Source organism: Rhinoraja longicauda, chromosome 38 (assembly GCF_053455715.1).
Source record: "Rhinoraja longicauda isolate Sanriku21f chromosome 38, sRhiLon1.1, whole genome shotgun sequence".
NCBI classification, from domain to species: domain Eukaryota; kingdom Metazoa; phylum Chordata; class Chondrichthyes; order Rajiformes; family Arhynchobatidae; genus Rhinoraja; species Rhinoraja longicauda.
The window spans coordinates 4804482-4876570 of NC_135990.1; positions in this window are offsets into that span (position 1 = coordinate 4804482).

Here is a 72089-nt window from a genome sequence, read left to right on the forward strand (position 1 = left end):
ACCGTGTTGTCTAAATTACTTAAATTATTGCATCGTATGGGAGGCGCATTCCCAATCTCGTTGTACCCCTGGGTACAATGACAATAAAGATATATTGTATTGTATTGTATTGTATTGTGACCGCCCTAAAAATGTCACTTTAAGCACAGCCAACACAGGGCAACTAAAACTGGAAACTTGTCTCCTCACAGCTCACCCAAGCGCAAGGATATTGACGGTGTTTTTTTTCCCCTTCAATTAATACGCAATCTTTCTTTCCGGTCTTTTAAATCTATTAGCTGCCAGGCTTAATGAAAGCTACAAGCTTGACACCCTTGTAAAAAATGGCAATAATTCGTAATAAAGCTACAGTGATTATTGTGACATAGATCAACCCGATCGATAAACGGCAGCCGGCAAATTTGTGGGTGGACAGGGATTCCTTTTGTGAATCGTCTTTTCCTTGGTGATCCCTCACCAGCATTCAATACGCAGTGCGATTAGTTGTAGGCTCCACAAGATGCAAGCCCCCTTTCCTTGAGTTCCACGGCAGGACTGTGGATCAATCTGGAACCGGTGAGCTGAATTTAGGGTTGCCAACTGTGCCGTATTAGCCGGGACATCCCAGATATTGGGCCAAATTTGTTTGTCCCACACGGGACCGCCCCTGATCCGTATTTGGCCCTGGGGGGCGCTGTAGGTCGGGACGCTGTGGGCCCAGACACTGTAGGCCCGTGGGCCGCTGTCAGCCCAGACAGTGTAGGCTAACGGAATGTGTTCGGGGAACAGGGCCGCCATTGGTGGAGCGGGAACACGTGGCCGCTGGCTGGGCGAGGTCACGTGGGGCGGTGACGTCACCTTTTGTCCCTTATTTGGCAGTGAGAAAGTTGGCAACCCTAGAAGAATTCCACCCATCAATAGCAGCTAGCGTGATGTCAGACAGTTGTGAATCTGTGGAATTCTCTGCCTCAGAAGGCAGTGGAGGCCAATTCTCTGAATGCATTCAAGAGAGAGTCAGATAGAGCTCTTAAGGAAAGCGGAGTCAGGGGGTATGGGGAGAAGGCAGGAACGGGGTACTGATTGAGAATGATCAGCCATGATCACATTGAATGGTGGTGCTGGCTCGAAGGGTCGAATGACCTCCTCCTGCACCTATTGTCTATTGTCTATTGTCTATTGTCTATGTTTTACTGCTGAATGCACACCTCAAGATTCAGGCACAGTTTCTTCTCAAGCTAGACACAAAATGTTGGAGAAACTCAAAATTTTCGGATGGGCTGCATCACTGGAGAGAAGGAATGGGTGACGTTTCGAGTCAAGACCCTTTCTTCAGACCGGAGAAGGGGTCTGAAGAAGGGTCTCGACACAACATGACACCCATACCTTCTCTCCAGAGATGCTGCTTGTCCCGCTAAGTTACTCCAGTATTTTGTGCCTATCTTTGGTTTAAACCAGCATCTGCACACAGTTTCTTGCCAGCTTACTAGACCAGCCTCTGAACCAGCAAGAGAGCAGTCCTGAACTACTATCCATAAGAAAATAACTGCAGATGCTGGTACAAATCGAAGGTATTTATTCACAAAATGCTGGAGTAACTCAGCAGGTCAGGCAGCATCTCGGGAGAGAAGGAATGGGCGACGTTTCGGGTCGAGACCCTTCTTCTGACTTCAACTACTATCTACCTCATTGGAGACCACCAGACTTCACCTTGCACGAAACATCTATCCTGTATCTCCACAATGTGGACGGGTTGATTGTAATCATGCATAGACTTTTCGCTGACTGAATAGCAAGCAATAAAAAAGCTTTTCACTGTACCTCGGTACACGTGACAATGAACTAAACTAATCTAAAATTAAACTGGCTGTTATCAGGCAAACTGTACAGCGCTATCATGAACTAGAGAGCGGTCCTGACCTCCCATCTGCCTTATTGGAGCTCCTCGGACTATCTTTAATCGGACTTCGTCTTGCACTATGCCATACCTCTGAGGCTTTACGTCCTAGTAGGGAAATAGATAGGGTGGATGTAGGAAGGAACTGCAGATGTGTACACCGAAGATAGACACAAAGTGCTGGAGTAACTCAGCGGGACAGGCAGCATCACTGGAGAGGAGGAATGGGTGACGTTTCGGGTCGAGACCCTTCTTCAGACCCGAAGAAGTTTTGGTCTCCAAATTTGAGGAAGGATATTCTTGCTGTTGAGGGCGTGCAGCGTAGGTTTACTAGGTTAATTCCCGGAATGGCGGGACTGTCATATGTTGAAAGACTGGAGCGACTAGGCTTGTATACACTGGATTTTGCAGGTCGGGAACTTTCTTCAGACTTCAGTCTGAAGAAGGGTCTCGACCCGAAACGTCGCCCATTCCTTCTCTCCAGAGATGCTGCCTGTCCCGCTGAGTTACTCCAGCATTTTGTGTCCATCTCATGGTCAGACTGCGCCCTGATTGACTGTGGTCAGGTGTGTCTCAGATGTCTTTAGTTGGTATAGGGTTTCGTTCCATACCTGAGCTGCCAGCAAGTAGTGGATCCCAAGAGGAACGAACAGGCTAAGAGAAAGTCGTTATGCCCAACCATTGACGATAGACACAAAATGTTTTATACAAATATTGTGGGTTACTTTCTCTTATGAATAGGCAAACATAAAATAGATTTAAAATTGCACAGCATGGTATTGGTCAAGAGGGACTCGAGGAATGACACTGCAGGGAATAGAATGAGTTTTAGATCTCATCACGTCTTAATTGCAAACATTACACTCCTACAGTCTAATGGAAATTCAGTGCAGGCTGTACATCATAGAAACATAGAAAAATAGGTGCAGGAGTAGGCCATTTGGCCCTTCGAGCCAGCACCACCATTCAGTGTGATCATGGCTGATCATCCAAAATCAGTACCCCGTTCCTGCCCTCTCCCCATACCCCCTGATTCCTTTAGCCCGAAGAGCTAAATCTAACTCACTCTTGAAACTATCCAGCGAATTGGCCTCCACTGCCTTCAGTGGAAGAGAATTCCACAGATTCACAACTCTCTGGGTGAAAAAGCTTTTCCTCATCTCAGGCCTAAATGGCCTACCCCTTATTCTTAAACTGTGTGACCTCGAGTTCTGGACTTCCCCAACATCGGGAACATTTTTCCTTCAACTGGCCTGTCCAATCCTTTAAGAATTTAAAATGTTTCTATAAGATCCCCTCTCATCCTTCTAAATTCCAGTGAGTACAAGCCCAGTCGACCCATTCTTTCATCATATGACAGTCCAGTGTGGGTGGAACCTTAGGAGCAAGGGCATGCTTGATATTTTTGAGGCGGAGGTAGATATATTCGTGATTAGTACGGGTGTCAGGGGTTGTGGTGAGGAGGCAGGAGGATGGAGTTGGGAGGGAGAGATAGATCAGCCATGATTGAATGGTGGAATAGGTTAGATGGGCCGAATGGCCCGGATTCTGCTCCTATCTCTTATCACCTTCATTCCATCAGCTTTTGGAGGCATGAGAAGACTTGGAATAGCAGACAGGTCAGTGGTCAACCTACCAATCCTACACATTATTGTAACATCCGTAGAGTTATTCTCGTCTCAAGTGGGTGGGACCCATCATGGGTTTTTTTAATCAAAAAATGTATTCAATAATTTAAAAACAATACTTACAATGCAATAAAACAAAATGGACCCACCACCAGAATACAATACAAACAAATATACCAAATGATACCAAATCAGCGGTCCCGGAAATCCCCCAGGGTGCCCGTGGACAGCACGTGGCCCCTCTCCAACACCACCCCACGTAGTGTGTGTAGGATAGTGTTAGTGTGCGGGGATCGCTGGTCGGCGTGGACCCGGTGGGCCGAAGGGGCCCTTATCCGCGCTGGAGCGCCGGAGACTCAGGTTCGATCCTGACTACGGGTGCTGCACTGTAAGGAGTTTGTACGTTCTCCCCGTGACCTGCGTGGGTTTTCTCCGAGATCTTCGGTTTCCTCCCACACTCCAAAGACGTACAGGTATGTAGGTTAATTGGCTGGGTAAATGTAAAATGTAAAAATTGTCCCCAGTGGGTGTAGGATAGTGTTAATGTACGGGGATCGCTGGGCGGCACGGACTTGGTGGGCCGAAAAGGCCTGTTTCCGGCTGTATATATATGATATGATGATATGATGTATCTCTAAACTAAACTAAACCTCATGGCATTAACATGGCTGAACAGGATCGGCAAGAGTTTCACAGGTGGGGATTCATCGGTGTCTAACGAATGAAACCTGAGGAGTCTGGCAGGCATATTCCAGCACCAGTCAGTCCAATCTATAATTTAAAAAAAGAAGCAAGATCCATAATCATATCATATCATATCATATATATACAGCCGGAAACAGGCCTTTTCGGCCCTCCAAGTCCGTGCCGCCCAGTGATCCCCGCACATTAACACTATCCTACACCCACTAGGGACAATTTTTTACATTTACCCAGCCAATTAACCTACATACCTGTACGTCTTTGGAGTGTGGGAGGAAACCGAAGATCTCGGAGAAAACCCACGCAGGTCACGGGGAGAACGTACAAACTCCTTACAGTGCAGCACCCGTAGTCAGGATCGAACCTGAGTCTCCGGCGCTGCATTCGCTGTAAAGCAGCAACTCTACCGCTGCGCTACCGAATAGAAAATTAAAATTAAAACATCAGGGACTAGCAAATATCAGCAGCTAACAACTTCAAATACTTTGCGGTCAATCCTCGACAATCAATCGTTATGTGGCACGCTTGTTTCAAAATGAATCTTTTAACCCTTTCATGCACAGTTAGCCAGCTTCAATCATTCAATTTGTCTTTGTCATTGATCTTTGTCCCACCCCCCCTCCCCTGACATCAGTCTGAAGAAGGGTCTCGACCCGAAACGTCACCCATTCCCTCTCCCCAGAGACGCTGCCTGTCCCGCTGAGTTACTCCAGCATTTTGTGCCTGTCTTCTGTTTAAACCAGCATCTGCAGCACCTCCCTGCACACAACGGTTCAGTAGTTCCTTATTATCACACGTACCAAGGCGGCATGAATTTCTTTGTTTCACATGCGGATCAATAAGACTGTTGGCACATGTAAGTGCAATCCCTGATGAAGTACAGAGTGAAAGGAAACATCCCACTGAGTAGGGGTTGCCAACTGTCTCACTCCCAAATAAGGGACAAGGTGATGTCACCGCCCCGCGCCCACGTGACCTCACCCAGCCTGCGTCCACATGCTCCCGCTCCACCAATGGCGGCTGCCCGGGCCAGGAGGCAGGTTGCTACCAACCTCCGTTAGGCGGCGCCCGGGCCTCCGGACCTACACTGTCTGGGCCTACACTGTCCAGTCCTACACTGTCCAGACCTACACTTTCCAGGCCTACACTGTCGGGGCTTACACTGTCCGGGCCTACACTGTCCGGGCCTACACTGTCCAGGCCTACACTGTCCGGGCCTACACTGTCCGGGCCTACACTGTCCAGGCCTACATTGTCCGGACCTACACTGTCCAGGCCTACACTGTCCAGGCCTACACTGTCCAGGCCTATACTGTCCGGACCTACACTGTCCAGGCCTACACTGTCAGGGCTTACATTGTCCGGGCCTACAGTGTCCGGGCCTACAGCGTCCGGGCCTACAGCGACCCCCAGGCCTAATACGGGTCAAACAAATTTAGCCCAAAATACGGGATGTCCCGGCTAATACAAGATAGTTGGCAACCCTACCACTGAGTCTGTAGTCAAGAGTCGCCATAAAGGCCCATGGCAGACACCGCCCCCATTCCAGATCTCCAACAATCCATCATCGCTGTACCTGAGCTACAGGGAGAAGTTGAGCAGGCTGGGGCTCTAATCCTTGGAGCGCAGGTGGATGAGGGGTGATCTTATTGAGGTGCACAAAACCATGAGAGGAATAGATCAGGTAGATGCACAGAGTCTCTTGCCCTGAGATGGGGAATCGAGGACCAGTGGACATAGGTCTAAGGTGAAGGGGAGAAGATTTTTAATAGGAGTAAATAGAGGGGTAACTTTTTCACAGAAAAGGGTGGTGGGTGTATGGAACGAGCTGCCAGAGGAGGTAGTTGAGGCTGGGACTATCCCAATGTTTAAGAAACAGTTAGACAGGTACATGGATAGGACAGGTTTGGAGGGATATGGGCCAAACGCAGGTAGGTGGGACTAGTGTAGCTGGGACATGTTGGCCGGTGTGGGCAAGTTGGGCCGAGGGGCCTGTTTCCACGCTGTATCACTCTATGACTCTATGACTCCTCTCACCCGGCCAGCTTCACTCTCAGTGCCTGTCATCCTCATCCAAACTTTGAGATTAAGTTAGTCGACCGTGCACTTTGGGAAGTTGTTAAGTCTCAGGGGTATTTGTGAAGCATTAAATCACTTCAGCGAATCTCAACTCATTCCTTTTTTTCTGCTTCCCTGCCTGAGCTGTTTTATCTTTAACGTTCTGCTGTTTATTTTCATCTTTTCGTTGTTCACTTGTTGCAGATTGTGCGATGGTGTTTCCTCGCCATAGAGGGTGTACGGAGAAGGTTCCTGGGATGGCAGGACTTTCATATGAAGAAAGACTGGATAGACTCGGCTTGTACTCGCTGGAATTTAGAAGACTGAGGGGGGATCTTATAGAAACTTACAAAATTCTTAAGGGGTTGGACAGGCTAGATGCAGGAAGATTGTTCCCGATGTTGGGGAAGTCCAGAACAAGGGGTCACAGTTTAAGGATAAGGGGGAAGTCTTTTAGGACCCAAGATGAGAACGTTTTTTTTCACACAGAGAGTGGTGAGTCTGTGGAATTCTCTGCCACAGAAGGTAGTTGAGGCCAGTTCATTGGCTATATTTAAGAGGGAGTTAGATGAGGCCCTTGTGGCTAAAGGGATCAGGGGGTATGGAGAGAAGGCAGGTACGGGATACTGAGCTGGATGATCAGCCATGATCATATTGAATGGCGGTGCAGGCTCGAAGGGCCGAATGGCCTACTCCTGCACCTATTTTCTATGTTTCTATGTGTCTCCCACATTCCAAAGACACGCAGGTTTGTTGGCCTGTTGCCTGGGTAAAATGATAATTTGACTCTAGTGCGCGTGGGGTAGTGTGGGGGTCGAACAGTGCCCTTGGCATGCCCCTTCCTTCTCCTCAGTGCCATGTTTTAAAGTTGAAGTATAAGTTTCTAAAGTTGAAGTGAAAGATGAGATCTGATCAGGTCTGTCGCCCAACAAAGAATGACCAGTCCTCAAGGAAACGCCCAACGTCCCGTGAGCACGGGTGTTAGCCACGGAGGTGCCAGTGACATAGTAGTAGGTCTGGCCGGACATTGCTGTTGGTATGGTCAAGTTGCTGCCCTCATTCAAGAGCATCGCGGCTGGCTGTGCAGCTGGACTTCTGTGGAAGGGGTTTTGCCCTTGGCAGTCGCAACTTAGACAATAGACAATAGGTGCAGGAGGAGGCCATCCGGCCCTTCAAGCCAGCACCGCCATTCAATGTGATCATGGCTGATCATTCTCAATCAGTACCCCGTTCCTGCCTTCTCCCCATACCCCCTGACTCCGCTATCCTTAACAGCTCTATCCAGCTCTCTCTTGAATGCATTCAGGCCTCCACTGCCCTCTGAGGCAGAGAATTCCACAGATTCACAACTCTCTGACTGAAAAAGTTTTTCCTCATCTCCGTTCTAAATGGCCTACCCCTTATTCTTAAACTGTGTGGCCCCTGGTTCTGGACTCCCCAAACATTGGGAACATGTTTCCTGCCTCTAACGTGTCCAACCCCTTAATACTCTTATACGTTTCGATAAGATCTCCTCTCATCCTTCTAAATTCCAGTGTATACTTGACTTCTCCTGATAACAGTATAACAGTATAACAGAGCTTTATTTGTCGTTCGGTACCGAAGTACCGAACGAAACTACATAGCAGTCATAGAAAAAAAAAAAAAAAAGAACACAAGACACATGACCCCAACACAAACGTCCATCACAGTGACTCCAAACACCCCCTCACTGTGATGGAGGCAACAAAACTTCCCCTCTCTTCCCCACGCCCACGGACAGACAGCTCGTCCCCGACCGACCCGCACAGTCCCCGCACCGGGCGCTGAAACGTCTCGCGGCCGAACCGGGAGATGAAAGGCCCGCGACCAAGCCTTGCGCAGCTAAGTCCCGCAGCCGAGCCGCACCAGCGGTGAAAAGTCCCGCAGCCGAGCCGCACCGGGCGGTGTTAAGTCCCGCAGCCGAGCCGCACCAGCGGTGAAAAGTCCCGCAGCCGAGCCGCACCGGGCGGTGTTAAGTCCCGCAGCCGAGTTGCACCGGGCGGTGTTAAGCCCCGCAGCCGAGCTGCACCGGGCGATGTAAGTCCAGCGGCCAAGCCGCACCGGGATGTAAAGTCCAGCGGCCGAGCCGCACCGGGATGTAAAGTCCAGCGGCCAAGCCGCACCGGGATGTAAAGTCCAGCGGCCGAGCCGCACCGGGATGTAAAGTCCAGCGGCCAAGCCGCACCGGGATGTAAAGTCCAGCGGCCGAGCCGCACCGGGATGTAGAGTCCAGCGGCCGAGCCGCACCCCGCGCCGTGAGGAAGAGAAAAGTTCCCCACACCCACCCACCCACCCACACACCACCACCCCCTCCCACACATACACAACCAAAAAAATATATATAAAAATCATCCCAACACCGACACTCAACGAAAAAAAGACGGACAGACTGCTAGTCAGCCGCTGCCGTTAGGCGCCGCCACGTCAGGGTACCGGTTGATGCAGGTAGTCGCCAATGAAATTAATCCGTCACCAGCACCGGCAACTACCTACGACAGCGCCCACGTCAGGGTACGACAAGCTACGATCATTGGCGTCAAGCCAACTGTCGCCTAAGATTTTCGAGCAGAGAGAAATTTCAGCGGCGACCCGAAAAAAACTACGACTCGTTGGAGACTACTCACGACCATTCGCGCGACACACCGACCAGCGACACCCGCGTATTGACACTATCCTATAGGATATACCCACTAGGGACAATTTTTGTTTACATTTACCAAGCCAATTAACCTACAAACCTGCACGTCTTTGGAGTGCGGGAGGAAACTGAAGATTTCGGAAAAAAGCCACACAGGTTACGGGGAGAACGTACAAACTCCGTACAGACGGCGCCCGTAGTCGGGATCGAACCCGGGTCTCCGGCGCTGCATTCGCTGTAAGGCAGCAACTCTACCGCTGCGCCACCGTGACCGCCCTAGTGAGATATGAATTATCATAGAGAATGCGTTTGCAAGGTACAAACAGTTCATTTGGTAATACGCTCCCTTCTGGCTGAGAAGGGAATGGGTGAACCTCTTTACATCTGGCCCAGGGTTCAAATGCATCGTCGATGTTTAAACACAAAGCGCTGGAGTGCCACAGTGGATAGCGTCTTTGGAGTGTGGGAGGAAACCGGGACACCCGGAGAAAACCCACGCAGGTCACGGGGGGAACGGACAAACTCCGTACAGACGGCACCCGTAGTCAGGATGGAAGCCGGGTCTCTGGTGCCGTGAGGCAGCAGCTCTACCCACTGCATTATCCTTGCTGGTATCGTTCCGTGTCCATATCTAGCCTCCAAGTCACAAGTTCGCCTTTCCCCATCGTGCCTGAGGATGCAGCATGTCCAAACCCACAACCACAAACCCAACATTCTTGTTCATTATCACCTTCATTATACACTAAGTGCCAGAGTCTAGTCAAAGCCTCTCCCACGCTGTGCTACTTAAGTGATTATATTTTTTTAAATTCTTCAAATTAATAAAGCACATTCTATTCGGATCACTCTTTTGCATCTTGCAGAGATTCGATTAAAAAATTGTGGAACATTTCCTTTAGAAGTTAAAGAAACAGTATCATCAACATTAATCATCTTTGATCTGAGAAGACAATTCACCTTGAAATTGGGAATGCAGTTATGTAAATGCCTCAAAATTGTCTGATGGCATTTTTTAACCTCAATTTTAATTAAAAAAGAAAACAAACCTTTAAAAAAAAATGTTCATGCTGCTCCACGCATTTATTATAGTTATCAGTAGGGGGTTGCTTAAAACTCCACATGAATTGATTCTGTAGTTACGTCATTTTAAGAATGCTTAGAATAGGAGAGACACCAAATGAACAGGGTTTGGGCTCATGTGTGGCAAATATTTTACTGATCTGTACGTGAAAAAAAAAACATGTGTGAAGGAACTGCAGATGCTGGTTTAAGCCGAAGATAAGGACAAAATGACGTTTCAGCGCCCGGTGCGGGGACTGTGCGGGTCGGTCGGGGACGAGCTGTCTGTCCGTGGGCGTGGGGAAGAGAGGGGAAGTTTTGTTGCCTCCATCACAGTGAGGGGGTGTTTGGAGTCACTGTGATGGACGTTTGTGTTGGCGTTATGTGTCTTGTGTTCTTTTTTTTTCTATGACTGCTATGTAGTTTCGTTCGGTACTTCGGTACCGAACGACAAATAAAGCTCTGTTATACTGTTATACTGGAGTAACTCAGCGGGTCAGGCAGCATCTCTGCAGAGAAGGAATGGCCGACGTTTCGGGTGGAGTTTCAATGCCACAGAGGGCTGTGGAGGCCAAGTCAGTGGATATGTTTCAGGCAGAGATAGGTGGATCCTTGACGAGAACGGGTGTCAGGGGTTATGGGGAGAAGGCAGGAGAATGGGGTTAGGAGGGAGAGATAGATCAGCCATGATCGAATGGCAGAGTAGACTCGATGGGCCGAATGGCCTAATTCTACTCCTATAACTTATGAATTTACTTATGAACTTATGAGACCCTTCTTCAGACAAAGTGGTTCTGGAGAAGGGTCTTGACCCTAAACGTCACCCAACCCTTCCCTCCAGAGATGCTGCCTGTTTGGTTGAGTTACTCCAGAATTTTGTGTCTATCTTCGGTTTAAACAGCACCTGCAGTTCCTTCCTACACATAGAACAGAGAGGCACTGCAGATGCAGGTTTGAAGAAAAAAAAGACACAAAGTGCTGGAGTAACTCAGCAGGTCAGGCAGCATCTATGGCGAACAGAGTGACAGGCTTCTGAATTGTCCTTCTGTAAGCTAGTAGGATCTTGAAGTGTAAAAATCAGCCACATTTTATCTGTCATTACAGGGCGGCACGGTGGCGCAGCGGTAGAGTTGCTGCCTTACAGCGAATGCAGCGCCGGAGACTCAGGTTTGATCCTGACTACGGGCGCCGTCTGTACGGAGTTTGTACGTTCTCCCCGTGACCTGCGTGGGTTTTCTCCGAGATCTTCGGTTTCCTCCCACACTCCAAAGACGTACAGGTTTGTAGGTTAATTGACTGGGTAAATGTAAAAATTGTCCCTAGTGGGTGTAGGGCAGTGTTAATGTGCGGGGATCGCTGGGCGACGCGGACTCGGTGGGCCGAAGGGCCTGTTACCGCGCTGTATCTCCAAATCTAAATCTAAAGCACAATGGTGCAGCAGTAGAGTTGCTGCCTTACAGCGCCGGAGACCCGGGTTCAATCCTGACTACGGGTGCTGTCTGTATGGAGTTTGCTCGTTCTCCCCGTGACCTGCGTGGGTTTTCTCACACTCCAAAGATGGTTTAATTCGTGGGTTAATTGGCTTCTGTAAATTAGCACCCGTGTGTGTAGGATAGTGTACGGGGTGACTGAAGGTTGGCACGGTCTCGGTGGGACGAAGTGCCTGTTTCCACGTTGTATCTCTAAACCAACCTAAACTAAACTACAGATTTGTGTCTAAAGAAAATATGTTCAACGGTCTGTAAAGTGCTCCACATAATGGAAGGTTTTCTGTGTATAAGGTAGAAATTACGACTAATTGATATCCAGTCCATTCACCTCCACAGATGCTGCCTGACTTGACGAGTCCTTCCAGCATTTTGTGTTTTATAGACATTACGATTATCCAGGAATGTTCTGGCATTTCAAAAAATTGCTTTGTTAGGGATTAAGTTTACAAGTAAATTTAGTTTAGTTCAGTTTAGAGGTACAGCGCGGAAACAGTCCCTTCGGCCCACCAGGTCTGCTCCGACCAGCGATCCTCGCACACTAACACTATCCTACACCCACTAGGGACAATTTTTACATTTACCAAGCCAATTAACCTACAAACCTGCACGTCTTTGGAGTGTGGGAGGAAACCGAAGATCCTGGAGAAAACCCACGCAGGTCACGGGGAGAGCGTATAAACTCCGCACAGACAGCACCCGTAGGTAAGATCGAACCCAGGTCTCCAGCGCTGCATTCCCTGTAAGGCAGCAACTCTACCGCTGCGCCACCGTGACCGCCATCAAGATGGACACAAAATGCTGGAGTAACTCAGCGGGTCAGGCAGCATCTCAGGAGAGAAGGAATGGGTGACGTTTCGGGTCGAGACCCTTCTTCAGACCGATGTCAGGGGAGAGGGAGATACATAGATGAGCAAGCGCAAGGTGTGAAAACAGGACAAAGGGCATGGAGATCAAGGGAAATGTAGAACACTGTTAGCCGGGAGAAGGGTAACTACAAAGCAAACAGAGATGAAATGTAGTTGGAGAGTGTAGTCAGAATGGTCGGAGAACTGGGAAGGGGGAGGGAGAGAAAGCAAAGATACTGGAGGAACAAGATAGACCACTCGACCCTAAAAACCGTAGTACGCCACGACGCCATTTTAGTGGGCAGAAACTTGCAGAAAAATTTTAAAAGAAAAATAACAAAAATCTGTGAATTGATAGATGAGATATATTCTTCATTTTTATGGTATCATCACACATACTGTTCCCCCAAAACACTGATTACACTGCGAGAGGCAGAGCGAACGGCGGGTTTTGCTTACTAAAATGGATCCTTTGCGTACCACACCTCAATATAGGCGATTTCAACGGAGTGGTCCATTTTGTTCCTCGAGTATCTTTGAGAGAAGGCAAGGTTAGAGAAGTTAGAGAAGTCAATGTTCCTGCCGCTGGGGTGTAAGCTGCCATCAAGCGTATTTTTAGAAATGATCGCAGAGTGAGTTTAATTCATGAGCCTTTTATTTTGTTGGCACTATAAATGTATTAAAAATATCACGCATTGTATCAATGCCAGACGTTGTAGCAGTAACAAGTTCCTTCTTGATCTGCTGAATAAGAACTGTGACAATATCACAGCACTGGTGTAACAGCTTGCTGTTGAATCCCACTTGCTTGTGTTACTAGAATATATTAATCCTTTGTAGTGCCTCTGAATCAGGGAGTAAGTGTTCTTTTTCACCATGAGAGAGAAATAACTATATGCGGTAAATCTATGTACGGTGATCTCCTGGTTGCCAAACACTTTAATTCCCCTTCCCATTCCCACACTGACCCGCCTTTCTGTCCTCCATTGTCAGGGTGTCAACTGTCCCGTATTAGCCGGGACATCCCGTATTTTAGGCTGAATTGGTTTGTCCCGTATTAGTAGGGTTGCCAACTTCCCCGCTCCCAAATAAGGGACAACGGGTGGCGTCAACGCCCCACGCCCCACGCCCCACGTGACCTCACCCAGCCAGCGGCCACGTGCTCCCGCTCCACCAATGGCGGCCGCCATTGGTGGAGCGGGAGCACGTGGCCGCTGGCTGGGTGAGGTCACGTGGGGCGCGGGGCGGTGACGTCACCTTGTCCCGTATTTGGGGGTGAGGAACTTGGCAACCCTACGCCCAACACAAATTGGAGGAACAGCATCTCATATTTCGCTTGGGCAGCTTACACCCCAGCGGTATGAACATTGACCTCTCTAACTTCAAATAACCCTTGCTTTCCCTCTCTCTCCATCCCTCCCCCCCCCCAGTCATCGTACTAGTTTCACTGTCGTACCGGTGAGTGTCATTGTCGGCATCATCCGTTTTCTCCTAGCCCACAGCCAACGAACTGTTTCCTTGATCATTGTCACTTTTACACAGAAACATAGAAAATAGGCGCAGGAGTAGGCCATTTGGCCCTTCGAGCCAGCACCGCCATTCAATACGATCATGGCTGATCATCCACAATCAGTACCCCGTTCCTGCTTTCTCCCCATATCCCTTGATTCCATTATCCCTAAGAGCTAAATCTAACTCTCTCTTGAAAACATCCAGTGAGTTGGCCTCCACTGCCTTCTGTGGCAGAGAATTCCACAGATTCACAACTCTCTGGGTGAAAATACCGTGTCGATCCAGGATATAGATACAAAATGCTGGATAACTCAGTGGGTCAGACAGCATCTCTGGAGAATAGGTATAGGTGACTTCCTTCAAGCACGAAACGTCACCCATCTCCAGGGATGCTGCCCGTCCCGCTGAGTTACTCCTGCTTTTTTGTGTCCATCTTCGGTTTAAACCAGCACCTGCAGTTCCTTCTACATGTTTCACCCATGACGGTTTTTCTCAGCCAGGTTTGCTCGGTGAACAGCACGCAGAAAGTGTGGGGACTTGGCCTGCGTGAAAGGACGATGCTAAATTTTAATCCTGACGGCATTAAGGACATTTTCACGAAGTGCAAACTGAAAAAAAACGGGGACGTGACTTTGTCGAAATTCATGGCGCTCTTAAAAATCCAGTGGCAAAAAAATCTTTACTCAGGCTCGTAAGCTTCAATAGTGCGTTAGTAAATTATTATTGAACTGTTATTGATTTCTGACTTTACTGAACTTAGACAGCTATGACTTTCTGGTGTAGGCGAGAATAAATGTACAACGGATTTGAACTGAAATGGAAAAATTTCTAATGAAATATATGGACACATCACGAGTTTATCACTGTGGTGGAGATGACACATCCGTACAAGGCTAGGCTGACAATTAAGGAGACTGTAGGCTGTTATGTCACCTAATGCTGCAATATCTCAAGTCTATTGATAATAATGCAGCCATACATTACAATAAGTCTTCACAATGTTTTCACTACTCCTGCAGGATCGTGGTTTATTATCGTTTCACTATTATTTGTGGGAGCTTATTAGGATGACAGATACCCGTGCTGGGAAATGTTTTATGTTTAAACTCACCCCCAGCGCCTGCGTCAGTCTTCGGAGAGCGCACGGTCGCAGATGCCAACGGACAACAGTGTCTCCAAAGAGGAGTCTCAAACTACGTTTACTGAATGAACGAATAAGTTTTGTTGGCCAAGTATTTGCGTAGGCCTGGATGTGGAGAGGATGCTTCCACTAGTGGGAGAGTCTAGGACCAGAGGTCACAGCCTCGGAATAAAAGGACGTTGAAGGACCGCTCTGCCACCTTCGTTTTGGACATGGGGGGTCAATAGACAATAGACAATAGACAATAGACAATAGGTGCAGGAGTAGGCCATTCAGCCCTTCGAGCCAGCACCGCCATTCAATGCGATCATGGCTGATCACTCTCAATCAGTACCCCGTTCCTGCCTTCTCCCCATACCCCCTCACTCTGCTATCCTTAAGAGCTCTATCCAGCTCTCTCTTGAAAGCATCCAACGAACTGGCCTCCACTGCCTTCTGAGGCAGAGAATTCCACACCTTCACCACTCTCTGACTGAAAAAGTTCTTCCTCATCTCCGTTCTAAATGGCCTACCCCTTATTCTTAAATGGTGGCCGCTTGTTCTGGACTCCCCCAACATTGGGAACATGTTTCCTGCCTCTAATGTGTCCAATCCCCTAATTATCTTATATATTTCAATAAGATCCCCCCTCATCCTTCTAAATTCCAGTGTATACTAGCCCAAGCCATCGGGGTTGTCCTGAGACGGTCTCTATTTCGCGGCTGAAGCCGGCGCACGTGGACGTTAGCCAGCCGGTCCTCCTGGCGCGGCCTCGCCCTCGGGGTCGTCCTGCGTCCCGGCCCTTACCCCCGGAGTTCCAGCGGGTGTCTTCCCCTGGCGGGGTGGTTCCAGTTCCTGCAACCGCCGTGGTGCGCACGGGGGCTGGTCGTCCCGTACGTCCCCCTGTCCGTTTCGTGCCTCCGGTTCATGGGGGGGGGGTGTCCTGTGGCGGAGCCCGGGTGCTAGGCCACTTCCTTGGTCATTCCCCTCGGCACTGAGTGGACAGGGGGGGTTAGGTCACTCCCTGGGTCATTCCCCTGGGGACAGAGTGGTCTGGTACTACGGGGTTTGCTGGAAGGGGTTATTGTCTTGACTCGTGGGGATGACTGAGTGAGTGTATGTTCAGATACTGCATTAAAGTTATTGTTACGTCTTACCTGGCGTCTGGCCTGATTCCTGTCGCGTCCAGAACCACTACAACGTACCTTTAGGACGTACCTTTAGGAAGGAGATGAGGAGGAATTTCTTCAGTCAGAGAATGAATGAATGAATGAATGAATGAATGAATGAATGAATGAATGAATGAATGAATAAGTTTATTGGCCAAGTATGTGCAGATACAAGGAATGTGCCTTGGTGCTCCACTCACAAATGACAACACAAACATACAGTTAACAATTAAGAACAAAACATAACCACATCAAAACAATAAGGACACAACATTACGGTCTAAACGTGTGGGTTAAAATAAACCAGAGCAAAAAAGAGACTCCAGACTTTGGTTATTGAGTAGAACGACTACTCGTGGGGGAAAAAACTGTTTTTATGTCTGGCTGTGGCTGCTTTGACAGTCCGGAGTCGGAGTTTGAGATAGACACAAAATGCTGGAGTAACTCAGCGGGGACAGGCAGCATTTCTGGAGAGAAGGAATGGGTGACGTTTTGGGTCGAGAATTTTCTGTGTCTCGCTTTAAATTGGTCATCAGGTCATAAGGAACAGGAGCAGAATTCGGCCATTCGGCCCATCAAGTCTACTCCGCCATTCAATCGTGGCTGATCTATCTCTCCCTCCTAACCCCATTCTCCTGCCTTCTCCTCATAACCCCTGACACCCGTGCTAATCAAGAATCTATCTATCTCTGCCTTAAAAATATCCACTGACTTGGCCTCCACAGCCTTCTGTGGCAAAGATTTCCACAGATTCATCAGTCAAATTTCTCTGACTAAAGACATTTCTCCTCATCTCCTTCCTAAAAGAACGTCATTTAATTCTGAGGCTTTGACCTCTAGTCCTAGACTCTCCCACTGGTGGAAACATCCTCTCCACATTGGGAGGTATATTCCGGGGTTTTTTTCGCGAGTCGTAGCTCGATAATCAGCTTAGTTTTGTCTTTTTGCAAGGTTCGTTGAGATGGGGGAACCTTCACTTTTCCCCTTTGCTTCCAAAATGGCAGGAAAGTATTGGTGAGAGGGTGGACACCATTGGTCACAGGTCACTCGGCCTTCCAGAGAGGGCTTAGATCGTTTTACCTCTGCCTTTACAACGAACCACTGGTAGCCGAGTATTCGCATACGGATGTCAAAGGGGACCAAACACAATGGTTAAAGGAAGCTAACTCCTTTCAGATGGACAATGTTGACATTACCCTAACAGATCTAATATTATTAACACAGAGGATTGCCTAATTTCTGAATGAACAGTTTTCCACATCGTCTGCACTGTTGATTGACAAAAGTAGATTTTGTACAGTGCATTTTGTACAGGGCGGCACGGTGGCGCAGCGGTAGAGTTGCTGCCTTACAGCGAATGCAGCGCCGGAGACTCAGGTTCGATCCTGACTACGGGCGCCGTCTGTACGGAGTTTGTACGTTCTCCCCGTGACCTGCGTGGGTTTCCTCCGAGATCTTCGGTTTCCTCCCACACTCCAAAGACGTACAGGTATGTAGGTTAATTGACTGGGTAAAATGTAAAAATTGTCCCTAGTGTGTGTAGGATAGTGTTAGTGTGCGGGGATCGCTGGGCGGCGCGGATTCGGTGGGCCGAAGGGCCTGTATCTCCAAATCTAAAAAAAAGTCAATGAATTTCATAGATAGACACAAAATGCTTGAGTAACTCAGCGGGACAGGCAGCATCTCTGGAGAGAAGGAATGGGTGACGTTTCAGGCCGAGACCCTTCTTCAGACTGAAGTTACTCCAGCATTTTTGTGTCTGTCTTCGCTGGACGACGTTCAGTCTATAAGAAGGGTCTCAACCTGAAACGGCACTTATCCACGTTTTCCAGGGATGCTGCCTGACCCGCTGAATTACTCCAGCATTTTGTGCCTTTCCTTGCAAATCCACTGCACTCATAACACCCCTACAACCTGCTGTCTGGTTAGATATTCCCAACATAAATGTTTACTTTTTGGAGCAAATAAATTTGTCCTATGTCTGCTGTGAAATTGTTTTCACTAATTTCCTTTTATATCCTGAAGAAGGGTCTCGACTATTAGCCGGGACATCCTGTATTAGCCGAGACATCCTGTATTTTGGGCTAAATTGGTTTGTCCCGTACGGGACCGCCCTTGTCCCGTATTAGTAGGGTTGCCAACTTCCCCAATCCTAAACACGGGACAAAAGGTGACGTCACCGCCCCGCGTGACCTCACCCAACCAGCGGCCACGTGCTCCCGCTCCACCAATGGCGGCCGCCATTGGTGGAGCGGGAGCACGTGGCCGCTGGCTGGGTGAGGTCACGTGGGGCGCGGGGCGGTGATGTCACCCTTTGTCCCGTATTTGGGAGTGAGGAAGTTGGCAACCCTCGTCTCAATAGACAATAGACAATAGGTGCAGGAGGAGGCCATTCGGCCCTTCGAGCCAGCACCGCCATTCAATGTGATCATGGCTGATCATTCTCAATCAGTACCCCGTTCCTGCCTTCTCCCCATACCCCCTGACTCCGCTATCCTTAAGAGCTCTATCCAGCTCTCTCGTGAATGCATTCAGAGAATTGGCCTCCACTGCCTTCTGAGGCAGAGAATTCCACAGATTCACAACTCTCTGACTGAAAATATTTCCTTATCTCCGTTCTAAATGGCCTACCCCTTATTCTTAAACTGTGGCCCCTGGTTCTGGACTCCCCCATCATTGGGAACATGTTTCCTGCCTCTAACGTGTCCAACCCCTTAATAATCTTATACGTTTCGATAAGATCTCCTCTCATCCTTCTAAATTCCGGTGTATACAAGCCTAGTCGCTCCAGTCTTTCAACATACGACAGTCCCGCCATTCCGGGAATTAACCTAGAAAACCTACGCTGCAGGCCCTCAACCCGAAACGTCCCCCATTCCCATTCTCCAGAGATGCTGCCTGTCTCGCTGAATTACTCCAGCATTTGGCTTCTATCTTCAGTTTAAACCAGCATCTGCAGTTCCTTCCTGCACATAATGAATTCCACAGTGTTGCTTGAGAATTATTGCCCATAAATCTCACTTAGTCTTTGGTGGCATGTGTGGACTCTTCTAAGCTGCACCTTTCATCAGAACTTTCCAATCTCACATTGTTCCTCTTTCTTAGCGGTAGGTTAGTTTTAGGTTTTTTTTAGAGATACAGCACGGAAACAGGCCCTTCGGCCCATCGAACACCGTGCCAACCAGCGATCCCCGCACACTAGCACCATCCTACACACACTCGGGACAATTTGCAATTGTACCGAGCCAATTAGCCTACAAACCTTGCCTGTCTTTGGAGCGTGGGAGGAAACCCACAGTCCCGGTGAAAACCCACGCAGGTCACGGGGAGAAGGTCCAAACTCCGTACACACAGTGCCTGTTGTCAGGATCGAACCCGGGTCTCCGGCGCCGTGAGGCAGCAACTCTACCGCTGCACCACCGTGCCTGCAGTCTGTAGATATTTCAATAGACAATAGGTGCAGGAGGAGGCCATTCGGCCCTTCGAGCCAGCACCGCCATTCAATGTGATCATGGCTGATCATTCTCAATCAGTACCCCGTTCCTGCCTTCTCCCCACACCCCCTGACTCCGCTATCCTTAAGAGCTCTATCCAGCTCTCTCTTGAATACATTCAGAGAATTGACCTCCACTGCCTTCTGAGGCAGAGAATTCCACAGATTCACAACTCTCTAACTGAAAAAGTTTTTCCTCATCTCAGTTCTAAATGGCCTACCCCTTATTCTTAAACTGTGGCCCCTTGTTCTGGACTCCCCCAACATTGGGAACATGTTTCCTGCCTCTAACTTGTCCAACCCCTTAATAATCTTATACGTTTCGATAAGATCTCCTCTCATCCTTCTAAATTCCAGTGTATACAAGGTGGGTGGTGTTCAATTGTTGTTGTTGTTCGTCCTTCGGGTTGGACGGTGACCATGACTTCACTTTCAGTTGGAGGATTGGTGACTGTGGGTCCGGAAGTGACTGGTGAGGCCAATCCGGGCCCGGAAGGCACGCCCACACGTAGGACACAAGTGGATGGGTGCTGCAGTGGGATTGGAGGTAGCCCGGGCCTTGCGTTTCCTCTGGGCCTCTGCAGTGCGTCTGTTCTCTGCTGCACGGCCTCCTGTGGTGAGCTTGCTACGCCAGGTTGGACGGTCCAGAGCAAGAGACTCCGAAGTGCTGAGGTTGATGTCCAAGTCTTTGAGGGACACTTTGAGGCAGTCCTTAAACCGTTTCTTCTGTCCTCCTACCGAGCGCTTGCCCTGACACAGTTCTCCATACAGAAGCTGTTTTGGCAGTCGACTCTCGGGCGTTCTGACGACATGGCCTGCCCATCTGGCTTGGGCTTTCCGTAGGAGGGTGTGGACGCTGGGGATTCCGGCACGTTCCAAGACCTCTGTGTCGGGGATTTTGTCCTGCCACCTGATGTGAAGGAGTCTACGTAGGCAGCTCAAGTGAAAGTGGTTGAGCTGTTTGGCATGTCTGCTGTCTTTTATGGTGTTCAATTGGTGAGCATATGACTTACAATAGTGACGGTGTACTGCATGGATTAACTGTACAGCACAGTGGCACAGTGGCAGTCTGAAGAAGGGTCTCGACCCGAAACGTCACCCATTCCTTCTCTCCAGAGATGCTGCCTGTCCCGCTGAGTAACTCCAGCTTTTTGTGCCTTTTCCAGAAGTAAGTTTGGAAAGCAGCCTGGAGGATTGCCCTACTCCGAAGCCTCAGTGTCGCCGTGCACGTACACACGCCCAGAGCTTTGTTTGAGAGGCCAAAGTGTCAATTCACTTTTCATCCAGGATAAATGCCCAGAGTCTCTTGCCCAGAGTTGGGGAATCGAGATCCAGAGGACATGGGTTGAAGGGGAGGGGGCAAAGATTTCATAGGAACCTGAGGGGCAACTTTTTCACGCAAAGGGTGGTGGGTGTATGGATCGAGCTGCCGGAGGAGGTAGTTGAGGCTGGGGACTATCACTATATTTAAAAAACCTTTGGACAGTTACATGGACAGGATAGGGTTGGTTCTATGTCTTTATGCCTCTGTGTCTCTATGACTTTATGTCTCTATGACTGAATCTATGACTCTGTGACTCTGTATATAACAGTATAACAGTATAACAGAGCTTTATTTGTCATTCGGTACCGAAGTACCAAACGAAACTACATAGCAGTCATAGAAAAAAAGAACACAAGACGCATGACCCCAACACAAACGTCCATCACAGTGACTCCAAACACCCCCTCACTGTGATGGAGGCAACAAAACTTCCACTCTCTTCCCCCCGCCCACGGACAGACAGCTCGTCCCCGACCGACCCGCACAGTCCCCGCAAGGGGATGGAAGTCCCCCCGGCCGAATCGCACCGGGCGCTGAAACGTCTGGCGGCCGAGCCGGGCGATGAAAGGCCCCGCGACCAAGCCTTGCGCAGCTAAGTCCCGTGGTCGAGCCGCACCAGCGATGTAAAGTCCCGCAGCCGAGCCGCACCAGGCGATGTTAAGTCCCGCGGCCGAGCTGCACCGGGCACTGTTAAGTCCAGCGGCCGAGCCGCACCAGCGATGTAAAGTCCAGCGGCCGATCCGCACCGGGCGATGTTAAGTCCAGCGGCCGAGCCGCACCGGGTGATGTTAGGCCCCGCAGCCGAGCCGCACCCCGCGCCGTGAGGAAGAGAAAAGTTTCCCCCACCCCCCCCGCCACCAAACCACCGACACCACCACCCCCCACACATACACAACCAAAAAAAATACAAAAACCATCCCAACACCGACACACAACAAAAAAAAAGGAAAAAAGACGAACAGACTGCTAGCGAGCCGCTGCCGTTAGGCGCCACCACTTCCGCTTTTTGTGGTTCTGTGTGTCTCTGTGTGTCTCTGTGTGTCTCTGTGTGTCTCCGCGTCTCCACGTCTCCGCGTCTCCACGACTCTGTGTCTCTGTGTCTCTGCGTCTCTGCGTCTCTGCGACTCTGTGTCCCTGTGTCTCTGTGAATCTGTGTCTCTGTGTGTCTCTTTGTGTCTCTGTGTCCCTGTGTCTCTGCGTCTCTGCGTCTCTGTGTCCCTGTGTCTCTGCGACTCTGCGTCTCTGCGTCTCTGTGTCCCTGTGTCCCTGTGTCTCTGTGTCTCTGTGTCTCCGTATCTCCGTGTCTCCGTGTCCCTGTGTCCCTGTGACTCTGTGTCTCTGTGTCTCTGCGACTCTGTGTCCCTGTGTCTCTGTGAATCTGTGTCTCTGTGTGTCTCTTTGTGTCTCTGTGTCTCTGCGACTCTGCGTCTCTGCGTCTCTGTGTCCCTGTGTCCCTGTGTCTCTGTGTCTCTGTGTCTCCGTATCTCCGTGTCTCCGTGTCCCTGTGTCCCTGTGTCTCTGCGTCTCTGCGACTCTGCGTCTCTGCGTCTCTGTGTCCCTGTGTCCCTGTGTCTCTGTGTCTCTGTGTCTCCGTATCTCCGTGTCTCCGTGTCCCTGTGTCCCTGTGACTCTGTGTCTCTGTGTCTCTGTGTCCCTGAGTCTCTGTGTCTCTGTGACTCTGTGTCTCTGTGTCTCTGTGTCCCTGTGTCCCTGAGTCTCTGTGTCTCTGTGACTCTGTGTCTCTGTGTCCCTGTGTCTCTGTGTCTCTGTGTCTCCGTATCTCTGTGTCTCTGTGACTCTGTGACTCTGTGTCTCTGTGACTGTGTCTCTGTGACTGTGTCTCTGTGACTGTGTCTCTGTGTCTCTGTGTCTCTGTGTCTCTGTGTCCCTGTGTCCCTGTGTCTCTGTGTCTCTGTGTCTCCGTATCTCTGTGTCTCTGTGTCTCTGTGACTGTGTCTCTGTGACTGTGTCTCTGTGACTGTGTCTCTGTGACTGTGTCTCTGTGTCTCTGTGTCTCTGTGTCTCTGTGTCCCTGTGTCCCTGTGACTCTGTGTCTCTGTGTCTCTGTGTCTCTGTGTCCCTGTGACTCTGTGACTCTGTGACTCTGTGTCTCTGTGACTGTGTCTCTGTGACTGTGTCTCTGTGACTGTGTCTCTGTGTCTCTGTGTCTCTGTGTCTCTGTGTCTCTGTGTCCCTGTGTCTCTGTGACTGTGTCTCTGTGACTGTGTCTCTGTGACTGTGTCTCTGTGACTGTGTGTCACTGTGTCTCTGTGACTGTGTCTCTGTGAGCACTAGTCCCACTTTGCCGCCAGGGAGAGTTGTGACCCTCCTGGGATTCTTTGATGACCCGAGGTACAATAGTCACTCTGGAGTAAACTAGTCGAAACCTCCGCACAGGGTAAAGAATAATCACTTTCTCTCACCAGCTGACCTAATGAGCCCAGCCGACAAATATCCCTGGGGGGGGAGAGCAAATCAGTGCGGTAACAGCCCCCAACCATTCCTTGTCACTAATTATATCTCGTGGCTGAGCACAGAAGTGTCTGATTATTATGCCGGCATGATTCTAACATCTGTCTTTGCCATTAAAAGAGGCAAATTCCAGCCATTAGCTTGTCCCACGATCAATTAGCAAAGTTGCCTTATCCCCAGTGCCTCTCCAGACAAAGCCCGCGATCAGGGACCTCTTTTTAATGTTTAAAGATATTTTAGCAAATTCTCACGGGCGAGGAGATGGAAGGGACAGCTGGTCGAGCTGCTGTCTCACAGCTTCAGAGAAACAGCTTCGGCAGATCTAAGTCACAGGAGCAGAAGTAAGCCAGTCGCCCATCGAGTCTACTCTACCACTTGATCGTGGCTGAACTGCTTCTCCATCTCAACCTCATTCCCACAAGGTCATTCGTGATAGTCAAGTCAAGTCAAGTCAAGTCAATTTTATTTGTATAGCACATTTAAAAACAACCCACGTTGACCAAAGTGCTGTACATCTGATTAGGTACTAAGGAAAAAAATGAAACATACAGTAGCACGCAAACAGTTCACAGCGCCTCCTCAATGAGCCTCAAACGCTAGGGAGTAGAAATAGGTTTTGAGCCTGGACTTAAAGGAGTCGATGGAGGGGGCAGCTCTGATGGGGAGAGGGATGCTGTTCAACAGCCTAGGAGCTGCAACCGCAAAAGCGCGGTCACCCCTGAGCTTAAGCCTAGACCGCGGGATAGTGAGTAGCCCCAATTCGGCCGACCTGAGGGACCTGGAGTTAGAGAGGGGGGTGGGGGAATGTCCATTTAGGGCTTTATACGTGAATAGGAGGAGCTTGAAGTTGATTCTGTACCGTACAGGGAGCCAGTGGAGAGAGGCCAGAATCGGGGTGATGTGGTCCTTTTAAGGGTACCCGTCAGGAGTCTCGCTGCGGCGTTTTGGACCAGTTGCAGGCGGGACAGGGAAGATTGGCTGATCCCAGTGTTTAGGGAGTTGCAGTAGTCTAGGCGGGAGGAAATGAAAGCGTGAATGATTTTTTCTGTGTCGTCGAATTGGAGGAAAGGTTTGATTTTAGCTATGGTTCGAAGTTGGAAGAAGCTGGCTTTTACCACAGCGTTGACTTGCTTATCAATAGGAGCAGAATTAGCCCACTTGGCCCATCAAGTCTACTCCTTGATTATTGCTATTCAGGGCGTGCAGCGTAGGTTTACTAGGTTAATTCCCGGAATGGCGGGACTATCATATGTCGAAAGACTGGAGCGGCTAGGCTTGTATACACTGGAATTTAGAAGGATGAGAGGGGATCTTATCGAAACGTATAAGATTATTAAGGGGTTGGACACATTAGAGGCAGGAAACATGTTCCCAATGTTGGGGGAGTCCAGAACAAGGGGCCACAGTTTAAGAATAAGGGGTCGGCCATTTAGAACGGAGATGAGGAAAAACCTTTTCAGTCAGAGAGTTGTGAATCTGTGGAATTCTCTGCCTCAGAAGGCAGTGGAGGCCAATTCTCTGAATGCATTCAAGAGAGAGCTAGATAGAGCTCTTAAGGATAGCGGAGTCAGGGGGTATGGGGAGAAGGCAGGAACGGGGTACTGATTGAGAGTGATCAGCCATGATCACATTGAATGGCGGTGCTGGCTCGAAGGGCCGAATGGCCTCCTCCTGCACCTATTTTCTATTGTCTATTAGGCTGCTGGCCTTGTAGGTATTTGAGGTGGGCGGTTGGTTATTTGGCTCTCAACTCTTTGCTCCTGAAAGAGGGGCAGCTCGGTGGCACAGCTGCGGAGCTGCTGCCTCACAGCGCCGGAGACCCGGGTTGGATCCCGACTACGGGCGCTGTCTGTACGGAGTTTGTACGTTCTCCCCATGACCTGCGTGGGTTTTTCTCCGAGACCTTCGGTTTCCTCCCACACTCCAAAGACGTGCAGGTTTGTAGTTTGACACAAAATGCTGGAGTAACTCAGCGGGTCAGGCAGTACCTCGGGAGAGAAGGAATGGGTGACGTTTCAGGCCGAGACCCTTCTTCAGACAGATGTCAGAGGAGGGGGCGGGACGTACAGGTTTGTAGGTTAATTTTCTTGCTGTAAATGTAAGATGGTCCCGAGTGAGTGTAGGATGGTGTTAGTGCGTGGAGATCGCTGGTCGGTGTGGACTCGGTGGGATGAGGGGCCTTTTTCCGAGCGGCATCCCTAAATTAAACCAAAACAGGGTGACGTTATTGATTTAACTCCCCAAGCGTTATGTTTGTGGTGCTTTAGGGTTGTTTGAAGTACCTCTCTTCACCTCTCAGTCGGTCACACTGGTTCTGTTGTACTGTGGCTGAGGGCACACAGAGCCAATTTTCCATTAATTGATAAGAGTTATAATGACTCACGCTGTTTGACAATTCTCACTCCGGGTTTTAGTCAAATAGTGCGGAGTTCCTCTCTGCGAAAAGAGATAGTCCATAATGAAAATCGATGATAGGTCTCTCCTCAATCTCTTAAGATAATGGAGCTGTTTAAGCTTTCAGAGAATATAGCACGCATGAGTAGCAATGATATTATGAGCCAAATTATTTCCATTACTCCAGTAAGATTTGGCAAACAAGGACAAGACGATGTAAGTGAAAATAATTTCACAGCAGACATAGAACAAATTTATTTGCTCAAAAAAGTAAACATTTATGTTGGGAATATCTAACCAGCCAGCAGGTTGTAGGGGTGTTAGGAGTGCAGTGGATTTGCAAGGAAAGGCACAAAATGCTGGAGTAACTCAGCGGGTCAGGCTTGGATGCTTTCAAGAGAGAGCTGGATAGAGCTCTTAAGGATAGCGGAGTGAGGGGTATGGGGAGAATGCAGGAACGGGGTACTGATTGAGAGTGATCAGCCATGATCACATTGAATGGTGGTGCTGGCTCGAAGGGCTGAATGACCTACTCCTGCACCTATTGTCTATTGTCTATTGTCTATTGTCATCCCTGGAGAATGTGGATAGGTGACGTTTCAGGTCGAGACCCTTCTTCTAGAGTCTAGGCTGACCGTCTTCTAGCGAAGGCAGACACAAAATGCTGGAGTAACTTCAGTCTGAAGAAGGGTCTCGACCCGAAACGTCGTCCATTCCTTCTCTCCAGAGATGCTGCCTGTCCCGCTGAGTTACCCAAGCACAGGCCCCATAGCAGAAGCATCCACGTGGCAGGGCTGGAAACTGGAAGTGTCCTGAGCTAATTCTGCTACCGCCATCATCTACTGTACAAGTCAACTCTACCACTTGATCGTGGCTGAACTGCTTCTCCATCTCAACCCCATTCCCACAAGGTCATTCGTGATAGTCAAGTCAAGTCAAGTCAAGTCAAGTCAAGTCAATTTTCTCCCAAATTCTCACGGGCGAGGAGATGGAAGGGACAGCTGGTCGAGCTGCTGTCTCACAGCTCCAGAGAAACAGCTTCGGCAGATCTAAGTCACAGGAGCAGAAGTAAGCCAGTCGCCCATCGAGTCTACTCTACCACTTGATCGTGGCTGAACTGCTTCTCCATCTCAACCTCATTCCCACAAGGTCATTCGTGATAGTCAAGTCAAGTCAAGTCAAGTCAAGTCAAGTCAAGTCAAGTCAAGTCAATTTTATTTGTATAGCACATTTAAAAACAACCCACGTTGACCAAAGTGCTGTACATCTGATTAGGTACTAAGGAAAAAAATGAAACATACAGTGGCACGCAAACAGTTCCCAGCGCCTCCTCAATGAGCCTCAAACGCTAGGGAGTAGAAATAGGTTTTTAGCCTGGACTTAAAGGAGTCGATGGAGGGGGCAGTTCTGATGGGGAGAGGGATGCTGTTCCACAGTCTAGGATGTGGTAGCTCCCACTGATTGTCGCCGGAAGCTTGCGGGCCCTTTTCAGGACGGACGATGACAAGTGGTGTAACATTTGGAACATGGGCGATGGTCACGATAGAAGGAGACTCCAGCATTCTGTGTCTACCCTCTGTATCTCTTGTTTGGTGGGAGATGTTTGGTGGCCAGGAAGCGAGCGGGCAAGATCATCTCTGACCCCTCTCACCCTGGCTACAAAATCTTTGAAGCACTTCCCTCTGGAAGGCGACTCCGGACTGTCAAAGCAGCCACAGCCAGACATAAAAACAGCTTTATTTCCCACGAATGATAGTTCTACTCAATAACCAAAGTCTGTAGTCTCTTGTTTGCTCTGGTTTATTTTCACCCACATGTTTAGACCGTAATGGTGTATCCTTATTGTTTTGATGTGGTTATGCTTTATTCTTAATTGTTAACTGTATGTTTGTGTAAGAAAATAACTGCAGATGCTGGTACAAATCGAAAGTATTTATTCACAAAATGCTGGAGTAACTCAGCAGGTCAGGCAGCATCTCAGGAGAGAAGGAATGGGCGACGTTTCGGGTCGAGACCCTTCTTCAGACTGAAGAAGTTTGTGTTGTCATTTGTGAGCGGAGAACCAAGGCACATTCCTTGTGTATGCATATACTTGGCCAATAAACTTATTCATTCATTCACTCATTCATTCTCTGACTGAAGAAATTCCTCCTCATCTCCTTGCTAAAGGAACGTCCTTTTATTCCAAGGCTGTGACCTCTAGTCCTAGACTCTCCCACTAGTAGAAGCATCCTCTCCACATCCACTCTATCCAGGCCTTTCATAACAGCATAGGCACATTCCTTGTATATGCACATACCTGGCCAATAAACGTAAACGTATTCACTTATTCAACTTATTCGGGCAGGGAAGTGCGAAAACGCACACCTCCAGGTTCAGGGAGGGTTTGACGGGAGAGGGGAGAAGATGGATTGGCCGGGGTGAGGCTCGTCACGGGTTGACCCTGACCTTCCGCCGACCCAGAGTGCAATGTCGGCACTCCCAGGTTCCAAATAGCAATGGCGGCCAGCGAAACCCTGGGGGTGACATCGCCAGCCTTCGACCTTGGATCAATGGAACAAATGTCAGCCACAATGTCACCACTTATGAAAGAAATCTGTGGATTCTCATGAGTGGCAGGGTTGGTAAACCTGCTTCGCTAAATCATTAGTGATTTTCACCCATGGTATCTAACGCTTAACACTGCCGAGAAACATATGCTGTAGCCGCTGTTCACAATGATGGGCTTAAAAGCATTTTTTTAAAAACCAGGCTGAGGTTATTGATTTTTATCAGTGTTTATTGAACAATACTTTCAGCCTTTCAAGCTTATTAATAATCTGTTTTCATGCCCAGAATGGCAAAATGGAAAAGCAATCTTCACTCTGAATTTTGTCCAACACTATGCGTGGCCTGCAAGTTTTAATTAAGAAGGACAGAGTTAGTAGTAGGTGTGGGCAGATCTCAAGTGCGAACAGCGTATTGGCAATCAATGGGCAGAAACCAATTCATTTACTCCCGTTTGAAAGGTACGGGTGACGCTTATCAATAGTTTGTCAAAATGCTGGGGCCGATTAATACCTACTGACAGCTGTTCAATCCACTGACTGACAAAAATCGAGTGGGTCAAGTGATCAAAAAAGGCGTTTGGATGAGATAGTTTGCCAGTGGTGCTCTTCCCTCCTTTCCAGCAGCTTGATAAGCCACGGTAGTCACCAGCAGGCCCTTCAGCCCATTGACAGTGTACTAACAGTTCAACAGTTTAACAGTTCAACAGAGCTTTATTTGTCATTCGGTACCGAGGTACCGAACGAAACTACATAGCAGTCACACACAAAAAAGAACACAAGACACATGACCCCAACACAAACGTCCATCACAGTGACTCCAAACACCCCCTCACTGTGATGGAGGCAACAAAACTTCCACTCTCTTCCCCACGCCCACGGACAGACAGCTCGTCCCCGACCGACCCGCACAGTCCCCGCGGCCGAGTCGCACCGGGCGCTGAGACGTCTCGCGGCCGAACCGGGCGATGGAAGGCCCCGCGACCGAGTCGTGCGCAGCTAAGTCCCACGGCCGAGTCGCACCGGGCGATGTTAGGCCCCGCGGCCGTGCCGCACCGGGCAATGTTAAGTCCAGCGGCCGAGCCGCACCAGCGATGTTAGGCCCCGCGGCCCGGGCACTGTTAAGTCCAGCGGCCGAGCCGCACCAGCCACCCGACATCCATTTATACCACTCCTACTCCCCGTCAACAGCACGCTGCTGTATGGCAGTGAGACATGGACTACATATGCCAGACTGGAGAGAAGACTCAACACCTTCCACCTTAGAAGCATCCGCCGTATCCTGGGTATATCCTGGCAAGACAGAGTGTCCAACGTTGAGATTCTGTCTCGCGCTGGCCTTCCGAGTATGTCCACTCTACTCAGGCAGCGCAGGCTGCAGTGGCTGGGCCATGTCCACCGCATGGAGGATGGCCGTATTCCAAAAGACATCCTCTATGGAGAGCTGACATCTGGGAGGAGAACCATCGGCCGCCCCCCAGCTACGTCGCAAGGACGTCTGCAAGAGAGATTTGAAGGTGCTCGACGTCGATGTGGAGTCCTGGGAGAGCCTTGCAGCTGGCCGCACGAGGTGGAGAGAGGTACCCTGAACCAACATCTCAAAACGGGGGAAGAGAAACTGATGAACGCAGTGGCAGACAAGCGGGCACGCAGAAAGGAGCGCAGCAACTTCAACAGACCAGAGACCGCACACAAATGTGACCTTCGCCACAGAGACCGTCACTCCCACATTGGTCTCTTCAGCCACAAGCGACGCTGCTCTAGCCGAGGTGTGGAGCAAGCAGCCAACTAGGAAGCATCACCCATGGTCAGCCATGACCGAGGGGGGCCTAAGATTCCCCATTAACTACTGAGGATAGACTCAACAAACTGGAGTAACTCAGCGGGACAGGCAGCATCTCTGGAGGGAAGGAATGGGCCGAGATCCTTCTTCAGACTCCTGGATAAGAACACAGAACATGGAACAATACAGCACAGGAACGGGCCATTCAGCCCATTGAGGCCGTACCAGGCACCCAACAGGCAAAAGGTGTAGAAGTGGGAAACACACATTCAGGGGCAGTTTCTTCCCAGCTGTTATCAGGCAACTGAACCATCCTACCACAACCGGAGAGCAGTGCTGAACAACTATCCACCTCATTGGTGACCCTCAGACTATCTTTGATCGGACTTTACTGGCTTTACTTTGCACTAAACGTTATTCCCTTAACATGTATGTTGACATGATGAGCTGATGATGGGCATCTCAACAGTTCTAAGACAAACCGGAAACCGGAGGACCGAGATGAGAACGTTTTTTTTCACATAGAGAGTGGTGAATCTGTGGAATTCTCTGCCACAGAGGGTAGTTGAGGCCAGTTCATTGGCTATATTTAAGAGGGGGTTAGATGTGGCCCTTGTGGCTAAAGGGATCAGGGGGTATGGAGAGAAGGCAGGTACGGGATACTGAGTTGGATGATCAGCCATAATCATATTGAAGGGCCGAATGGCCTACTCCTGCACCAACTTTCTATGTTTCTATGAATGGCCTAATTCTGCTCCTATCACTTCTGAACTTACGAAATAGAGGCTTAGCGGTTTAATAGAAACACAGAAACCTAGAAAATAGGTGCAGGAGTAGGCCATTCGGCCCATCGAGCCAGCACCGCCATTTAATATAATCATGGCTGATCATCCAGAATTAGTTCCTGCTTTCTCCCCATATCCCTTGATTCCGTTAGCCCTAAGAGCTACATCTATCTCTCTCTTGAATACATCCAGTGAAGAGGCCTCCACTGCCTTCTGTGGCAGAGAATCCCACAGATTCACAACTCTCTGGGCGAGAAAGTTTTTCCTCATCTCAGTCCTAATTGGCCGACCCCTTATTCTTAAACTGTGTGTGGCCCCTGGTTCTGGACTCCCCCAACATGGGGAACATTTTTCCTGTTTGTCTTAGAACTGTTGAGATGCCCATTTTCCCCTTGACCTTCCTCTGAAAGAAATACCGATTAGTCTACATCCTATTGTCCATATTGAGTGTTTCCTATTATAGCTGTACTTTCTCCTCTCCTTAAACAATCTCTTAAAACGCAGTAGAAACAGATAGATCAACTCCTCGTAACACGAGTTTTCGTTGTCAATTCCGCTTGGTATTTTTTGGGGGGGGACTGTGCCATTGATTTCAATTAATTAGAAATCTCTTGAATAAAGTGAAAGATGGTATCTGTGCAGGGGACGTAATGAGAATGGGATTGAGAATCTCAGAGCAATACTTGGCACCTTTACTGAACCGTTTCAATTAGTGACATGAGCCTGACTTTGGGTAGATGTTTGATCCGATGCAATCTAAGTCCATTGAAGATAAGCCTCTTAAAATCCCCTTCTCTGCCTGAATAACATGTAGTAAACCTGGGACTTAAGTGTTTGTTAAAATAGGTTGGTCCATTTAGTGTTGTAAACTCCACAATGCTAAATTGCAGAACTAAGGTACTAATGAGGGAAAAGGTTCGTTTCGATAACAGGTCCATGCAATTTGGATGCAGGTAACATCTTAGTTTTAATTTAGAGATACAGCGTGGAAACAGGCCCTTCGGCCCACCGAGTCCGTGCCAACCAGTGGTCCCCAATCCACTAGAATGTCAGGGATAAATGGGAGATGATGGGAAAATGGGGCTGAGAGGGAAAGATAGATTGGCCATGATTGAATGGCAGAGTAGACGTGATGGGCCGAATGGCCTAATTCTGCTCCTATCACTTGTGAACTTATGAACTAGCATACCCTACACACTAAGCATAATTTACAGAAGTCGATTAACCTACAAACCTGCGTGTCTTTGGCATGCGGGAGGAAACCAGAGCACCTGGAGAAAGCCCACGCGGTCACGGGGAAAACGCACAAACTCCGTACGGACAGCACCTGTGGTCAGGATCGAACCCGGGTCTCCGGCGCGGTGAGGCAGCAGCTCTACCGCTGAGCTACTGTGTCTCCCACCTCTAAGACCTCGAAGCATTGCGTGCAGTTCCGGTCTCCCCATTACAGGGAGGATGGTGAGGGACATGTTGGCCGGCGTGGGCAAGGTGGGCCGAAGGGCCTGTTTCCACACTGTATCACTCTGTGACTCTATTATCGGATCTGCATAAATCAGTGTGGACTCAATAGGCTGAAGGGCCAGTTTGTCTGTCTGGTGCACGATTCATTGAAATAAATCTCCCCATTTAAAATTCCCTATTTTAATACCAATAAAAGAGTCCTCAACAGAGAGTGTGTACGCTTATTAATTGAAGGACTTTCAACAATGACACTTAGAGTGATGCCATTAATGGCATACAAATATTCTCAAAAATTGTATATACTTATAAGATTATAGGTGGCACAGCGGTAGAATTGTTGCCTTACAGCACTTGCAGCGCCAGAAACCCGGGTTCGATCCCGACTACAGGTGCTGCCTGTACAGGGTTTGTACGTTCTCCCCGTGACCTGCGTGGGTTTATTCCGAGATCTTCGGTTTCCTCCCACACTCCATAGACAGGTACAGGTTCGTAGGTTATTTGGCTTGGTGCATGTGTAGATTGTCCCTGCACGAAAATAACAGCCGATGCTGGTACAAATCGAAGGGATCACAAAATGCTGGAGTAACTCAGCAGGTCAGGCAGCATCTAGGAGACAGGGAATGGGTGACGTTTTGGGTCAGTCTGAAGAAGGGAAACGTCACCCATTCCCTCTCTCCTAGATGCTGCCTGACCTGCTGAGTTACTCCAGCATTTTGTGATACCTGTAAATTGTCCCTAGTGTGTGTAGGATAGTGCTAATGTGCGGGGATCGCTGGTCGGCATGGACTCGGTGGGCCGAAGGGCCTGTTTCTGCGTTGTATCTCTAAACTAACATGTGCTGTGACTAGCTTCAAATAAGCTCACCTTCACTGGTATTTGTCGAGATCTCGTTATTCATCTTGGTTTGGAAACCAAAGCCATCAAAACCATATATTATCGTTCTAAAGGCTGACCGAAGTGTAAACTGTTCTATTTTTACACTGATATTTACACCTTGCTCTTATTGCTGGTCATCTCTTATTGTCCACAGAGGTAACCTTGGATTTTTTTTCTAAAAGGTTTCTGTGGATTTAATTGTCTCAAACGGAAAGCACCACTTTTTTGGAAGTCATCAACTCTGGGCGTACGCAGGCTGCTTGTATGTACAACACAGTCCGGCAAAACCTCAAGGTTATGTTATACATTGTTATGCTAACCATTGTGGCTAAATCAAATCATTTCCTCCGTTATTTCGACCAAACAGGCTCAACAAATATGGTTTTAGAGTCACAGAGTGATACCGCGTGGAAACAGGCCCTTCGGCCCAACTTGCCCACGCCGGCCAGCATGTCCCAGCTACACTAGTCCCACATGTGTAGGGAAAAAAACTGCAGATGCTGGTTTAAATCGAAGGTAGACACAAAATGCTGGAGTAACTCAGCGGGTCAGGCAGCATCTCAGGAGAGAAGGAATGGGTGACGTTTCGGGTCGAGACCCTTCTTCAGTCTGGTCGAGTTAGAAGGTAGACACGTAAATCGAAGGTAGACACATAATGCTGGAGTAACTCAGCAGGTCAGGCAGCATCTCAGGAGAGAAGAAATGGGTGACGTTTCGGGTCGAGACCCTTCTTCATCCGATCAATGAACAGGGTGCAGCTCCTTACAGAAGGAAGAGAGACGAGGGGAATCTATAGAGTGCATGCAAGGAATCTTTTACCACGCGTAGGGTAATCGAGAACTAGAGGACATGGGTTTAAGTTGAGGGGGGGGGGGCGGGAACGATTTAATAGGAACATGATGGCAGCACGGTGGCGCAGCGGTAGAGTTGCTGCCTTACAGCACTTGCAGCGCCGGAGACCCGGGTTCGAACCCGACTACAGGTGCTGTCTGTATGGATTTAGATTTAGATTTAGAGATACAGCACGGAAACAGGCCCCTTCGGCCCACCGGGTCCGCGCCGCCCAGCGATCCCCGCACACTAACACTATCCTACACCCTAGACAATAGACAATAGACAATAGGTGCAGGAGTAGGCCATTCAGCCCTTCGAGCCAGCACCGCCATTCAATGCGATCATGGCTGATCACTCTAGGGACAATTTTTTTAAACATTTGCCCAGCCAATTAACCTACATACCTGCACGTCTTTGGAGTGTGGGAGGAAACCGGAGATCTCGGAGAAAACCCGCGCAGCACACGGGGAGAACGTACAAACTCCGTACAGACGGCGCCCGTAGTCAGGATCGAACCTGAGTCTCCGGCGCTGCATTCGCTGTAAGGCGGCAACTCTACCGCTGCGCCGGAGTTTGTACGTTCTCCCCGTGACCTGCGTGGGTTTTCTCCGAGATCTCCGGTTTCCTCCCACACTCCAAAGACGGACAGGTTTGCAGGTTAATTGGCTTGGCGTAAGTGTAAATTGTCCCTGGTGTGTGTGGGATAGTGTTAATGTGCAGGGATCGCTGGTCGGCGCGGACCCGGTGGGCCGATGGGCCTGTTTGTGCGCTGTATCTCTAAACTAAACTAAACATTTTCACTCAGAGGTTGGTGGGTGTATGGAACGAGCTGCCAGAGGAGGTAGTTGAGGCTGGTACGATAACAACATTAAAAAGACACTTGGATTGGACACATTAGAGGCAGGAAACATGTTCCCAATGTTGGGGGAGTCCAGAACAAGGGGCCACAGTTTAAGAATAAGGGGTAGGCCATTTAGAACGGAGATGAGGAAGAACTTTTTCAGTCAGAGAGTGGTGAAGGTGTGGAATTCTCTGCCTCAGAAGGCAGTGGAGGCCAATTCGTTGGATGCTTTCAAGAGAGAGCTGGATAGAGCTCTTAAGGATAGTGGAGTGAGGGGGTATGGGGAGAAGGCAGGAACGGGGTACTGATTGAGAGTGATCAGCCATGATCGCATTGAATGGCGGTGCTGGCTCGAAGGGCTGAATGGCCTACTCCTGCGTCTATTGTCTATTGTCTATTGAAAGCTTTGGAGGGATAGGGGCAAAGGGGAGGGTGATCAATTCTGTTAAGTACATTCTACTCGCATCAGAAGCCCCACCTTCATGAGTTATATTATTGACCTGGTGCCCTTAAAGTGAATTTGAGATGTCATTGGCCATTCTAGACACCAGGTCCAACAAAATTGACTTTATTAAAGCTTGCTTGATCACTGGCAGTTCATGGATATTCATGGACCAATAGTATTATCAAAAGACAGTCCGACCATCCAAACCAAGTTTATCAATCGATTACTTTCATTGACTCATCCCTATTGATTACGCGTGACTGGATTGGTCAAAAACTGCGTTCAGATGCTCTAAATAATTATTTTTATTTAATCTACGTGGAGGTTCATTTATTTATGAGTTGGGAGACATGGATAACTGAAGGAGCAAAAGGACACAGAGTGCTGGAGTAACTCAGCGGGTCAGGGAGCATCTTTGGAGAACGTGGACAGGTAGAAAGTGCTGGAGTAACTCAGCGGGTCAGGCAGCATCTCTGGAGAACGTGGATAAGTACAAAGTGCTGGAGTAACTCAGCGGGTCAGGGAGCATCTCTGGAGAACGTGGACAGGTACAAAGTGCTGGAGCAACTCAGCGGGTCAGGCAGCATCTCTGGAAAACGTGGACAGGTACAAAGTGCCTGAGTAACTCAGTGGGTCAGGCAGCATCTCTGGAGAACATGGACAGGTACAAAGTGCTGGAGTAACTCAGCGGGTCAGGGAGCATCTCTGGAGAACGTGAATAGGTACAAAGTGCTGGAGTAACTCAGCAGGTCAGGCAGCATCTCTGGAGAACATGGACAGGTACAAAGTGCCCGAGTAACTCAGCGGGTCAGGGAGCATTTCTGGAGAACGTGGATAGGTGACGTTTTGGGTCGGGACCCTTCTTCAGACTGATTGTAGTTGAAAGGGGAGAAGAAAGCTGGAAAATGGGGGAGAGGCAGGACAAAGTGTGGCAGATAATGGGTCGACAGACATAGGCGAAGGGGGTTTTGACAGGCAGATGGTTGGAACAAAGGCCAGAGATAAGAACAGTAGGTGTGTGATAGGTTTGAAGAGTTTGGTTTAGCTTAGTTTAGTTTAGAGATACAGCGATCCCTCGTACACTTGCACTAGCCCACACACACAATCGGGACAATCTACAATCTTTACCAAAGCCAACTAACCTCCAAACCTGCACGTCTTTGGAGTGTGGGAGGAAACCGGAGCACCCGGAGAAAACGCACGCTGTCACAGGGAGAACGCACAAACTCTGTACAGACAGCGCCCGTAGTCAGGATCGACCCCGGGTCCCTGGCGCTGTAAGGCAGCAACTCTACTGTGCCGCCTCATCGTGCTATCTGTGTGGAGTCTGCACGTCCTGCCTGTGACCACGTGGGTTTCCTCCAGTTGCTCCGGTAATCTCAAACATCCCAAAGGCTTGTAGGATTGTAGATTAATCAGTCTCTGTACAATTGACTCTAATGTGGAAGGGAGTGGGTGAGAAATTGGGACTTCCACATAGTGGAAAGTACGAACGGGTGATCGATGGTCAAAATGGGCCGAAGGGCCTGTTCCCATCCACCAAGAGTGATGAAACAAAATACAGAGCGGAGGTGCAGAACCTGGCGGACTGGTGCTCGGATAACAACCTGTCCCTAAATACCACCAAGACCAAGGAGCTGATCATCAACTTCCGTAGGTCACACAACGGGGAATACGACCCGATCTTTATCAATGGAGACAGTGTGGAGAGAGTGTCCAGCTTCAAGTTTCTGGGCACTCACATTTCGGAGGACCTAATATGGTCCAATAACACTGCTGCGCTGGTCAAGAAGACGCAGCAACGACTGTTCTACCTGAGAACACTGAAAAAGTCTGGTCTACCCCAACAGCTGCTGACGACCTTCTACCGCTGCACCACAGAGAGCATCCTAACGCATGGCATCCCTGTGTGGTATCTCAGCTGCACGGAGGCAGAGGGGAAAGTTCTTCAGCGGGTAGTCCATAGAGGTCAGAGGACCATCGGAACACAGCTCCCAGCCTTGGAGGGCATCTACAACACACGATGCCTCAGAAAAGCCACCAGCATCCACAAAGACTCTTCACACCCCTGCAACAGTCTGTTCGAACTCCTCCCATCGGGCAGACGATACAAGGCCTTCTACGCCCGCACCTCCAGACTCAGGAACAGCTTCATCCCCAGGGCCATAGCTGCTATGAACCGGTCCTGCTGAGCCGGATGGTCACATTGCACAGTGAACCGGCACAGATCTACTTGCACTTTATTCTGTTTTAAAACTGTTCCAATTTGTTTCATTGGGTTGTTTAAATTAATACTGACTAGCTAATTAAATTATTGCATCGTATGGGAGGCGCATTCCCAATCTCGTTGTACCCCCGTACAATGACAATAAAGATATATTGTATTGTATTGTATCTAAAGTAAACTAAACTAAACTAAACAAGCACTAACATTTAACAGCAGGATTAGGCCACTCAGCCCCTCAGGCCTATCCTGCCGTTCAATATCACCATGACTGATAGAAACACAGAAAATAGGTGCTGGAGAAGGCCATTCGGCCCTTCGAGCCAGCACCGCCATTCAATATGATCGTGGCTGATCATCCAAAATCAGTACCCCGTTCCTGCTTTTTCCCCATATCCCTTGATTCCGTTAGCCCTACGAGCAAAATCTAAAACTCTCTCATGAAATCTATGCTAGTATTGCCTCTTCTGAGAGTTTAAATGTTCTATGCCAGTTCACGTTCATAAATGATAGGAGTAGAATTAGGCCATTCGGCCCATCAAGGCTACTCCGCCATGCAATCATTGCTGATCTATCTCTCCCTCCTAACCCCATTCTCCTGCCTTCTCCCCATAACCCTGACTCCATCAAGAATCTATCCATCTATCAAACATAGACACACAATGCTGGAGTAACTCAGCGGGACAGGCAGCATCTATGGAGAGAAGGAATGGGTGACGTTTCGGGTCGAGACCCTTCTTCAGACCAATGTCAGGGGAGGGGGCGGGACAGAGATAGAATGTAGTCGGAGTCAGTAAGACTGGAGGGAGACATGGGAAGGGGGAGGGGATGGAGAGAGAGGGAAAGCAAAGACTATCTGAAATTAGAGAAGTCAATGTTCATACCGCTGGGGTGTAAACTACCCAAGCAAAATATGAGGTGCTGTTCCTCCAATTAGCGCTGGGCCTCACTCTGACAATGGAGGAGGTCCAGGACAGAAAGGTCAGATTGGGAATGGGAGGGGGAGTTAAAGTGCTGAGCCATTGGGAGATCAGGTAGGTTAAGTTGGACTGAGCTGAGGTGTTGAGCAAAACGATCGCCGAGCCTGCGCTTGGTCTCGCCGAAGCACAGAGGTTGACACCTGGAACAGCGTATCTATCTATCGATCAGTCTGAAGAAGGGTCTCGACCCGAAACGTCACCCATTCCTTCTCTCCCGAGATGCTGCCTGACCTGCTGAGTTACTCCAGCATTTTGTGAATAAATCGATTTGTACCAGCATCTGCAGTTATTTTCTTTCTTTCTCTTTCTTTCTCTTTCTTTCTCTTTCTTTCTCTTTCTCTCTCTTTCTTTCTCTTTCTTTCTCTTTTTTTCTCTCTCTTTCTTTCTCTCTCTTTCTCTCTCTCTCTTTCTCTCTTTCTCTCTCTTTCTCTCTCTTTCTCTCTCTTTCTCTCTCTTTCTGTCTGTCTGTCTGTCTGTCTGTCTGTCTGTCTGTCTGTCTGTCTGTCTATCTATCTATCTATCTCTCTGCCTTAAAATATCCATTGACTTGACCTCCACAGCCTTATGTCTCGATTCCTCGCTCAATCTCCACCTTAAACACATCTGGAGATTTGATCTGCACCACCCTCTGGGACTGAGAATTAGAGATTCACTGCCCTAAATACTCTCCCCAACGCTGCAGACCCAATATGATATTTTATGCTGAACTTATCATGCAAGTACTGGGATGCTAATCCTCTAAAGACTTTCTGTCTGTTTTATTTTGACATGTGGATGAGCTATGTACAGTCACTTGCAAATGATGGCCATCTTAAGGCGATGAATATTCTTGAATAACAGAAAATGCATTGCAAATGTATTCTGTGCTGCGGGTTTGGAAGGAAATTTAAAGGTCTTGACTTTTTGAGTATGTCAAAAATCATAAGCAATATCATGAATGTTAAGGACCATTGAGACCAGCTATCACATTGAAAGGCGAGAGACTGAACAGGAATAGTCACAGCTGGTAGAGCTGCTGCTGCCTCACAGCGCCAGAGACCCGGGTTCGATCCTGACCACGGGTGCTGTCTCACTCTCCCCGTCACTGCCAGGGGTTCCTCCCACGTCTAGGGTTGCCAACTATCTCACTCCCAAATGAAGGACAAGGTGACATCACCGCCCCGCTCCCCGCCCAGCCAGCGGCCACGTGCTCCCGCTCCACTAATGGCGGCCACCCGGGCCGGGAAGCTGGTTGCTACGCAACCTCCATTACGTGGCGCCCGGGCCTCCGGGCCTACACTGTCCGGACCTACAGCGTCCGGGCCTACAGCGTACGGGCCTACAGCGTACGGGCCTACAGCGTCCGGGCCTACAGCGTCCGGGCCTACAGCGTCCGGGCCTACAGCGTCCGGGCCTACAGCGTCCGGGCCTACAGCGACACCCGGTCCTAATATGGGGAGAAGGCAGGAATGGGGTACTGATTGAGAATGATCAGCCATGATCACATTGAATGGCGGTGCTGGCTTGAAGGGCCGAATGGCCTACTCCTGCACCTATTGTCTATTGTCTATAATACTGGACAAGGGCGGTCCCGTACAGGACAAACTAATTTAGGCCAAAATACGGGATGTCCCGGCTAATATTGGACAGTTGGCAACCTACCCGCATCCCAAAGATGGGTAGGATAATTGTAAAATTATCCTGTGTAAAATTGCCCCTAGAGTGTAGGGAGTGGATGTGAAAGTGAGATAGCATAGAAGTGGTGTAAAAGGGTGATCGATGGTTGGCGAGCACTTAATGGGCCGAAGGGCCTGTTCCTACATTGTATCTCTAAGTTCTAAGTATTGTTTAGACAATAGACAATAGGTGCAGGAGGAGGCCATTCAGCCCTTCGAGCCAGCACCGCCATTCAATGTGATCATGGCTGATCATTCTCAATCAGTACCCCGTTACTGCCTTCTCCCCATACTACCTGACTCCGCTATCCTTAAGAGCTCTATCCAGCTCTCTCTTGAATGCATTCAGAGAATTGGCCTCCACTGCCTTCTGAGGCAGAGAATTCCACAGATTCACAACTCTCTGACTGGAAAAGTTTTTCCTCATCTCCGTTCTAAATGGCCTACCCCTTATTCTTAAACTGTGGCCCCTGGTTCTGGACTCCCCCAACATTGGGAACATGTTTCCTGCCTCTAACGTGTCCAACCCCTTAATAATCGTATACGTTTCGATAAGATCTCCTCTCATCCTTCTAAATTCCAGTGTGTACAAGCCTAGTCGCTCCAGTCTTTCAACATATGATAGTCCCGCCATTCCGGGAATTAATTTAGTAAACCTACACTGTACGCCCTCAATAGTTTAGTTTAGAGATACAGCGTGGAAATAGGCCCACCGAGACCGCAACGCCCAGCGATCCCCACACATTAACACTACCCTACACACACTAGGGACAATTTTACATTTACTCGGTGGGCCGAAGGGCCGGTTTGCACCCTGCATTGCAAAAGTCTAAAGTCTAAAGGCCTCTCAACCCTATTCTCCTGCCTTCCCCCCATAACCTTTGACACCCCTTATTAATCGGTGCTGGCGGTGCTGGCACGAAGGGCCGAATGGCCTCCTCCTGCACCTATTGTCTATTGTCTAGTGTCTAATCAAGAACCTATCAATCTCTACCTCGACTGCCATCTTTGACAACCAACTCCAAAGATTCACCACACTCTGGCTAAAGAAATTCCTCATCTAACTTTCTAAAGGTACATCCTTTTATTCTGAGGCTGTGCCCTCTGGTCCTAGACTCTTCCACTAGTAGAAACATCCTCTCCACATCCACTCTATCCAGGCCGAATCAAAGTGTACATTCAGAACAGTTGAATGATGGGGTAGGTTTGAATGGCCTACTCTGTCTCCTATTTATTCTGTTGTTCGGACGGTATCTGACTTTCTCAGATAGTGGACAGAATCAACTCAATCTGTGCGAAGAAATGAAAAACCTAGCCTTAACAAAACACAACATTACAGACTTAATGAGGCTTTTAAAATCTCAACCTTTTGCTCATCTCCAATATAATACGAACAGCATTACACACTTCATTAAATTCATTTGAAATAAAACGCTTCTATTTCCAAAAGTTACGCACTCGCTTCTGTGAGGATTGAATGAGAGAGAGATTGTGCATGGCCATGTATGAATAACGCACTCTTGAAGCTTGTGAGTTTTATGCCCATTTTAACATTGTGAGCCATTTTGGGAACCATATCTGAGGAAGGATGTGCTGGCTCTGGAGAGGGTCCAGAGGAGGTTTACAAGAACGATCCCAGGAACGAGTGGGTCAGTTTGTCGGCACTGGGCCTGTACTCGCTGGAGTTTAGAAGAACGAGGAGGGACCTCATTGGAACGTACAGAATAGTGAAAGGCTCGGATGGAGTGGATGTGGAGAGGATGTTTTCACTAGTGGGAGAGTCCAGAACTGGAGGTCACAGCCTCAGAATTAAGGTAGGTTCTTATAGGAGGGAGATGAGGAGGAATTTCTTTAGTCAGAGGGTGGTGAATCTGTGGAATTCTTTGCCACAGAAGGCTGTGGAGGCCAAGTCAGTGGATATTTTTAAGGCAGAGATAGATAGATTCCTGATTAGTGCAGGTGTCAGGGGTTATGGGGAGAAGGCAGGAGAATGGGGTTAGGAGGGAGAGATAGCTCAGCCATGATTGAATGGCGGAGTAGACTTGATGGCCGAATGGCCTAATTCTGCTCCTATCATTTCTGATCTTATGATCTACAACATTCTTCCAATGTGCCAATGTTATCAGGCATTCATTCTAAATGTTAATTATCTGCTGGAACCCACAAATAATTATTTAGAATTTCAGCAATAAATGCTTGCTAACTAATGAGGAGTTTTTAAAACAACTATTTCATTGTGGGCTCAGGATCGGTTTGTATTAGGGACAAGAGCAAGAGAAACAGCGCGATGGCACGGTGGCGCAGCGGTAGAGTTGCTGCCTTACAGCGCCGGTGACCCGGGTTCGATCCCGACTACGGGCGCCGTCTGTACGGAGTTTGTACGTTTTCCCCGTGACCCGCGTGGGTTTTGTCCGAGATCTCCGGTTTCCTCCAACACTCCATAGACGTGCAGGTTTGTAGGTTAATTGGCTTGGTAAATGTGCAACCTGTCCCTAGTGTGTGTAGGGTAGTGTTAGTGCACGGGGATCGCTGGTCGGTGCGGACTCAGTGGGCCGAAGGGCCTGTTTCCGCGCTGTATCTCTAAACCAAACTAAACTAAACTACAGATGGCAACGTTTATTTTAAGAAGCTGTTATTGTGGGGAACAGTAAGTGTTGCAGATTGCAGCCGCAAGTCTAATCAATACAGTCTTATTAACCATATTCTGTAGCTGGCCTTTCCAACCCTGATCAATGACAGATGTAACACATGCAAATGTCAAAAGCAGGGATGAACCTTAACCAGCTCAGGTCTGGGAGAGATTGTTTTCAACCTTGAAAAGACATAGAAACATAGAAACATAGAAAATAGGTGCAGGAGTAGGCCATTCGGCCCTTCGAGCCTGCACCGCCATTCAATATGATCATGGCTGATCATCCAACTCAGTATCCCGTATCTGCCTTCTCTCCATACCCCCTGATCCCTTTAGCCACAAGGGCCACATCTAACTCCCTCTTAAATATAGCCAATGAACTGGCCTCAACTACCTTCTGTGGCAGAGAATTCCACAGATTCACCACTCTGTGTGAAAAAAAACGTTCTCATCTCGGTCCTAAAAGACTTCCCCCTTATCCTTAAACTGTGACCCCTTGTTCTGGACTTCCCAACATCGGGAACAATCTTCCCGCATCTAGCCTGTCCAAACCCTTAAGAATTTTGTACAATTCACTGGGAAACCCACCGTTCCTTTAACAGATTATTAGGGCACCTTGATCCACCCAACATTGTGGCATCAAAAATCAAGATGGGGTGTCAGAGCCTCAGAGGCGTACAGTGTGGAAACGGGCCCTTCAGCCCAACTTGCCTATGCTGACCAAGATGCCCAGTCTACACTAGCCCCACCTGCCTGCGTTTGGCCCATCTATCTATATACTAAAACTCTCGTTTGTTTGTTTGTTTGTTCCTGAACTACAGCCAAAACGGTATACGATAGCGCGACAATTTTAGGCCCCACCTTACTCACCGTCGTCCCTTTGGTGCTAATGGAAGAAGTTTCATTGAAATCGGTGTTATATTTTTTGTTATTCACATTTTAAAGTTTAAATCTATCTCCTAGGGAGGGAGGGGGGGGGAGGTGGGGAGGGAGGGAGGGGGAGGGGAGAGGGAAGGAGGGTGGGAGGGAGGGAGGGAGGGAGGGGGGGGAGGGGGGGAAGTGGAGGGTGGAGGGGTGGGAGGGAGGGAGGGAGGGAGGGAGGGAGGGAGGGAGGGAGGGAGGGAGGGAGGGAGGGAGGGAGGGAGGGAGGGAGGGAGGGAGGGAGGGAGGGAGGGAGGGAGGGAGGGAGGGGGAGAGGGGGAGAGGGGGAGAGGGGGAGAGGGGGAAGGGAGAGGGGGAGAGGGGGAGAAGGGGAGAGGGGGAAGAGGGGGAGGAGAGGGTGCTCACATTTTAAAGTTTAAATCTACCTCCTAGGGAGGGAGGGAGGGGGAGGGGGAGGAGGGAGGATAATGGGGGCGGAGGGGGATGGAGTGGGGGTAGGAAGGAAGGGGGAGGGGAGGGGAACAGGATGGGAGGGGGAGGGGGAGGGGGGAGGGGCGAGGAGAGGGTGCTGCACCAATGCAGGAGAGGTTTGGGCCCAACAGGTCCACTCGGCCTAATATCCCTCTAAACCTGTCCTATCCATGTACCAGTCCAAATGTCATTATAGCACCTGCCTCAACCACCTCCTCTGGCAATTCGTTCCATGCACACACCACCATCCGTGGGAATAGATTTCCCTTCAGGTTCCTATTAAATCTTTCCTCTCTCACCTCGAGTGCAGGCACCTGGTGTTTTACACCTGCTTGATTTATGAGTGCCATGAACACCATCGTCCATTTAATACCTTGTTCATACTTGTGCTTTGAATTTAATTTACGAACACTTGATTTAAGCACTAGCATTTTTGAAATCACGCACTCAAATTTACACCTGGCAGTGTGCAGGTCTGAAGATGGGGCGCGACTCGAAACGTCACTCTCCAGAGATGCTGCCTGTCCCGCTGAGGTACTCCAGCGTATTGTGTCTATTTTCGGGGTAAACCAGCATCTGCAATACCTCCCTGCGCATTAAATACACAGAGCTTTGCTCAGCCTTGTGGCTGTAATCACCTATGACGCCATACACTGTACAATACTTGTTGGTTCAACTGACGAGCCACAATTGGCACAATGTCCACATAGAGCGTATAATTTTTGCAAAACACCTTTCCAATGAATTGCACTGGGCATGATTCCCATAGCAGCAGTAATTTGTAGCTTCTGGGACAAGAACATAACCTCCAATCTGCTCGAAACTCGGCACTTTGCTTGTGAGTGGGAGTGTAATCCTTGTACGTTTAGTTTCGTTTAGAGATACAGCGCGGAAACAGGGCCTTCCGCCCACCGGGTCCGCGCCGACCAGCGATCCCCGCACACTAACACCATCCTACACACGCAAGGGACAATTTTCACACTTACGCCAAGCCAATTAACCTACAAGCCTGCACGTCTTTGGAGTGTGGGAGGAAACCGAAGATCTCGGAGAAAACCCACGCAGGTCACGGGGAGAACGTACAAACTCTGTACAGACAGCGCCCGTAGTCGGGATCGAACCTGGGTCTCAGGCAACAACCTTACCGCCGTGCCGCCATGTTTCATTGTCACGAAAGAAAACTCACTTGTTTCACTCAAAACCATTACTTGTCCATGGTTAACCACCATTTCCAGTCTCCATCCATTCATGATAGACGTCATGCGGTTAAAAATTGTAATTGAGGTTTTAGAGTGTAGCGTGTTGCAAATCCTCAAGTCCATTCCAAACCATTCAACAGAGGTGAATCCATCTTCAGATCAGCATTGTCAGATCATGGTCATTGTATTTACTTACCATCAGGTGGCAAGAACCTTGATTTATAACAATTGTAGGAAAATAACTGCAGATGCTGATACAAATCCAAAGGTATCACAAAATGCTGGAGTAACTCAGAGGGTCAGGCAGCATCTCAGTAGAGAGGGAATGGGTGACGTTTCGGGTCAATAGACAATAGACAATAGACAATAGGTGCAGGAGTAGGCCATTCAGCCCTTCGAGCCAGCACCGCCATTCAATGCGATCATGGCTGATCACTCTCAATCAGTACCCCGTTCCTGCCTTCTCCCCATACACCCTCACTCCGCTATCCTTAAGAGCTCTATCCAGCTCTCTCTTGAAAGCATCCAACGAACTGGCCTCCACTGCCTTCTGAGGCAGAGAATTCCACACCTTCACCACTCTCTGACTGAAAAAGTTCTTCCTCATCTCCATTCTAAATGGCCTACCCCTTATTCTTAAACTGTGGCCCCTTGTTCTGGACTCCCCCAACATTGGGAACATGTTTCCTGCCTCTAATGTGTCCAATCCCCTAATTATCTTATATGTTTCAATAAGATCCCCCTCATCCTTCTAAATTCCAGTGTATACAAGCCTAATTGCTCCAGCCTTTCAACATACGACAGTCCCGCCATTCCGGGAATTAACCTAGTGAACCTACGCTGCACGCCCTCAATAGCAAGAATATCCTTCCTCAAATTTGGAGACCAAAACTGCACACAGTACTCCAGGTGCGGTCTCACTAGGGCCCTGTACAACTGCAGAAGGACCTCTTTGCTCCTATACTCAACACCTCTTGTTACGAAGGCCAACATTCCATTGGCTTTCTTCACTGCCTGCTGTACCTGCATGCTTCCTTTCAGTGACTGATGCACTAGGACACCCAGATCTCGTTGAACATCCCCTCTTCCTAACTTGACACCATTCAGATAGTAATCTGCCTTTCTATTCTTACTTCCAAAGTGAATAACCTCACACTTATATGAGAAGGGTCATAACCAGTCTGAAGAAGGGTCTCGACCCGAAACGTCAACCATTCCTTCCCTGGATGCTTTCAAGAGAGAGTTAGATAGATCTCTCAATGATAGCGGAGTCAGGGGGTATGGGGGAGAAGCAGGAGCGGGGTACTGATTGTGAATGATCAGCCATGATCACATTGAATGGCGGTGCTGGCTCAAAGGGCCGAATGGCCTACTCCTGCACCTATTGTCTATTGTCCTGAGATGCTGCCTGACCCGCTGAGTTACTCCAACATTTTGTGATACCTTGATTCATAATAAGTTCAGGAGCAGAATTAGGCCATTCGGCCCATCAAGTCTACTCCGCCATTCAATCATGGCTGATCTATCTCACCCCCTCAACCCCAGTCTCCTGCCTTCTCCCCGTGCAGTTCCTTGGCCTGTTTCCGCAATGTATCACTCTTGTGGTTCTGTGACTCAGATTGCCAACCTTCACCAGCCATTGTGGTCTTCAAGGTTGGGAAACTGTTGAGGTTCGGTCGCTGCCACCCCCGGTAATGGACGCGGACGAGAGGAACATTGAAAGCCGACAGGTTCCTCCCGTTGTACCCGTTTGCCTTTCTCGGATAAGCCTTGACAAAAGGCTTCTGCACAATGCCTCCAGGACAACGCAGAGCAGTGTGTGTTTGTGTGTGTGTTCAGAGCGCCGTTTCCCAACATTCTTTATGTCAATTCTCCAGTTGTCAAGTCGAAGATTGCCAGAGCCAGACTAAACACACAGCGCTGGAGAACAAAGTTAATAGAAAAATGTATTGCTCGATCAAACCAAAGGGAGGTTTTAAAGGGCGACTGTCAGGGAGAACTATTGCCGAGCAATCAAAATGAACTGCCCATGTTACAGAGTACTGTATATTAACGCCCATTACTTTCCAAAGCCATTGTAGATTCCAGTTGAATCTGGTACTTTTCCGTCTTCCTGCATGGTTTGATATTACTTCTGCCGTTCGTGTCTGCTTAGGAAATGCAAATGCAGGCGAGGCGCTGGAACAATGTTCCCCCAATGTCGGGGGGAGTCCAGAACCAGGGGCCGCACACAGTTTAAGAATAAGGGGTAGGCCATGTAGGACTGAGATGGGGAAGAACGTTTTCACCCAGAGAGTTGTGAATCTGTGGGATTCTCTGCCACAGAAGGCAGTGGAGGCCAATTCACTGGACGTTTTCAAGAGAGAGTGAGATATAGACAAGCTAGATGCAGGAAAAATGTTCTCAATGTCGGCGGAGTCCAGAACCTGGGGGCCACGGTCTTAGAATAAAGGGGAGGCCATTTAAAACTGAGGTGAGAAGGTACATTTTCACCCAGAGAGTTGTGAATTTGTGGCATTCTCTGTCACAGAGTGCAGTGGAGGCCAAATCACTGGATAGATTTAAGGGAGAGTTAGATAGAGCTCTGGGGGCTAGTGGAATCAAGGGATATGGGGAGAAGTTGGGCACAGGTTACTGATTGTGGATGATCAGCCATGATCACAATGAATGGCGGTGCTGGCTCGAAGGGCCGACTGGCCTCCTCCTGCACCTATGTTTCTATGTTTCTATATAGCTCTTACGGTGAACAGAATCAAGGGATATAGGGAGAAAGCATGATTAAGGGAATAACGTTCAGTGCAAGGTAAAGCCAGCAAAGTCCGATCAAGGATAGTCCGAGGGTCACCAAAGAGGTAGATAGTAGTTCAGCACTGCTCTCTGGTTGTGGTAGGATGGTTCAGTTGCCTGACAACAGCTGGGAAGAAACTGTCCCTGAATCTGGAGGTGTGCGTTTCCACACTTCTGTACCTTTTGCCTGATGGGAGAGGGGAGAAGAGGGAATGGCCAGGGTGCGACTCTTAAAAATAGGCGACAGAGAGCTAGGAAATGCTCTAGGAAATAAAAACACTGGAAGTCATAAGGTCATAAGTGATAGGAGCAGAATTAGGCCATTCGGCCCATCAAATCTACTCCGCCATTCAATCATGGCTGATCTATCTCTCCCTCCTAACCCCATTCTCCTGCCTTCTCCCCACAACCCCTGACACCCACACTAATCAAGAATCTATCTACCTCTGCCTTAAAAATATCCACTGACTTGGCCTCCACAGCCTTCTGTGGCAAAGAATTCCACAGATTCACTACCCCCTGACTATAGAAATTCCTCCTCATCTCCTTCCCAGAGGAACGTCCTTTAATTCTGAGGCTGTGACCTCTACTCCTAGACTCTCCCACTAGTGGAAACATCCTCTCCACAACCACTCTATCCAGGCCGCTCACTATTCGAGAATCTAGACTAGAAGTTGGTGTGGTGATGGTAACAGGAGAGATGGGGTGGTGAGGAAAGACTTTCTTACATACTGTTGCTAGATTCTGCTGCTGCTTTACACCATATGCACCGACACGAAGTGTCCATACCTAAAACATTTGTTTTGCTATCCCGTTTTCAAAGATAATAGTCAAAGGTTTAGTTTAATGCTAGACCAAGTGGACCCATTGGTCCCAAACCTCTCCTCACCCCATCCCATCTCCCCCCTCCCTCTCCCCCCTCCCTCTCCCCCCTCCCTCTCCCCCCTCCCCCTTCCCCTCTCCCTACCCTCTCCCTCCCCTCCCCCTCCCCTCCCACCCTCACTCCATCCCCCTCAAACCCCATTATAGACAATAGACAATAGGTGCAGGAGTAGGCCATTCAGCCCTTCGAGCCAGCACCGCCATTCAATGCGATCATGGCTGGTCACTCTCAATCAGTACCCCGTTCCTGCCTTCTCCCCATACACCCTCACTCCGCTATCCTTAAGAGCTCTATCCAGCTCTCTCTTGAAAGCATCCAACGAACTGGCCTCCACTGCCTTCTGAGGCAGAGAATTCCACACCTTCACCACTCTCTGACTGAAAAAGTTCTTCCTCATCTCCGTTCTAAATGGCCTACCCCTTATTCTTAAACTGTGGCCCCTTGTTCTGGACTCCCCCAACATTGGGAACATGTTTCCTGCCTCTAATGTGTCCAATCCCCTAATTATCTTATATGTTTCAATAAGATCCCCCCTCATCCTTCTAAATTCCAGTGTATACAAGCCTAATTGCTCCAGCCTTTCAATATACGACAGTCCCGCCATTCCGGGAATTAACCTAGTGAACCTACGTTGCACGCCCTCAATAGCAAGAATATCCTTCCTCAAATTTGGAGACCAAAACTGCACACAGTACTCCAGGTGCGGTCTCACCAGGGCCCGGTACAACTGTAGAAGGACCTCTTTGCTCCTATACTCAACTCCTCTTGTTACGAAGGCCAACATTCCATTGGCTTTCTTCATTGCCTGCTGTACCTGCATGCTTCCTTTCAGTAACTGATGCACTAGGACACCCAGATCTCGTTGAACATACCCTCTTCCTAACTTGACACCATTCAGATAATAATCTGCCTTTCTATTCTTACTTCCAAAGTGAATAACCTCACACTTATCTACATTAAACTGCATCTGCCATGTATCCGTCCACTCACACAACCTGTCCAAGTCACCCTGCAGCCTTATTGCATCTTCCTCACAATTCACACTACTCCCCAGCTTAGTATCATCTGCAAATTTGCTAATGGTACTTTTAATCCCTTCATCTAAGTCATTAATGTATATCGTAAATAGCTGGGGTCCCAGCACCGAACCTTGCGGTACCCCACTGGTCACTGCCTGCCATTCCGAAAGGGACCCATTTATCCCCACTCTTTGCTTTCTGTCTGTCAACCAATTTTCCATGTCAGTACCCTACCCCCAATACCATGTGCCCTAATTTTGCCCACTAATCTCCTATGTGGGACCTTGTCGAAGGCTTTCTGAAAGTCAAGGTACACCACATCCACCGACTCTCCCCTGTCAATTTTCCTAGTTACATCCTCAAAAAATTCCAGTAGATTTGTCAAGCATGATTTCCCCTTCGTAAATCCATGCTGACTCGGAATGATCCTGTTACTGCTATCCAAATGCTCAGCAATTTCGTCTTTTATAATTGACTCCAGCATCTTCCCCACCACTGATGTCAGACTAACTGGTCTATAATTACCCGTTTTCTCTCTCCCTCCTTTCTTAAAAAGTGGGATAACATTTGCTATCCTCCAATCCACAGGAACTGATCCTGAATCTATAGAACATTGAAAAATGATCTCCAATGCTTCCACTATTTCTAGAGCCACCTCCTTAAGTACTCTGGGATGCAGACCATCAGGCCCTGGGGATTTATCAGCCTTCAGTCCCATCAGTCTACCCAAAACCATTTCCTGCCTAACGTGGATTTCCTTCAGTTCCTCCATCACCCTAGGTTCTCCGGCCCCTAGAACATTTGGGAGATTGTGTGTATCTTCCTCAGTGAAGACAGATCCAAAGTAACGGTTTAACTCGTCTGCCATTTCTTTGTTCCCCATAATAAATTCCCCTGCTTCTGTCTTCAAGGGACCCACATTTGCCTTGACTATTTTTTTCCTCTTCACGTACCTAAAAAAACTTTTGCTATCCTCCTTTATATTATTGGCTAGTTTACCCTCGTACCTCATCTTTTCTCCCCGTATTGCCTTTTTAGTTAACTTTTGTTGCTCTTTAAAAGAGTCCCAATCCTCTGTCTTCCCACTCTTCTTTGCTATCCTCCCTCCTCCCCCTCCATCCCTCCCTCCCTAGGAGACAGATTTAAACTTTAAAATGTGAATAACTTTAAAAATATAATACCGATTTCAATGAAACTTCTTCCATTAGCACCAAAGGAACGATGGTGAGTAAGGTGGGCCTAAAATTGTCGCGCTATCGTGTACCGTTTTGGCTGTAGTTCAGGAACAAACAAACAAACAAACGAGAGCTTTAGTGTATGGATTGTGCTCAGATGTTCACAAAGTCTATGAGTCTCACAATGTGATGGTCCAGAGCTGGTGTTTCACTGAGCAGAGCAATATTAGTTTGGCACCAAGGTGCCGAACAGCACTATACAACTGGAACAGCAATGAAAATCAATTCCTCTCTTTTAACCTGAGGACAAATTCAGATTCTTTGCAGAAAACACACCCCTGCTAGCTAGGCTCTTCAATGGATTTGAAACATGTCCAAATGTAACGTTGCAGATTCCCAGAAGCTGAACGTCACCTAATGCTGGGCTGTTGCCAGAATCCACATTGGAAAGCCTTGAAGCAACAAAAAATACCAAGAGTGGTTTTCTTTAAATATCAACAGCCTGGCTCAAATCTTCTCCAACCAGCAAGCCAATGATTGATGCAATCACCGTCTACTGGGAATTAATCCCAATTCGATTGGGATTAAAGGTAGACACAAAATGCTGGAGTCACTCAGCGGGAATCACTGGAGTTTACAAGGATGAGAGGGGATCTTAGAGAGACGTATAAAATAATAAAAGGACTGGACAAGCTAGATGCAGGGAAAATGTTCCCAACCTTGGGGGAGTCCAGAACCAGGGGCCACACACAGTCTAAGAATAAAGGGGAGGCCGTTTAGAACTGAGGCGAGAAGAAACCTTTTCACCCAGAGAGTTGTGAATTTGTGGAATTCTCTGCCACAGAGGGCAGTGGAGGCCAATTCCCTGGATGATTTTAAAAGAGAGTTAGATAGAGCTCTAGGGGCTAGTGGAATCAAGGGATATGGAGAGAAGGCAGGCACAGGTTACTGATTGTGGATGATCAGCCATGATCACAATGAATGGCGGTGCTGGCTCAAAGGGCCGAATGGCCTCCTCCTGCCCCTATTTTCTATGTTTGTATGTTTCTACGACAGGCAGCATCTCGGGAGAGAAGGAATGGGTGACGTTGCGGGTCAAGACCCTTCTTCAGACTGATGATTGGGATTGTTAGCTGAACAATATAACCATGTTATAAAAAGTACATGAACACTTGACAGAAATGTTTCTGGTAGATCGTTGATATATTGCAGGGTGACTTGGACAGGTTGTGTGAGTGGGCGGATGCATGGCAAATGCAGTTTAATGTGGATAAGTGTGAGGTTATCCACTATGGTGGTAAGAATAGGAAGGCAGATTATTATCTGAATGGTGTCAAGTTAGGAACAGGGGACGTACAACGAGATCTGGGTGTCCTAGTGCATCAGTCACTGAAAGGAAGCATGCAGGTACAGCAGGCAGTGAAGAAAGCCAATGGAATGTTGGCCTTCATAACAAGAGGAGTTGAGTATAGGAACAAAGAGGTCCTTCTGCAGTTGTACAGAGCTCTAGTGAGACCGCACCTGGAGTACTGTGTGCAGTTTTGGTCTCCAAATTTGAGGAAGGATATTCTTGCTATTGAGGTCGTGCAGCGTAGGTTTACTAGGTTAATTCCCGGAATGGCGGGACTATCATATGTTGAAAGACTGGAGCGACTATCATATCATATCATATCATATATATACAGCCGGAAACAGGCCTTTTCGGCCCTCCAAGTCCGTGCCGCCCAGCGATCCCCGCACATTAACACTATCCTACACCCACTAGGGACAATTTTTACATTTACCCAGCCAATTAACCTACATACATGTACGTCTTTGGAATGTGGGAGGAAACCGAAGATCTCGGAGAAAACCCACGCAGGTCACGGGGAGAACGTACAAACTCCTTACAGTGCAGCACCCGTAGTCAGGATCGAACCCGAGTCTCCGGCGCTGCATTCGCTGTAAAGCAGCAACTCTACCACTGCGCTACCGTGCCGACTAGGCTTGTATACACTGGAATTTAGAAGGATGAGAGGAGATCTTATCGAAACGTATACGATTATTAAGGGGTTGGACACGTTAGAGGCAGGAAACATGTTCCCAATGTTGGGGGAGTCCAGAACAAGGGGCCACAGTTTAAGAATAAGGGGTAGGCCATTTAGAACTGAGATGAGGAAAAACTTTTTCAGTCAGAGAGTTGTGAATCTGTGGAATTCTCTGCCTCAGAAGGCAGTGGAGGCCAATTCTCTGAATGCATTCAAGAGAGAGCTGGATAGAGCTCTTAAGGATAGCGGAGTCAGGGAGTATGGGGAGAAGGCAGGAACGGGGTACTGATTGAGAATGATCAGCCATGATCACATTGAATGGCGGTGCTCGCTCGAAGGGCCGAATGGCCTCCTCCTGCACCTATTGTCTATTGTCTATATTCTCATTCGGAAGGCCGGCTCTGTCCTGGGGGTGGAGTTGGATTCACGGGAGGGGGTCTTGGAGGGGAGGATGCTCCTCGAACTGCGGAGCATCCTGGACAATACAGCTCACCCCCTCCCTCCATGACACACTGGTCAACCTGAGGAGCACCTTCAGCAACAGACTGGTCCCACCAAGATGCAGCACAGAACGCCACAGGAGATCCTTCTTCCCTGTGGCTCTCAAACTGGACAACTCCTCCCCCTTCTGTCATGGGGTACACTGACTCCCCTCTACCCGCCCCCCCTGTACCTATGACTGCTGGCAGATCAAATTCCCAGCTGGGATAAATAAAGTTTCTATTATATCATATCGTATGGTATTCATAGGATCAGCCATGATTGAACGGCGGTGTAGACTCGATGGGCCGAATGGCCTAATTCTGGTCCAATGGCTTATGAACCTAGGATCGGGCAGCAATGAAATGGGCCCTGCTACCCCACCTCATCCACGCCGACCATAACACTTGGTACCATAACAACATTGAAAACAATTGAACAACAATTGGACAGATACATCGATAGGAAAGATATGGGTCGAACGCGGACTGGTGGAACTAGTGTAGGTCATAAGGTCATAAGTGAAAGGAGCAGAATTCGGCCATTCGGCCCATCGAATCTACACCGCCATTCAATCATGACTGATCTATCTCTCCCTCCTAACCCCATTCTCCTGCCTTCTCCCCATAACCCCTGACACCCGTACTATTCAAGAATCTATCTATCTCTGCCTCAGAAATATCCATTGACTTGGCCTCCACAGCCTTCTGTGGCAAAGAATTCCACAGATTCACCACCCTCTGACTAAAGAAATTCCTCCTCATCTCCTTCCTAAAGGAATGTTCTTTAATTATGAAGCTGTGGCCTCTGGTCCTGGACTCTCCCACTAGTGGAAACATCCTCTCCACATCCACTCTATCCAGGCCTTTCACTATTCTATGTGTTTCAATGAGGTCCCCCCCTCATTCTTCTAAACTCCAGTGAGTACAGGCCCAGTGCTGACAAACGCTCATCATATGTTAACCCACTGATTCCTGGGATCATTCTTGTAAACTTCCTCTTGACCCTCTCCAGAGCCAGCACTTCCTTTCTCAGTTATGGTGCCCAAAATTACTCCAAATGCAGCCTGACCAGTGCCTTATAGAGCCTCAGCATTACATCCTGTTTTTGTATTCCAGCCCTTATAAAGGCTGGCATTGCATTTGCCTTCTTTACCATCAATTCGACTTACAGATTAACTTTTTGGGAATCCTGCACCAGCCAAGTGTAGATGGGGCATCTACACTCCCAAGTGTAGATGGGGCATCGTGGTCAGAATGGGCAAGTTGGGCCAAAGGGCTGCAATGACTCCTTGACTCTATGACTTACCTACATTAAGGAGACGCAAGAGACTGCAGATGCTGGAATCTTGACAAAGTGCTGGAGGAACTCAACGGGGCAGGCAGCATCTGTGGAGGGAAATGTACAGGTGACGTTTTCGATTGGGATGGGGTATGGGTCTGAAGAAGGGTCACAATCCAAAACATGGTGCGTCCATTCCTTCCAAAGATCCTCCCTGACCTACTAAGTTCCTCCTGCACTTTCTTTGTTGGCCTTATCTATGCTAATCCCACTTGTCTCCAAACATTTCTTGAGGGATTGGACAGACGAGATGCAGGAAAAATGTTCCCGATGTTGGGGGAGTCCAGAACCAGGGGTCACAGGTTAAGAAGAAGGGGGAGGCCATTTAGGACTGAGATGAGGAAAAACCCTTTTCACCCAGAGAGTTGTGAATCTGTGGGATTCTCTGCCACAAAAGGCAGTGGAGGCCAATTCATTGGATGTTTTCAAGAGAGAGTTAGGTATAGCTCTTAGGGCATTTTAGATTTAGATTTAGATTTAGAGATACAGCGCGGAAACAGGCCCTTCGGCCCACCGAGTCCGCGCCGCCCAGCGATCCCCGCACATTAACACTATCTTACACACACTAGGGACAATTTTTACATTTACCCAGTCAATTAACCAACATACCTGCACGTCTTTGGAGTGTGGGAGGAAACCGGAGATCTCGGAGAAAACCCACGCAGGTCACGGGGAGAACATACAAACTCCATACAGACGGCGCCCGTAGTCAGGATCGAACCTGAGTCTCCGGCGCTGCATTCGCCGTAAAGGCAGCAACTCTACCGCTGCGCCACCTTGCCAATAACGGAATCAAGGGAGATGGGGAGAAAGCAGGAACGGGGTTTTTTTTCTTTCTGATCAGCCATGATCATATTGAATGGCGGTGCTGGCTCGAAGAGCAGAATGGCCTACTCCTGCACCGATTTTCTATGTATTTACAATAAGATCAGCCATAATCTTATTATTCGGTAGAACTGGTTTCAGGAGCCAAATGATTCCTCCCACTCTCAATTCTCATCGTTGTTTGCATGATCTGGCACAATTGGGCATAATTAGTATTTTTCCTCATAGTTCATGTTCATAAGTAATAGGAGCAGAACTAAGCCATCAAGTCTTCTCCAACATTCCATCACGGCTGATCGATCTCTCCCTCCTAACCCCATTCTCCTTCCTTCACCCCATAACCCCTGACAACCGTACGAATCAAGAATCTATCTATCTCTGTGTAGATGGGCTATTGCATGCTAGCCAATCGTAGTGCTTGTTAGTAGTAGTCCCGCCTAGTGCGTGCTTTATAATATTAAGAACTCGCCTACGTCAGGCAGAAGATGGAGCAGCTCGGAGCTGTAATGTACTGCAGGTCCTATGCTGTAAGTGCTTTAATAAAATGATGCGTTGTATCTTAGCGTGTACTTGAGTACCTTGTTACATGGTGTCAGAAGTGGGATTCGAACGCACTCCTCCATCTGGAAAAAAATCCATTGACTAGGCCTCCACAGCTGCCTGTGGCAAAGAATTCCACACTCTGTTGGTAGTTCTACAATAACCAAAGTCCGTAATGTTGTATCCTTATTGTTTTGATGTGTTTATGCTTTGTTCTTAATTGTTAACTGTCTGTTTGTGTTGTCATTTGTGAGCGGAGCACCAAGGCACGTTCCTTGTGTATGCACATACTTGGCCAATAAATGTATTCATTCATTCATTCATTCATTCATTCATTCATTCATTCATTCATTCATTCATTCATTCATTTATTCATTTATTCATTCTCTGACTGAAGAAATTCCTTCTCATCTCCTTCCTAAAGGTACATCCTTTTATTCTGAGGCTGTGACATCTGGTCCCAGACTCTCCCACTAGTGGAAGCATCCTCTCCACATCCACTCTATCCAGGCCTTTTCTTAGCAGCAGAGCAGCTAAACGTTTCAGCATAGAATTTCAGAGTTCAATAGACAATTTGACAATAGTCAATAGGTGCAGGAGGAGGCCATTCGGCCCTTCGAGCCAGCACCGCCATTCAATGTGATCATGGCTGATCATTCTCAATCAGTAACCCATTCCTGCCTTCTCCCCATACCCCCTGACTCCACTATCCTTAAGAGCTCTATCTCGCTCTCTCTTGAATGCATTCAGAGAATTGGCCTCCACTGCCTTCTGAGGCAGAGAATTCCACAGATTTACAACTCTCTGACTGAAAAAGTTTTTCCTCATCTCCGTTCTAAATGGCCTACCCCTTATTCTTAAACTGTGGCCCCTGGTTCTGGACTCCCCCAACATTGGGAACATGTTTCCAGCCTCTAACGTGTCCAACCCCTTAATAATCTTATATGTTTCGATAAGATCCCCTCTCATCCTTCTAAATTCCAGTGTATACAAGCCTAGTCGCTCCAGTCTTTCAACATATGACAGTCCCGCCATTCCGGGAATTAACCTAGTAAACCTATGCTGCACGCCCTCACTAGTGGAAGCATCCTCTCCCCATCCACTCTATCCAGGACTTTTCGTAGCAGCAGAGCAGCTAAACGTTTCGGCATAGAATTTCAGGTTCATGGTGACGATTCCTTTTGCCGATCTGCCTGGGAATCAAATGAATGATGGCCTATTTCATGAGCTAAAAGACCGGTTTTGAAATCAATATCTCATATGTGTGAGAGGGGAAGTTGACATCCCGTACAATACATAGTAAAACAGCTCCGATCTGCAACAGCATTATTGAAATATTAATGGCTTATTGACCAAATTGGAGCTGAACATACAAAGGCTTCTGAAGCAGGCACTTCACAAGTGAAGTGAAATTGCTACACTGTCTAAGCAACACCAGATCCATATTCAATCAATATCCTTCTAGATAACCACCCCTCAGGCAAAACAGTGTACTTTATATTTGGCAGTAGTTTTGTTTTTTAGGGGATAAGACAGCAAAGGTGGAAGTTTGGGCAAAGATAGACGTGACACAAAATGCTGGTCTGAAGAAGGGTCTCGACCCGAAACGTCACCCATTCCTTCTCTCCCGAGATGCTGCCTGACCCGCTGAGCTACCCCAGCATTTTGCGTCTATCTTTGGGCAAAGATAAGTGGTTAGTTCTTGCAGGGAGTGAAAGTTGGCGGTTTGTGTATTATAATGCCAGGCCACCTTTCTTGCCAATTAACAAGAAATCTGACGTGTTTATGTGAGGCTTGACAGACTGGATATTATGGAGCTAATTTCTTAAATGTGTGGTGACAGGAGAGATCCCAGGGGTGACCCAGCATCAGTTCACTTGGTCCTCAATTGGAAGAGAATTCCAATTATATTCAAATGCAGTTTCAGACACTTGAGCCGACTATTCCGTTAACTATTTCCCGTCTGAAGGGCAAATGGATCGCAACGATGCAATGCATTGCAGACTAAATATGTTTAGTTTAGTTTGGAGATACAGCGGTAGAGTTGCTGCTTTACAGCGAATGCAGCGCCGGAGACTCAGGTTCGATCCTGACTACAGGTGCTGCACTGTAAGGAGTTTGTACGTTCTCCCCGTGACATGCGTGGGTTTTCTCCGAGATCTTGGGTTTCCTCCCACACTCCAAAGACGTGCAGGTATGTAGGTTAATTGGCTGGGTAAATGTAAAAATTGTCCCTAGTGTGTGTAGGATAGTGTTAATAGTGTTAGTGTGCGGGGATCGCTGGGCGGCGCAGACTTGGTGGGCCGAAAAGGCCTGTTTCTGCGCTGTATATATATGATATAAGATATATGATAACATCATCAGCAGCGCAGGAGGGCGGCACGGTAGCGCAGCGGTAGAGTTGCTGCTTTACAGCGAATGCAGCGCCGGAGACTCAGGTTCGATCCTGACTACAGGTGCTGTACTGTAAGGAGTTTGTACGTTCTCCCCGTGACATGCGTGGGTTTTCTCCGAGATCTTCGGTTTCCTCCCACACTCCAAAGACGTACAGGTATGTAGGTTAATTGGCTGGGTAAATGTAAAAATTGTCCCTAGTGTGTGTAGGATAGTGTTAATAGTGTTAGTGTGCGGGGATCGCTGGGCGGCGCGGACTTGGTGGGCCGAAAAGGCCTGTTTCTGCGCTGTATATATATGATATAAGATATATGATAACATCATCAGACAATAGACAATAGACAATAGGTGCAGGAGTAGGCCATTCAGCCCTTCGAGCCAGCACCGCCATTCAATGCGATCATGGCTGATCACTCTCAATCAGTACCCCGTTCCTGCCTTCTCCCCATACCCCCTCACTCCGCTATCCTTAAGAGCTCTATCCAGCTCTCTCTTGAAAGCATCCAACGAACTGGCCCCCACTGCCTTCTGAGGCAGAGAATTCCACACCTTCACCACTCTCTGACTGAAAAAGTTCTTCCTCATCTCCGTTCTAAATGGCCTACCCCTTATTCTTAAACTGTGGCCCCTTGATCTGGACTCCCCCAACATTGGGAACATGTTTCCTGCCTCTAATGTGTCCAATCCCCTAATTATCTTATATGTTTCAATAAGATCCCCCCTCATCCTTCTAAATTCCAGTGTATACAAGTCTAATCGCTCCAGCCTTTCAACATACGACAGTCCCGCCATCAGGTCATAAGTGATATGCAAATTCATCAGTAGCCAAGTGATAGGTGGACACCAAGTGCAGGAGTAACTCAGCAGGTCAGGCAGCACCTCCGGAGTTGACAATTCAGATCGAAAACCTGTAACATCAGACAGCGCAGGCTCGTCGATCGTTTCGCTGAACACCTCCGCTCAGTCCGCCTAAACCTACCTGATCTCCCGGTGGCTCAGCACTTTAACTCCCCCTCCCACTCCCGCATTGACCTTTCTGACCAGGACCTCCTCCATTGTCAGAGTGAGGCCCAGCACAAATTGGAGGAACAGCACCTCATATTTCGCTTGGGTAGCTTACACCCCAGCGGTATGAACACTGACTTCTCTAACTTCAAAGGTATTTATTCACAAAATGCTGGAGTAACTCAGCAGGTCAGGCAGCATCTCAGGAGAGAAGGAATGGGTGACGTTTCGGGTCGAGACCCTCGGTTTCCCTCTCTCTCCATCCCCTCCCCCATCCCAGTTCTCCTTCCCTCTGATTACATTTTATCTCTGTGGCAGTTTGCAGCCCAGCGGTATGAACATTGACTTCTCCAACTTTAGACAGTTCCTCTGTCCCTCTCTTCCCCTCCCCCTTCTCCCACTATCTTCCTGTCTCCACCTATATCCTTTCTTTGTCCCGCCCCCTTGACATCAGTCTGAAGAAGGGTCTCGACCCGAAACGTCACCCATTCCTTCTATCCAGACATGCTGCCTGACCCGCTGAGTTACAAACATAGAAACATAGAAAATAGGTGCAGGAGTAGGCCATTCGGTCCTTCGAGCCTGCACCGCCATTCAATATGATCATGGCTGATCATCCAACTCAATATCCCGTACCTGCCTTCTCTCCATACCCCCTGATCCCTTTAAGCCACAAGGGCCACTTCTAACTCCCTCTTAAATATAGCCAATGAACTGGCCTCTACTACCTTCTGTGCCAGAGAATTCCATAGACTCACCACTCTCTGTGTGAAAAAAAATGTTCTCATCTCGGTCCTAAAAGACTTCCCCCTTATCCTTAAACTGTGACCCCTGGTTCTGGACTTCCCCAACATCGGGAACAATCTTCCTGCATCTAGCCTGTCCAACCCCTTAAGAATTTTGTAAGTTTCTATAAGATCCCCCCTCAATCTTCTAAATTCCAGCGAGTACAAGCCGAGTCTATCCACACGAGTTACTCATGTAAACTGTCTGCACACTGTAAATGGACGATTGTAATCATGTATTGTCTTTCCGCTGACTGGTTAGCACGCAACAAAAGCTTTTCACTGTACCTCGGTACACGTGACAATAAACTAAACTGAACTGAAGAAACTGAAGGCAGTGATGGTCTGTATTCCTGTTTCAATATTTGACCCAAGCATATGGGCAACTAGTCGAGCCACTGCCTCACAGCGCCGGAGACCCTGGTTCGATCCTGACCTGAGCTGCTGCCTGTGTGGAGTATGCACGTTCTCCCATGTGGGTTTTCTCCAGCAGCTCCGGTTATCTCCCACATCCCAAAGAGGGGCGAGCTAATCGGCCTCTGCAAATTGCCCCTGGTGTGTTGGGAGTGGATGAGAAAGTGGGATAACGTAAAGCCAGCCGCTGGAAGGAGGAATCACAGAGGGGGAGCAGTGAGGGAGGAAGTTGCCGAACTCTCCTCGGACTCCCCTGACTGAAGGGTCTCGACCCGAAACGTCCCACCCGTTCCTTCTCTCCAGAGATGCTGCCTGTCCCGCTGAGTTACTCCAGCATTTTGAGCCTTGCTGGAAGAACTCAGCAGGTCAGGCAGCATCAGTGGAGGAAAGTGGACAATCAACCTTTCAGGTCGAGACCCTTCATGTAGATTGTCAGAGTCGAGGGGGAGTAGGAAGTAGAGAGTTAGTGCCATTGAAAACGAGCGCTCGCTAGAGGTGGGGAAGGAGGCACGGTGGCGCAGCGGTAGAGTTGCTGCTTTACAGCGCTGGAGAGCCTGGTTCGATCCCGACTATGGATGCTGGCTATATGGACACTGTACGTTCTCCTTGTACGAGACCACGTGGGTTCTCTCTGGGTGCTCGGTAGATGGACACAAAATACTGGAGTAACTCAGCGGGACAGGCAGCATCCCTGGAGAGATGGAATGGTGACGTTGGGCGATCAATGGTCAGTGTGGGCTGAAGGGCCTGTTTCCATGCTGTATTTCCACACTAAACTAAACTAAACTAGTACCCCAAGGATCTGTGTTGGGTCCACTGTTGTTTGTCATTTACATTAATGATCTGGATGATGGTGTGGCAAATTGGATTAGTAAATATGCAGATGATACTAAGATAGGTGGTGTAGTTAATAATGAAGTAGAGTTTCAAAGTCTACAGAGAGACTTGGGCCTTTTGGAAGGGTGGGCTGAAAGATGGCAGATGGAGTTTAATGCTGATAAGTGTGAGGTGCTGCATTTTGGTAGGACAAATCAAAATAGGACGTACAGGGTAAATGGTAGGGAATTGAGGAATGCAGTGGAACAGAGGGATCTGGGAATAACTGTGCATTGTTCCCTGAAGGTGGAATCTCATGTGGATAGGGTGGTGAAGAAGGCGTTTGGTATGCTTGCCTTTATAAATCAGAGCATCGAGTATAAAAGTTGGGATGTAATGTTAAAATTGTACAGGGCATTGGTGAGGCCGAATCTGGAGTATGGTGTGCAGTTCTGGTCGCCAAATTATAGGAAGGATGTCGACAAAATGGAGAGGGTACAGAGGAGATTTACTAGAATGTTGCCTGGGTTTCAGCACTTAAGCTACAGAGAGAGGTTGAACAGGTTGGGTCTTTATTCTTTGGAGCGTAGAAGGTTGAGGGGGGACTTGATAGAGGCTTTTTAAATTTTGAGAGGGACGGACAGAGTTGACGTGGGTAGGCTTTTCCCTTTGAGAGTGGGGAAGATTCCAACAAGGGGACATAGCTTCAGAATTGAGGGACAAAAGTTTAGGGGTAACATGAGGGGTAACTTCTTTACTCAGAGGGTGGTGGCTGTATGGAATGGGCTTCCGGTGGAAGTGGTGGAGGCCGGCTCGATTTTATTATTTAAGAGTAAATTGGATAGGTATATGGATAGGAGGGGATTGGAAGGTTATGGTCTGAGTGCAGGTAGATGAGACTAGGTCAGGGAGAGTGGTCGGCGTGGACTGGTAGGGCCGAACGGGCCTGTTTCTGTGCTGTAGTTGTTATATGGTTATATGGTTAAACCCAAACAAACAAAAAATCAGTAAATGAGGAAAAAAAAACAAAAGTTCCCAGTGTGTCAAAACATTTCATGGTTTAGAATTTTGTTGGTATTTGTAATTTACTTTAGTTTAATTTACTTTAGAGATACAGCACAGAAACAGGCCTTTCGGCCCATCGAGTCTGCACCGACCAGCGATCCCCCACACACTAACACTACCCTACACACACTGGGGACAATTGACATTTATGCCAAGCCGATTAACCTACAAACCTGTACATCGTTGGAGTGTGGGAGGAAACCAAGGATTTCTTAGTCTGAAGAAGGTTTCTCGACCCGAAACGTCACCCATTCCTTCTCTCCAGAGATGCTGCCTGACCCGCCGAGTTACTCCAGCATTTTGTGCCTATCTTCGGTGTAAACCAGCCTCTGCAGTTCATTCCTCCACATTGATGCACTGGTGGCCAGGATCAAGTAAGCTTACCACAGAACAGTTATCTTTAACCTGCTAACATGCTAAATGTTCATTTACTGAGTGCATATTTCAAATTTACTATCAACATAAAAGGTCACCATCAGAATTTTACAATAAAATATAAATCGCACTTGGCATTATGTTCATAAGATCATAAATGATAGGAGCAGAATTAGGCCATTCGGCCCTTCAAGTCTACTCCGCCATTCAGTCACGGCTGATCTATCTCTCCCTCCCAACCCCATTCTCCTGCCTTCTCCCCATAACACCCTGACACCCGTACTAATCAAGAATCGAAGGTATTTATTCACAAAATGCTGGAGTAACTCAGCAGGTCAGGCAGCATCTCGGGAGAGAAGGAATGGGTGACGTTTCGGTGAGACCCGAAACGTCACCCATTCCTTCTCTCCCGAGATGCTGCCTGACCTGCTGAGTTACTCCAGCATTTTGTGAATAAATACCTTCGATTTGTACCAGCATCTGCAGTTAATTTCTTATACTAATCAAGAATCTATCTATCTCTGCCTTAAATATATCCACTGACTTGGCCTCCACAGCCTTCTGAGGCAAAGACATTAGATTTTTTTTTAATTCCCCTGCAGGTAACTGATTGCATTGCCCAAAATCGTGAATGATAGCTGATTTTAGTGACTGGCATGCTGGAATAACCTCTGCAATCTCTCTCATAACAGCAATTACAATTGGAATCGCGACGGTTACAGAAATGCATATGTGCAATGTAGCCTTTCCGAACCTCAGGGGTGTCCGACATGCTTTACATAAAGAACATAAGGGGCAAGTGCAGGAATAGGCCAACCAGCCCCTCGAGCCTGATCCGTCATTCAATAAGATGAAGGCTGTTCTGATAATTGGCCTTGGCTCTACATTCCTACACGCTCCCTCTCCGCTCAACTCCCCTGAAATCCTCAACTCAAGTCTAAATCAGCCCGCAGCAAACTAAAAAAACCAAGACGCCAAATCTCCAAACAAAACAGGTTACGGGGAGAAGGCGGGAGAATGGGGGGTTGGGAGGGAGAGATAGATCAGCCGTGATTGACAATAGACAATAGACAATAGACAATAGGTGCAGGAGGAGGCCATTCAGCCCTTCGAGCCAGCACCGCCATTCAATGCGATCATGGCGGATCACTCTCAATCAGTACCCCGTTCCTGCCTTCTCCCCATACCCCCTCACTCCGCTATCCTTAAGAGCTCTATCCAGCTCTCTCTTGAAAGCATCCAACGAACTGGCCTCTACTGCCTTCTGAGGCAGAGAATTCCACACCTTCACCACTCTCTGACTGAAAAAGTTCTTCCTCATCTCCGTTCTAATTGAGTGGTGGAGTAGACGTGACGGGCCGAATGGCCTCATTCTACTCCAATTCCCTCTGACCCGCAGCTCTCTGAGATGGAAAATTCCAATGATTCACAACCCTTCAAGAGAAGAGGGCGGCCACGGTGGAGCAGCGGTAGAGTTGCTGCCTTACAGCGCTTGCAGCGCCGGAGACCCGGGTTCCATCCCGACTACAGGTGCTGTCTGCGCGGAGTTTGTGCGTTCTCCCCGTGACCTCTCTCTTTCTCCCTCCCTCTCCCTTTCCCTCACTCTCTCTCCCTCCATCTCCACATAGACTGTGGAACAGCATCCCTCTCCCCATCAGAACTGCCCCCTCCATCGACTCCTTCAAGTCCAGGCTCAAAACCTATTTCTACTCCCTAGCGTTTGAGGCCCTCTGAGGGGGCGCTGTGAACTGTTTATGTATGTGCTGTTATGTTTGTGTGCCATTCTATGTTCGTTCCTTAGTACCTGAACTGATGTACAGCACGATTTATTCACAAAGTGCTGGAGTAACTCAGCAGGTCAGGCAGCATCTCGGGAGAGAAGGAATGGGTGAAATTTCGGGTCGAGACCCTTCTTCTCGACCCAAAACGTCACCCATTCCTTCTCTCCCGAGATGCTGCCTGACCTGCTGAGTTACTCCAGTACTTTTTGAATAAATCGATTTGTACCAGCACCTGCAGTTATTTTCTTATACTAATGTACAGCACTTTGGTCAATGTGGGTTGTTTTTAAATGTGCTATACAAATAAAATTGACTTGACTTGACTCTCCCTCTCCCTCTCCCTTCCTTCCCTCTTTCCCTCTCCCTCCTCCTCTCCCTCTCCGCCTCTTTCCTCCCTCCCTTTCTCTCTCTCTCTGGCCCCTTGTCCAGAACAAGGGGCCACAGTTTAAGAATAAGGGGTAGGCCATTTAGAACGGAGACGAGGAAGAACTTTTTCAGTCAGAGGGTGGTGAAGGTGTGGAATTCTCTGCCTCAGAAGGCAGTGGAGGCCAGTTCGTTGGATGCTTTCAAGAGAGAGCTGGATAGAGCCCTTAAGGATAGCGGAGTGAGGGGGGTATGGGGAGAAGGCAGGAACGGGGTACTGATTGAGAGTGATCAGCCATGATCGCATTGAATGGCGGTGCTGGCTCGAAGGGCTGAATGGCCTACTCCTGCGTCTATTCTCTCTCTCTCTCTCTCTCTCTCTCTCTCTCTCTCTCTCTCTCTCTCTCTCTCTCTCTCTCTCTCTCTCTCTCTCTCTCTCTCTCTCTCTCTCTCTCTCTCTCTCTCTCTCTCTCTCTCTCTCTCTCTCTCTCTCTCTCTCTCTCTCTCTCTCTCTCTCTCTCTCTCTCTCTCTCTCTCTCTCTCTTTCTATCTCCCTGTTCTATGCCATTCTCTCTTCTACCTGTTGCTCTCTGCTGCACACATTGCCTCTCCCACCTCCGTACCTCTTTACATGTCTGTCACACACTCTGCTCATTATATTCTCTGTCTTACGGCAGCCTTTTTACTTTAATGTCAACAAAATCTTTTTTTTTTTAAATTCCGATAAATTAAATCAGATATGAATCAGACTGTGATGGAACGAATGGGCAGTAAAGCATAAGAGAGATAATATTATAAGTGGAGACTAGGCTGACATAATCATTAGCAATGCTGGATACAACTGATTATAAGAAATAAACTTGATTTACATATTATTATTTGAGTAGCACTTCAGACAATGTGCTGCTAGAATTGGCTTTTAAGTCATATTTTATACTATGTTGTTGACACAAATGTGCCACCAAAGCTTTATAGACATAGAAAATAGGTGCAGGAGTAGGCCAATCGGCCCTTCGAGCCTGCACCGCCATTCAATATGATCATCCAACTCAGTATCCCCTACCTGCCTTCTCTCCATACCCCCTGATCCCTTTAGCCACAAGGGCCACATCTAAATAAACTCCCTCTTAAATATAGCCAATGAACTGGCCTCAACTACCTTCTGTGGCAGAGAATTCCACAGATTCACCACTCTCTGTGTGAAAAAAAACATTCTCATCTCGGTCCTAAAAGACTTCCCCCTTATCCTTAAACTGTGACCCCTTGTTCTGGACTTCCCCAACATGGGGAACAATCTTCCTGCATCTAGCCTGTCCAGCCCCTTAAGAATTTTGTAAGTTTCTATAAGATCCCCCCTCAATCTTCTCAATTCCAGTTGGTTATTAACCCTTTAGTTTCGAGATACAGCATGGAAACAGGCCCCTTCGGCCCATCGAGTCCTTGCCAGCCATCGATCACACCCTCAAACATGAATTATACACACATTACATATAATTGCGAGGCGTTATGTTCAGATCCTTGATGTGAACATTCTTCTTCTTCTTGCGTTTGAGGCAGCAGAGGTTATGTAACGCCCTCCAGGCGCTGTAGCCAGTGCAATGTGCTGTTGTCGAGGGCCATGAGGTCTCCCCCTCCACCAGGGGGACGGAGGACAGTGCTGTCGAGAATGCCGTGCTGCGCTGTTTGCTGGTCTGCTCCACACATGCAGGCTGCTGATGGACTCAACCCCCAACGATGCACGTTGGCGTCGAACCGGCCGACCCCTGTGCGGAGCCGGTTCAGGGCGACCCACTCTTTGCGGGGCGTGTCCGAGCCGGGTGGGGCTGTGGTGTTCGGTGCGACGGTGAGTCGAGGAGGTGGCAATGTCTGTTCCCAGCTGGTTCTCCATGCTCCTAGTGTGTTGAAACCGGAGCCACAGAGGGTCGCTGCATGACGGGAGAAAGGGCGACGAGACGACAGGCGTTGAGGTCCCAGTTGCTGTTCACAAAGTGCGGCCACGGTGGCGCAGCGGTAGAGTTGCTGCCTTACAGCGAATGCAGCGCCGGAGACTCGGGTTCGATCCCGACTACGGGCGCCATCTGTACGGAGTTTGTACGTTCTCCCCGTGACCTGCGCGGGTTTTCTCCGAGATCTTCGGTTTCCTCCCACACTCCAAAGACGTACAGGTTTGTAGGTTAATTGGCTGGGCAAATGTTAAAAATTGTCCCTAGTGTGTGTAGGGTAGTGTTAGTGTGCGGGGATCGCTGGGCGGCGCCGACCCGGTGGGCCGAAGGGCCTGTTTCTGCGCTGTATCTCTAAATCTAAAAAATCTAAAATCTAAATGTTCAACGTGAACATTGAAAGTTAACATTTAGATTCAAGGAACTGCAGATGCCGGTTTAGGAAAACAGACACAAAGTGCTGGAGTAACCCACACTCTCCACGGAAGATTTGACGAGGTTTATCAGCTGGGGATTATAGGTAGGTGGTTGTAATTTAGATAATTAATTGGACTCTTAATTAAGAAAAAAAGGACGTTAGTAACGGGAATGGTTCCATTTTGATTGCGATGACCGGTAAAATCCCCATGCAGTTGAATTGGGGAATTGCTGTGAAACAGAATATTTATTAACGATCTCAATTAGGGTTTAGTAAGTAGAATTTCTCCGTTGAAAGATGATACTGTCTTGTACAGGAGCAGTGACTTCTAACACACAGGGTATATGGCAGAAGTATTCAATGTAATTAGATTAATATTGAACTAAAGTAAAGCAGTGTGATATTGATACTCAACATGACTAATATGATTACACAATGCAGGGCAGGTTCATTAATAAGGCAGGACAGGCAAATAATTCATAAGTTGCAAACTGAAAGAGAATATTGCAAAGTCTCTTGTGAGGATTCAGGTCGAGACCCTTCTTCAGACTGTGTAGGAAAATAACTGCAGATGCTGGTACAAATCGAAGGTATTTATTCACAAAATGCTGGAGTAACTCAGCAGGTCAGGCAGCATCTCAGGAGAGAAGGAATGGGTGACGTTTCGTGTCGAGACCCTTCTTCAGACTAGTCAGACTGGCCGCCCATTAGTCGTCCCGACTAGTCATCATCACCCATTCCTTCTCTCCAGAGATGCTGCCTGTCCCACCGAGTTACTCCAGCATTTTGTGTCTCTCTTCGGTTTAAACCAGCATCTGCAGTTCCTTCCTATATATTTCTACCTGGTCTGATCTGTACAAAACTCCATCTCCATCAATGTTGCTAATTGATTGATTGATAGAAACAGCGTGGAAACTAGGGTTGCCAACATCCTCACTCCCAAATAAGGGACAAGGTGACGTCATCGCCCCGCGCGACCGCACCCAGCCAGCGACCACGTGCTCCCGCTCCACCAATGGCGGCCGCCATTGGTGGAGCGGGAGCACGTGGCCGCTGGCTGGGTGAGGTCACGTGTGGTGCGGGGCGGTGATGTCACCCTTTGTCCCTTATTTCGGAGTGAGGAAGTTGGCAACCCTACTAATACGGGACAAGGGCGGTCCTGTATGAGACAAACTAATTTAGCCCAAAATTAGTCCCGGCTAATACGGGACAGTTCAACCTTAGTGGAAACAGGCCCTTCAGCCCACCGAGTCCACACCAACCATCAATCACTTGTTCACACTAGTTCTATGTTATCCCACTTTCTCCTCCACTCCCCACACACCTGGGGCAATTTGCAGGGGGCCAATTAACCTACAAACCCGCGTGTCTTTGGGATCATAGAGTCACAGAGTGATAACGGCATGGAAACAGGCCCTTCGACCCAACTCGCCCACACCGGCCAACATGTCCCAGCTACACTAGTCCCACCTGCCCGCGTTTGGCCCATATCCCTCCAGAGCTGTCCGATCCATGTACCTGTCCAACTGTTTCTTAAATGTCGGGATAGTCCCTGCCTCAACTATCTCCTCTTGAGGGCGCTAGGTTTACTAGGTTAATTCCCGGAATGGCGGGACTATCATATGTTGAAAGACTGGAGCGACTAGTCTTGTATACACTGGAATTTAGAAGGATGAGAGGAGATCTTATAGAAATGTATAAGATTATTAAGGGGTTGGACACGTTAGAGGCAGGAAACATGTTCCCAATGTTGGGGGAGTCCAGAACAAGGGGCCACAGTTTAAGAATAGGGGGTAGGCCATTTAGAACTGAGATGTGGAAAAACTTTTACAGTCAGAGAGTTGTGAATCTGTGGAATTCTCTGCCTCAGAAGGCAGTGGAGGCCAATTCTCTGAATGCATTCAAGAGAGAGCTAGATAGAGCTCTTAAGGATATCGGAGTCAGGGGGTATGGGGAGAAGGCAGGAACGGGGTACTGATTGAGAATGATAAGCCATGATCACATTGAATGGTGGTGCTGGCTCGAAAGGCCGAATGGCCTACTCCTGCACCTATTGTCTATTGTCTTTTGTCTCTGGCAGCTTGTTCCATACACCCACCACTCTTTGTGTGAAAAAGTTACCTCTCAGATTCCCATTAAATCTTTTCCCGTTCATTTTAAACCTATGCCCTCTGGTCCTCGATTCCCCTACTCTGGGCAAGAGACGCTGTGCATCTACCCGATCTATTCCTCTCGTGATTTTGTACACCTCAGTAAGATCACCCCTCATCCTCCTGCGCTCCAAGGAATAGAGTCCCAGCCTACTGAACCTTTCCCTGTAGCAGTGTTGAACACCTGCTATTTCATCAAAGCTACCAAGGTCACTGAGGCAGTTGGCAGGTTGGAAGCGTGAGCTGGTAGCACTGAAGTAACAAGCCCTGCATGCCATCAATCACAGGCAGAGGAGTTAACATTCCTGCAGCAGTCGATGGCATTACAAGCGAGGCCAAACAAAAGACCCTAATCAGACATTAGAAAACCTGCCGCATAGAGAGAGAGTACAGTGTACAAAATCATGAGAGGAATAGATCGGGTAGACGCACAGAGTCTCTTGCCCAGAGTAGGGGAATCGAGGACCAGAGGGCAGACTGTAGGTTCAAGATAAAGTGGAAAAGATTTAATAGGAATCCGAGGGGTAACCTTTTCACACAAAGGGTGGTGGGTGTATGGAACGAGCTGCCAGAGGAGGTAGTTGATTGGTGTTTCATCTGGCACCCTTCTCCGTGTTGCCTGAAGATCCCATCATTCGTTTGAGGTACCACATCCTTTTCTCTGAACATCTTTACATGGATGTTGCCGGGACTATAGGGTCTGAGCTACAGGGAGAGATGGCTGGGTTACAAGGAGAGATTGAGCACCATGGCGCTATTCCTGAGAGTGCAGGAGGATGAGGGGCGATCTCATAGAGGTGTATAAAATCATGAGAGGAATAGACCGGGTAGATGCACAGAGTCTCTTGCCCAGAGTAGTGGAATCGATGACCAGAGGACATTGATTCAAGGTGAAATGGAAAAGATTTAATATGAATCTGAGGGGTAACGTTTCCATACAAAGGGGGGTGGGTGTATGGAACAAGCTGCCAGAGGAGGCAGTTGAGGCTGGGACTATCCCAACGTTAGACAGTTAGACAGGTAGATGGATAGGTCAGGTTTGGAGGGATATGGACCAAGCGCAGGCAGGTGGGACTAGTGTAGCTGGGACATGGTGGCCGGTGTGGGCAAGTTGGGCCGAAGAGCCTGTTTCCAATCTGTATCACTGAGACAATCACTGACAGGCCCACTTGCCTTGCAGCCAATCCCAATGATTGCCTGTCACGCACATAATAGACAATAGACAATAGACAATAGGTGCAGGAGTAAGCCATTCATCCCTTCGAGCCAGCACCGCCATTCAATGCGATCATGGCTGATCACTCTCAATCAGTACCCCGTTCCTGCTTTCTCCCCATACCCCCTCACTCCGCTATCCTTAAGAGCTCTATCCAGCTCCCTCTTGAAAGCATCGAACGAACTGGCCTCCACTGCCTTCTGAGGTAGAGAATTCCACACCTTCACCACTCTCTGACTGATAAGGCTGCCAACTTTCTGGAGTCACGTTACTGAACCATCCTACCACAACCAGAGAGCAGTGCTGAACTATCTGCCTCATTGGTGACCCTCGGACTATCCTTGATCGGAGTTTGCTGGCTTTACCTTGCACTAAACATCATTCCTTTATCATGTATCTATACACTGTACATGGATCGATTGTATTCGAGCCATTTACAGTGTATAGATACATGATAAAGGAATGACGTTTCTGCTGGCTGGTTAGCACGCAACTAAAGCTTTTCACTGTACCTCGGTACACCTGACAATAAATTAAACTAAACTAGACTTGATCAGTATGGGTGTCGGGCATTTTGGGGAGAAGGCAGGAGAATGGGGTTAGGAGGGAGAGATAGATAAGCCATGATTGAATGGCGGAGTAGACTTGATGGGCCGAATGGCCTAATTCTGCTCCTATCACTAATGACTTCAAGGGAGAGTTAAATTTAGCTCTTAGGGCTAATGGAATCAAGGGATATGGGGAGAAAGCAGGAACGGGGTACTGATTTTAGATGATCAGTCATGATCATATTGAATGGCGGTGCTGGCTCGAAGGGCCGAACGGCCTACTCCTGCACCAATTTTTCTAAGTTCTATGTCCTTATAAACTGAAGGTTA